We start from the raw sequence: 72,089 nt of genomic DNA, 5'->3' as shown, positions 1-72,089 counted from the left end.
TGGCTGAGAATCACAGAATCACAGAATCACTAGGTTGGAAGAGACCTTCAAGATGACTGAGTCCAACCCATGCCCTAATACCTCAACTAGACCATAGCACCCAGTGCCACATCCAGTCTTTTTTTAAACACATCCAGGGATGGTGACTCCACCACCTCCCCGGGCAGACCATTCCAATACTTTATCACCCTTTCTGTAAAAAACTTTTTCCTAGTATCCAACCATCCCTTGGCCCAGCTTAAGACTGTGTCCTCTGGTTCTGTCAGTTGCTGCCTGGAGAAAGAGACCAACCCCCACCTGACTACAGCCACCTTTCAGGGAGTTGTAGAGAGTGGCAAAGTCACCTCTGAATCTCCTTTTCTCCAGGCTAAACACCCCAGCTCCCTCAGTTGTTCCTCACAGGGCTTGTGTTCCAAGCCCCTCACCAGCCTTGTTGCCTCCTCAGGATGTGCTCAAGCCTCTCAACGTCCTTCCCAAACTGAGGGGCCAGAGCTGGACACAACACTCAAGGTGTGGCCTCACCAGTGCCGAGTACAGAGGCAGAATGACCTCCCTGCTCCTGCTGGCCACACTATTCCTGATACTGGCCAGGATTCCCTTGGCCTTCTTGGCCACCTTCTTGGCCACACTGCTGGCTCATGTTCAGCAGGCTCTTGACCGGCACCCCCAGGTCCCTTTCTGCCTGGGCACTGTCCTGCCACACTGTCCCCAGCCTGTAGCACTGCAGGGGGTTGTTGTGGCCAAAATGCAGGACTCGGTACTTGGACTTGTTAAACTTCATCTTATTGGACTCTGCCCATCCTATCCAACCATTCCACGTCCCTTTGCAGAGTCCTCCTACCTTCCAACAGATTGACATATGCTCCCAGCTTAGTGTCATCTGCAGATTTACTGATGAAAGGCTCAACACCCTCATCTATGTCATCAATAAAAATATTGAACAGAAGTGGCCTCAGCACAGATCCCTGAGTGTGAATGCCAGGAGCAGATGGAACTCATGATTCTGAGAGAAGACAGCAATTTAACAACCCTGGACATCAGGAAAGCAAACAATGAGACCTGCCTGGAAGAATTCCATGTGACACCCTCTTGCAGAAGAGAGGAGTAGTTCAGGAGGGCTGACTGATTTTCAAAGATCAGCTCTTCCAGGCTCAGAAGTTGTTGATCCCCACCTGCAGGAAGTAAAACAGAGGTGGGAGGAGGCCTGCATGGATGAACAGTAAGCTCAAAGGTAAAAAAGAAACATTCAAGAGGTGGGAGTAGTTAGGTGTTATGGGAGGAATATAGACACACTGACTAAGCATGCAGGGATCAGGTTAGTAAAGTCAAAGCCTACTTGGAGTTGAATCTAGCTACAGACATGAAGGGCAAAGAGGGAGGTTTCTACAAGTATATCAGCCCCAAAATGCAGACTGGGAAAAATGTTGGCCAACTGCTGAACAGGGAAGGCCACCTGGTGACAGAGGACACAGAAAAGACCAGTGTACTCAGTGCTGTTTTCTCATTTTTCTCTACTGGTAAAACCAACCTTCAGGGATCTCCCTGTTTACCTTAGAGACATAGAAACATCTGGAATAAGCAAGAATTGACATTGCTGGAGAATGACCAGATTAGGGGACCTTTACCCAGCTAGAATGAACACAAGTCAATCTGATGGGATGCAACAACGAGTGCTGAGGGAGATAATGTCACTGCAAGACCTTTCTTGAATTGCCATCAGGGAAGGGTCCTGAGGGCTGGAAGAAAGCCAATATCACTCCGTTCTTCAAGAAGAAACTACAGATCAGTTGGAGCAGTGTATGTTGTTATCTTGAGTTTAGCAAGGTTTTTGTCACTGGCGGCTGTAACATCCTTCCTGGTAAATCAGTGATGTACAGACTAGATAACAGGACTGAGCTGGACTGAAAATTGCCTGAACTGCTGGTCTGAAAGGCCTTTGATCAGCCACACAGACGTGTACACTGGAGATTGATACTGGGGCCAAGAGTGCTTAACATCTTCATAAAATAGCTGGACAGTGGGACAGAGTGCTTCCTCAGCAAGTTTACACATGATAGAAAACTGGAATGAGTGGCTGCTATACCAAATGTTTGTGACAGGAGAAATATGCTGACAAAAACCTCTTGAAGGTCAAAAAAGGGAAATGCCTAGTCAAAGGAACCCATAGAACTGCAGGTACCCATAAAAGCTGTGGGGTCAACAAGGTGAAAAGCAGCTTTAATACAAAGGACCTTCTGGGCTTTATTAGGAAGATATTTGCCAGCAGGTCAAGGGAGGTGATCCTGCCCCTCCACTCAGTTGAGTCCACACCTGGAGTTCTAGGTCCTGCTCTGGGCTGTCCAAGACAAGAGAGATGTTGAGCTACTGGAGAGAGTCCAGTGCAGGGCCAAGAAAATGGTTAAGGAACTGGAGTGTCACCCCTAACAGGAAAGGCTGAGATAGTGAGATAATTGGGGTGATTGACCCGCAAGATAAGGAAGCTCAGGGGGATCTCATCAGTGTGAATAAATACCTGGAGGAGGTGACTGAAAACGATGGAGTCAGGATCTTTTTAGTGGTGCCTAATGACAGGACAAGAGTCAATGGAGCAAATGAAACACAGGAAATTCCGCTTAAACATAAAAAAACCCAGTAATTTCTGTGAGAGTGGTTAAACACTGGCACAGCTTTCCCAGAGAGGTGGTGGATTCTCCATCTTTGGAGATATTCAAAACCCAATGAGATGTGACCTTGAAAATCTGCTTTAAGTTGACTCTGCTTTGAGCAGTGGGTTTGTTTGGCCTAGTTGGTTTCTAGAGGTGCTTTTCAAGCTCAGCCATTCTGCAAAATTATTGCTTATATAATAGACCAAAAAGTGTTGGCTCTGTAGGAAGCCCCAGGTCACAGTCTGGATGCAATCATGCTCTTCTGCTGCTAATACATTCTGTTAGAAAGAATTCATGGATAAACCTGCGGGGTGTAAGTGCAGGTAGGATCCTGACATCCAGGGAGAAAGCAGGGACCTTTTGGCACCTGATTCTGGGGTAGATGGGAGATGCTTTGCTGGTCCTCACCAGCTGCATTCCCTAGAGGCTGGGCTTTCCCATCCCCGGGTAGGGATCACAGTCAGCATGACGACCTTGGTCTGTCAGTCTGCTGGAGCGAGCTGCTGGTGGGGAACAGCTGGCTCTGCTGGCACTGAGGCACCTGGGGAGCCCTTCTCTCAAGGAGAAGCTGCAGCTGATTTTTCCAGCCTACTTTCTAGACCTTTTGTGCTGATCTCACAAAGCACAAAGGGAATAGAGCAGGCCTGGGAATATGCGTGAAAAAATATCTCCCCCAGCCTTCTCCATACTGAAGAGAAGGAGTATGTAACAGCATGACTTTTGTAGCAGTTCCATAGAGATAAAACCACTTTGGAAAGCAGCTTTTTCATTGTTTAGGAAAAATAATTTTCTCCCCAGGTTTGAATTAGACAAAGTAATTTTATTTTCTCTCCAAGTTCCTCTTATTGTTATGACTATTATCAACAATGAATTGTTTTGAACACCAAGAATAAGAAGAAAGCTATAATTTTTTTTCCCACATCATCCTTTTACTAGTAAATTTTGGCCTAGACCACTTATTCTGTTTAGGATTAATGCATTCACTAGTCCTATTTTCAGTAGCTATGAAGAAAAGACATTTTAAAGCAAATTGATGTAGGTGATATCTTCTCTAATGCTTTTTTAATGTATGAGACATTGTAAGGACTAGAAAAGCATTCTGTGCTCTGCAATACAATTTGACAACTAAAAAGAAAAACAAACAAAAACAATAAAAAAGAAAAAAAAATAACAGAACATATGGGAGAGTGAAAGATAACAGCCATGCTATTAGTGTCCATTAGCTAATTTTATTGGGATTTCCAACATATGAAAAATGAATATGATAACTGGTGGGGATATGAAGATGTTGTGATATAATAAGAATGTAATTCCATAAGAAATTGTCTTGTGATTTATATGTAATAATATTACTGAAATGAGGCTAATGAAGGCAATCAATCCTATCTAATACACTTCTGTGAATCTGATTCTCAAAGCATTTCTGATAGAAAGAGGATAGATTTGTCTTCTCCCAGGCATCCCTACTGACATGAGAACTCCCACTGAAATCAATTGACAAGCGGACAGGGAAGTAAAGAAACCTCTGTGGATGCACTTCTCCTCTGCCCTGCTTCTGTAGTTCCTCTCTCATGGCAATGTCCTTAGAGTCACATTTTCTGTAAGAAAACTGCTCCAGCGCATCTGGAGTCTCACACCTTACTGCTCTACTAATGAACTCTGCCTGCTATGAAAGTTGCCTTTGCTCTTGCTGTTTTGGGTACAGATCACACAGTCCTTGCTGTGCTACACCAGTCTGTCCAGACCTTTGGGTATCTATGCAATTAGCTGGTCTACACTGCACCCCACACTGCTTGGTTTTACTGATATTACACTAAAGGAAGGCAAGCTTCATTGTATTTACCCATTTTGTATGAATACTGCAGACTGCAGTGCATGTTTCCCCACCCCAGCCTCCCTGAAATCAGCTTCTGTTGGATTTAGAGGATCCTGAAAGCATACAGAGAGACTCTTATTTCCCTTTTTGTCCCCTTTCTTGTCTGTTTCATTATCCATTTTCCTTGGAAAGGACAATGTGATTTATAATATGTATCTTTATAGCATTTGGAAGAACACCTATTTCTTCAGGGAAATGTCATGGGATATATTTAAAACCACAGAAATTTCAGAAATCTGGGACTACTTTGCTTTGCTTGAAGTACAGACACATAGTTCTCCTTTTAGGAGGATATCTACAATGAAATTACTAATCTTGTGAATAATTTTGCGGATGTTAAAGTATGACCTCTGTTCTGGGTAGACTGTGAAGACAAGCTCCCACACACATTTTAGCTCCTCATACCCAACACCTTCCTCTTCAGGATTCTGGAAATGGGCATTCTAGCAGAGGTCTCTGTCTCTGTCACCATGCTAATTTAAGTCAATGGCAATAACTTTTTTTTATGTCTGTGAAGCAGGATAAAAGCTTGTGTAAACAGCCAGCACTCACATCTTTCGTCATCTCAAGAACCTTGCTAACATCTGACTTAACACCTTACATATCCACCTCACTCAAATACTTAAGTAAGCACAGATATGTGACAGCAGGGAGGTATAATGGTGAAGAAAAGGAAGTGAATATAAGGTTGGATTAAAGGTGTAGTGCTATAGACAAGATCATACATTTTTTTTTCTGTGCAAGTTTTTTCTATGTCTCAGTCCCAGCAGCTGTTGAGGCAAGCAGCATGAAGCACAGGAGATTAGGGGCAAAAATGTACTTGAACCATCAGATGCTTGGAAAAACTGCAGTCTTATCTGAGTTTGGTGAGAAGAACCTGAGACGGGAGGAACACCAAGGGAATGGCTACTGGTTTAAAAAGAAAAAAGTTGATTATATTTTGTTAGAAAAGGAAAGGTTTTAGTCCTCACTGGTTTTTTGTGTTTGAGGTTACTTATGAAAACCACTTAGCACAGAGCAGATTAGATCCCGGCACTGTTGTGCTGTCATCACTGTAAATTCATTAATGTTTCACTGAACTGTTCTAATGCCATTAGACTGCCCCATGTCACATGTGTTATGTCTATGAATGCTCTCTTTGTCTCCCTGTGTAGCAAGGAAGGTGAAAGGCACTGGAATTGAACTCATTCTTCAAGCCAAGAATCTTTGCAATCATAAATAAGTCCCTTCAGCTTAACATTCATTGCCTCCTTTCTCATTTAAAAACAGATGTCAGCACAAGGAGAAGGCAGGTGCAGAGTGCCTCTTTCAGCTGCTTTTGAAGGAAAGCACAAAGTGAATAAGTCACAGGGAGCTGTGCTGTTTGGATCTTTAGAAAGCATTTATAGCTTCTAGATACGGTCCTGCTAATGAGGGTGTGAGATGTCAGCTCTTTGGAAGTTAGAGCATGCACTGTTGCACTCTCATCAACTCTGATGGATGCAGTGTGTATGGGAATATAATTTAAACATGAGGATATGAGGAATGATTTATTAAGTTATCACAGAAAGTACTTAAGAAAAAAAAAGTCTAATACTAGAAAAAATGTCTGGCATAGTTGAATGCTATATAAACTACAAAATTTGTTATAAACTGGAAAGCCCCAAATGGATATTCTCCTTGTACTGCAGCACTGTCTGAAAATGCATATAAATACCCTAAATAGTAGCTGTAGAATATTATAATTTACAACACCCAGGCTCCTAACCCTAATGAAGACCACAAACTGACTGTTGCCAATTGTACTACTGCTGTTAAAGCCAGCAGCAATACCTGAGAGCATGTTTGGATGTGTGGTGAGAATCTGACTAGTGCCATTTCCCCCCTTAGGCAATCCAACTTCCACACAAAATAGTGTCCCTTTTTTGATGGGGGCAAGATCAGACACAATATGATCCATGGTCTCTACAAGATGCCAGACTGAGGTGAGCAGAAAAGAACAAACAGCACTATAGCCTCTCTCTCCTCTCTTTGCACATCTCTCAGGTTTGATGTGGGTGGAAACACTCTATTCTTTGTCAAGAGCTGGCACAATTTGCCCTCATTAGCAGAGCATGCCCACTTTTTTTTGCCACTCTTGCTGTACCTCATTTGAAACACCACACTGCAGGGATTTTGCAGGGTCTGGGATTTGGACTATGAAAGGAGAATTTTACAAGAAAAATGCCTGCAGCTTCCTGGGCTTGATGCACTGCATTGTCTGGCATGGATTTCACTTTCCCCGTGACACTGAAAAAGCACTGCCACGGAACAACTTTCTTTGATGCCCTATGCTAGCAAACAAGTTCTGTGATAAACAAGTTTTTAATCCTGTATTTCCACACTTTTACTAAGCAAATTGCAACTTGACAAAGCTGTGTGTCAATGGCTGTGCCAAAAGTTCAGCCCTGAACAGAGCTGGTAAAGGAGGGTAGGAGAGAAAGCGCTCACAGGAAGCACACAGAAGAATTGTACTTCAGAAGCTTTGTCAGTGCTTTGATTTAGTGCCATCACTCCTACTGCAGGAGGCCTTCTACTAAGTGCTAGTGTAGACAGTCCAGGAAAACTCCCAAGAAGCAATAAATGATGCTTGTGACCTGAAAAGTATCTTCTGCCTCCCTGAATTCTAAGGAGGGATCTGCCAAAGCAAGAAACGTGCAGGGACTCATGAGGAGCCTGCCCTTTCATGTGATAAGGTCTCTATGGAAAGAACTGTGGTGTAATCAAAGTACATAAGTAGCCAAATCTCAGCATCAGGTTTTCAGGAAAAAGCCCTGCTGGTCCCTTCCATATGACGCTGGTCCACATGTGTCACAGTGAACAGCTGGTGAAGAGCCATCTTCTGCATGAAGGGAATACCCAGCACTAAAATGTTAGCACACCCAAGACAGAGTTTTTCAGTGCCAAAACTAGCAGTTTGGGAAGCAGCACAGGAATGTAAGCAGCAGAGAACCTTTTCTGCTTACCTGAAAGTCGTCTTGTTGCCTGAAATCTTCACAATATCCTGAAGTATTGCACTGTCTCCTGGTGCTACTTCTCTGTTCCTTTTTCAGATGAAGAGAGGTTGAGCTTATCTGCTTTGCTGATGCAGATACAACAAAGCACATTATGCTACGAACTAACTCCCTTCCTGTGGAACAAACATTAGGAAGCAGCTGAAGAGATATTCAAGACTCCCATGTTTCAATATAAACCAGAAAATGCCTGTGTTCAGATTCTTAAACAGGAGGGTGCAGGCTGTAATACAAAATCGAATCACTAGAATAAAAAGGTCTGATATCAAACTCTTCTTTTTAGTGAAGAAGTCTTCTCTGATGCTTTCCCCCCTGCCCTGTTTATACAAAACTGAAGTACACAGATGCATTGTAGGACATTGAAAAAATATTAGAACCACTGCATGGCTTTAAATTACTGCATAGAAATCTGGAGCATTTTTGAAAAATAATTCATATTCAGTGTGGGAAAGTATTTTCATTTTTAATGGTAGCTGTTTGAAGTTGTTCAGTGGCTTGGAAAGTTACCAGTTCCTTTTCATTTCTGAGTACAAACATTTCTGTGTCTGTGCAAGGTCTCAATTTTTTGAGGCTGTGGTTCTTTTTACCACACATCTAATCTGAGCCAAGTATTGCATTATTTTTGATGATATTATCACCCTGAAAGAATACTAATTCAGGAAGTCAGTGTTCAATGTTTCTATACAAAACATTTAAATCAGAACAAAATCAGCTGCTTTTTCCTAGTTAGCTACATGGCACATGATTAGTGATTGATAAAATATAAATCTGAATGGAAATATCTCCTCTTCCAAGGTTCCAATTGATCAGTTTTGAACTGCCAGACTGAGGATGTGAGCTAAGAGCCTCTCCAGCAGCATTACAGTGACACACTGCCTGTCATTTACTGCCTACTCTCCTTTTAACTACTTGTTCCTTCATAATTATTATCTGCAGTTGGCCACTGGACTTTGAAACTGCAAACTGCTTTCCATATCTTTTGTTTCCTGTTGTATATACACTGAAATCACACGGTTTGTTATCTGTCACTAAGATTACAAGCAGCATGACTTAAAAGGAAAAAGGTAGAAAAATGTCAAGGAAAATAGGGAGCTCTTCACTGACTATAAAATGTGACACATCTCTGTAACCAAAAATGGAGCAATAGTACTTGCAATCTGGTTCTGATTCAGTGATGAATAGAAAAAAAATAAATAGAAGTAAATAGAAAAAGACTAAACAAATACTGATATGTAGTAGAAATTTCAGGCTATAAAAATATTGATGTACACTTCAGGAAAAATCAATAACCAGGTTTTGCACAGATTTGGAACGATTTTTTAATTACATTAATTAGAGAAGAAACTCAGAGTCATTACTGGCTGAGACTGCATTTTTTGATGGTGATAAAGAAATAAAAGATTCATAAATATTTTAGGGGTTTTATTTTTGGGGAGGAGTTTGATCTGCTTACATAATGAGTGGTGAAAGAATTTTTCACTTTATTAATAACTGCTATTGTGCAATAACATAAAATCCGATTTAAATATGTGTACCCAGATAGGTATTTACCAGGTTCTCACAGAACCTTGGAGTTTCATAAAAACTGGCTGAACAGATCCTCAGTCTGTTGTGAAAATTTTAAACAAATACAGGAAAATATTGTTAGACATAAATAATCTTAGCATTATTTAAATATTAAAGGAAAAAAGAGAGAAATGAGAAAATTTAGGTAACTACTCTCTGGTTTGACAAAAGTAGCAGGAAAACTACAAAAGATATGGGACTACAGTTATAAAAACTTGATGTAGAGGACTAATGCTAGTGACAATAGTTTTACTAGAAGTGTGTCTTGTCAAAGAAACCTATAATGAGATCACAGATTTGTTGAGGCATATGATTTAGTATTGCACAAGATATTGATTAAAAAGGAAGACGGGCTCATTCAAATGGATGGCATTTTAGGTCAACAAAACATAAAAAATGATAATTCAGTCTGTGTCCATATTCTGTAGTCTGGCTCCTGGAAACCCTGACTCACAAAGAGGACTTAATGTTTATACTAAATCACAACAAAAAAGAGAACCAATATTTGATTCAACAGCAAAAAAAGACGAATGTGAATCCTAAATGTGCAGATAAAAAAGAAATAAATGAGTACATAGAGGTGAAACAAGAGCTACTAGGGAGAATTCCAGTGTCTGTATTTTTAATGTGGAAAATTGGAAAATGTACAGAAAAAAGCTAAACCCAAGACATCTTGGTCTTAACCCTGTAGTAAGTGTTAATGAGCTCCTTTTGTTTAAACCTCACAGAGATGACCAGACTAACACAGGTGAGTACATTAGAGAGAAAATGCAAAGCAATAAAGGCTTTCCTGTCAAGGCAAACAAGCATAACATGAACGAGTGGTTGAAAGTTAAAGCCAGAAAAATTCAAATTAGAAATGAATACCCATTAGTTAACACTGAAAGAGATTAACCACTGGAATGAGCTCTCAAAGTAATGAGTTCTTCATGTCTTGATGCCTTCAGGTCAGGCATTTCTGAAAAATGTGCTGTGGCTAAAACAAGTTATTATTTATTGATAGCCAAATAATTAACTTAATACATGAGCAATTGCATGAAATGTAATAACTTGTGATATAGAAAGAAGATTATGTTCTGAATGTATGATTTCATAGCTTTTCCAGAACAGGGCACACGAGCACTTTGCCAGCCATGGATGTTGGCACATTGAGAAGTGAAACTTAGTAGAATGAATGATGAACTGACACTCCTTTCACCATCATTTTACAAACTCAAATATGTTGTTATCTCCTTGCCACTTCATGCTGATCAGTGCTTCCTCTTTCTCATAAGCTCCCCAGCTGAAAAGCCAACACCTGTAAGCCAACACCTGCTTGTGCTCTTCTAGTGAAAAAGTGATCAGGCCCATTATTTAGCTCATCCTCTCCTTTTATTTTAAACTGTAGAAGGTATTATATCTTTCCCTGATTCAGTGGTTCCCTTTGAAACATGTAATTTGTAAGTGGTGGATTTAACATCTATCAGTTCCAGTGACAAAGAGCCACTCCTTTTCAATAGCTATTAGATGAAATTCATAATCCTTCAAGAATCTCATATAATGTTAAAGATCTGAAATTATTACAGCTAGGTAAATACATATTTATCATCTCCTTATGGCAGATTTCCCCCCTGAGCTTCCCATCTTCTTCCTTTAATTTGCATCTGGGTGTATCATTAGTTTTTCTTCCTTCCTAAAGAAATAAAGAAATAGGAGTTCTGCCATGTCAGGGCCCTTGATTATAATTTGAATTCTGTGTTTCAGAGACATTTTATTTCATCCTTTAACTGCCTTTTCCTTTTAGCCCGGTAGCAGAAAAAAATCTCACTTCCCTTCTAGTCTTCTGTTGTCTTCAGGAATTTGCTTTACTTTTGTGCTTATTTTACTTCATCAGCAATTCCCATTGTATCTACCATTTTTTGTAATTCTTTACACATAATAGTCCTGTTTTATACATTTGAACACTGGGAGAATACACACCAATTATACCCATAGGTTTGTAGTTTATTCCCATTTTCCCATCACTTGTGCATGTTAAATGTTTATAACTATACTGTAGAAAAATGTCTGTACACACTTGCAGATCAGTATGTTGATCTTTAAATTCCCCACCCAAACCATGCATATCGTAAAGTGAAACATGTGAAGTGTGTTTAGGGCCAGTCTGCTGTCCTATTAGCTGGCAGAACCAGGAAGCACAAATTTACACTTACAGACCATAAAAACACACAAGGCCATGGAAACCACCCCTTGGTGTAGATGGAAGGGGAAATTGGGATTCAGATGACATATTTTTGCAATGTTTGCAGGATGGCATTTGCCACTGTAAACCTGACTTGCAAAGATACAGTGTCTTTCCCTGTGAATGGTTTATTTTTGCTATAAATGGCCCCTTTATTAGAAATGGTCTACCTTTGCCTTTTAATCTTGGACTATTTGAACTACCCAACCAAATTTTCTGTTCTGTAATGCATTACTGCAGATGAAGAAAATAAAATAGGCAAATATTATAATTCCAGGAATACTGGAATATTATTCCTTCTAATGAACTAGTTCCTTTTAAAATGTGTAGAGGGATTTTCAATATTGATACATATAAGGTTGGGCTTTAAAGTTCAAACGCAGAAACTCTGTGCTTACACTTCTAAACTTGGAAAAGAATCAAACTTCTTTTAAAGCTTAATCTGGCATGAAATAAAGATAGAAACAAGACCACGTGGGAGATATTTGCTGGTCAACCTCATAGTCAACACAGGAAGAAAAATAGGAAGCCCTATTCACTGGAAAAACTAGATGCTCCAGGTGCCTTTGGCTGCTTGTCTTGCTGTACGGACATTGCCTTTTCTTTCAGGAAACCTTGGCAAGAATGGAGATCTGGCTTGCAGAAGCATAAATAGAATTTAAATTACCCTAAATGGAATGCTCTAATAGGCCATAGAACAATTCTCTCCTTATCAAAATATAAAATCCTTCATGCCTTCACCTACACTATGTTGGAAGCAAAGTAATAAAGGAAAAAGTGGATAATACAGGAAATATGATCATCTCAGAGTCTGAATTTCTCATCCCTTGCACCAAGTAAATAACTGTCAGTTCTGTGGCTGCAAAGAATCGTGCAGGTAGGAATGTAAAGTCTAAAATAACTTGTATGTAATTCTGCTTTTCTTTTTTCCTAGATTTATTAGTAACCTGTACAGTTCTCTGCACTGGACTCTCCCTTTTCAGAGTGGTGAAAGCAGTAAGTAAAGTTGTGGACATGTAACCTCTTAAAAAAATGTTGCTAGTCATTAATGAGAATTGTCACATACAAATTTTTCAGCATTCAGATGGAGAATATTGGTTCGGGCCCAGTTTTCCCAGTATATACTTTTTAAGGTGTTTGGGGAAGATATATTTTCTGAAAAAAGAAAAAAAAACCCATGTAGAACAAAAAAGCATCTCTAGATATAGAAAACAGAAGAATAGTTGCTTGGGATCTCACCAGGATTAAGTATTATACTAACCATGTTTCAAAGTGTCATTTCTTGTTTGACAAAAGGAATGACACTACACTGCTTCTGAACTACTGTTGTGTGAGTTCAAAGAGGAACTATTAAGCCCTGGATCTGTGCCTGAGCTTTTTATTCCTGGTGCTATCAAAGGGTGTGATCATTAATCCCAGTTAAACAAGAAGCCAGCATGTTCCACAGAATCAAAGGGCGAGCCAGGATTCAGGAGAGAGATGTCCTGCTCCTGCTTCTGTTGATGAGGTGTTATGTCACTTATGAAGCTTGTGTTGGCTGAACTTCTCCTACTTTTTGCTCAACAATTTAATATTAGCTTGGACTATGCCTGTCTACAGATTTTTCATATAACTATGCCTGTCTATAGATTTTTCAGTGTGTTTAGCCAATGTAGCAAACATCATGGGCAATGCATTTTTACAGAATAAGAGTGCATTTATATGTATTACAGTTATATATTTAACATCTTTTCATTGTAAATTCAACTATTGGGAGCTTCTACACAAACTTAAAAACAATTCTACGTTTGCTTACATCATTAAAGGAGATCAAATCCCACTGATCTTGGGCAAATCTTTGCTCATGCCACTGTCTCCATCTGATTGTTTCAGCCCTTTTATTTGAAGCTGGGTCCATAAACAAATGAGTTGGTTTGTGCAGAGGTCAATATCCACATCCATCTTTATCCATTTTTGCGAGGTCAATATCCACATTTGTCATTGGAGTTTAATGCGAGGGCTCAGTCCCATGCCCCATTTCCTTGTGGAGAAACAAACTCCTTTGTTACTTACATACCTCACCATTAAAGAAGTCCCTGGAATCTTCAGTGGAATCTAATCTGTTGATTCTCTAATCTATGCCTGACAGATACTAAGGAAGAAAAAGGATATTTGCACAAAAACTACTCAGCAGACATATGGGAATAAAGAAATGTCAATTATTCAGTAAGGATTTACCTGCCATGCCTAATTTTGCAGACGGATATGGAAAGAATTGAAAGGTTAAAAGGAAGGGCAACAAATATATGGCAAAGCCATGAAAAGTATTTATTGCAAGACAGGAACTCCCAGGTCTGATAAAGTTGCCCCTCATAAGCATGAAATTCTAGAACAGATATCCCACAGGAAAGTTACTGCAGGAAAGGAGTTAATAGAGAGTATGAATGGATGAAATACTGTATTTCAAGAACTAAGGGAATGAACCCAGCTTCCTAGGACTGTTTGGTTCATTTCCAAAATATAAGACTCCTTTTTTAGAAGAAAATGAATTTCCAGTGAGATGGACCAGAACAGATGATGATTTAGGGTAATGATTGTTTTTTTCCCCATGTGGTTGAACAATGATTCAAAGGAATCTACATTAATAGAAGCAGCTGGTATGTGTTTTAGAAGTGAGTAGATTATAAAACTTAACAACTTAATAAAGCCAGTTGGCTATGGGAGATGGGTATGCATATACAACATGATACCTAATGTGACTAAAATGCATGTTAAAAATTTCTGAGTTTTCTCTTAGTGCTGATATCAGGTGCTCAATATATGAAAAGCATCTGTTTGGGTTTTTTTCCTCAACAAACTGCATCATGTTGTAATTGGGGTAGTATGATACTGCAGAAGGAAATCTGTGTTTCTTCTCTGCTCTTGAAAAACCCAACCCAGTAAACTCTACTTCTTTTGCCCTATTTTCTTTTCACCTTGCATGCAGCTCATGAACCAGTACTCCCTTCATTAATGAAGTTTCATCTCAGTCCTTCTTTTTTCATCTCACACTCACACTGATGATAATTTCTGCTCCCCTGTCAGTGCTGCACAGGAATCACAGGTACTGCTGCTGAATTGGGGATCACTGAAGCACAATGAGCTCCACACTGAGATCAAACCTTGTGGATCAACAGTGCAGCATCAAGATGTTATCACCTTGGGATACCAGAATTCAGGGAGGTCTGGTCACTGTCTTTAAGTGGACTAGGATGGTAAGCAAAGGGCACTTCTTACCATTTTAGCAATGCTATTTGACTGCCTCTGTTACGTTTTCTGATTGCTGTCAGGGATTGCAGACTGTCAGTACTACATTCCCATTTCCCTTCCTGTCACTGATGCAAGTTTTTGGGCCACTGCCTAGAAGAGATCTCTATAACAGAGGTCCCTTCTGTCCTTTTTTCCCCTGACAGAATGAATATTCTCTAGTTCCATACACGGCTGTTTTCAAAGGAGAATGAAGAGTCCTTTCATAACCTTGAACTGAGGCATCTTCATCTTGGGGAGAGAATTTCCTCAAACCTTCTATTTTTGAATAATTTGCAGTAGGAATTGATGCCACACTTCTTCCTTTGGGACAGAAAGGGCAGAAGTGGGCTCCCTTCCTTATTATGGCTCCCTTATCCTCACTGAGGGTTTCCATTCCTCCACAGAAGGTACATAGTAAACACAGAATGGCTGATGTTGGAAGGAACTTCTGGACATCATCTTGTCCAAATCACCTGCTCAAGCAGGGCTGCCCACAACAAGGACTGTGTTCACATCAATATCCTCATGGATGGAGACTCCTCAACCTCCTGGGGCAACCTGTGCCAGGGCTTAGTCATTCTCACAGTAAAAATTATTTCCTGTTGTTCAAAACAACACTCCCATGTTTCAATTTGTGCCCATCATCACTGGCCTTGTTAGTGAGCCCCACTGAAAAGAGCCTGGCTCCAGTCTCTTTGCATTTTCCCTTTGGGTATTTGTACACATCCATGAGATCCCATTGAGCCTGCCCTTCCCTAAGCTGAACAGTCTCAGCTCTCTCAGCCTTTCCTCATAGGAGAGATGGTCCAGCACCCTAACCATGGTCATGACCATTTGTTGGACTCTCTCCAGTATGTTCATGTCTCTCTGTACTGGAGCAGCCGAGATCTGAACCCAGCATCCCAGCTGTGTCCTCACCAGTGCTGAGCAGAAGGGCAGGATCGCCTCCCTCGACTTGTCGGAATTGCTTTGCCTAATGCAGCCCAAGGTATCGTTCACCTTCTTATCATCAAGGGCACCCTGCTCGCTCGTGTCTGACCTGATGCCCACCAGGACCCACAGTGGGTGGGACCCATCCACCCAATGCCAAACTGCATTCCAGTCAGGTAGTCCCCCACCTGTCCCGGCGCCTGGATTGTTCCTCCCTAGCGGCGGGGTTTTGCCCTTCGCCTTGTTAAAGCCGCTGTCCCTGGGCGTCCCGGGTGCACAGAGCGCCTGTGCCCAGCTGGAGGGGCAGCGGGAGCTGCGGAGACGCGCACCCACCCGGGCTAGGGGAGCAGCCTGCGGAGCACGGCGAGGGAGGCGCGGGGAGGCTCAGGAGCAGCGTCCCGGCGGGCACGCCCGCTGCCACCTCACCTCTGGCTCTCCGTGCGGTGTCGCGCCGCTGGGACAGCGAGCGGCTCCCGGCGCTGCCCCGGCCCGGCCCCGGCCCGGCCCCGGCGCTGCCGCCACCCGCGGGCGGGGGCGGAGGGCGGGGGGAGGTCCGGGCGCGGAGCCGAGCGCCGCCAGCCCGGCTCGCCCCGCACACGCTCGCACTCCACACCGCCCGCCCATGGCTGACAGGAGCCTGATCGAGGGCGCCGAGCCCCTGCCGCGCCGGGAGGAGCCTCCGGAGTGGGGCTACGAGGAAGGTGAGGAGCGGGCGACGGCTCCGCCGGGGAGAAACTTTGTCCGCTGCCGGGGGAAAAGGAGGCGGTGTGGGAATTTCAGTGGCGGGGCGCAGCGGGGTTCGCTGCCCGGCCGTCCCGAGGCGCCGGGACGGGGGAAGCGCCGTCCCGCAGCGGGTCTATCCGCGCCGGCGGGCGGGCAGCGCGGAACCGCGGGGTCCGACCGAGCAGCCCCTTCCCCCGCCGGGGACAGCGTCTGTGTGACCCGCAGCCCGGGGTGCCGGGTCCCCCCTGACAGCTTTTCCCTTGTGCCTCAGGAGTGGAGTGGGGACTGATTTTCCCCGATGCTAACGGGGAGTACCAGTCGCCCATTAACTTGAACTCAAGAGAAGCTAAATACGACCCCTCGCTCCTGGAAGTGCGTTTGTCACCGAACTACGTGGTGTGTCGTGATTGTGAAGTGATCAACGACGGGCATTCCATTCAGATTGCCCTGAAGTCAAAATCAGGTATGCTGAAACATGGCCTTGATTTTCCCGGCTAAAGCTTGTGTTGCCTGAAGAGTCACTGCACTCGTGTCCCGGAGTGTAGGAAAAGCAGCCTTTCCCAGCTGAGAGCGGTTGTGCCCATTCCTCATGGACTATGCCCGGTGAGAGTGTTGCTGTTGACTTTGGTAGGAAGAGGAGCAAATGTTGCAATGGGAGTTGCAGATTTTGATGTCAGACTGGATGGTCAGTGAGATTGCTTCAAACCAGGTCCAGAGTTTCCTCTTGTGGTGGTGGTATCCAATCCGCTGGCATTAACGGCTGTCTGCACTCAGAATATTGCTAAGACAGTGCAGTGCCAAACTGTTCCGTACAGCTGGCAAGATTTGCTCATGGTTCAAAAACCATGTAAGTTAAAAGTGCTTTTCCCCATTAACTTGAGTGGGTTCTGAATGCTACCTACAGAATTGGACAGCTTAAGAGTGATACACCAGTCATACATGCTCACAATATTAATGAGGAAGGACCAAGTAGAAGGCAGTCCTCATTTCTTAAAGGACGACATTTTTGGTGTCTCTCATCAAGTTCGATTTAGAAGAAAATAATAATTCCAACATAAGTGAAGTTGCAATATCTTATCCAGACCTTTTGTCTGGGTAAACTGTTCTATATGAAGGAAACAAGAAAGTAGGGAGGAAAAAAAGTCCACTTTGCTTTCCAGCACTGCAGTAGTTCTTGCCATGTTTTTGGAAGAGCCTCCATGTTATTCCAACCAGTCTTAGCCAGTAACAGCCCTTCGGGGGCATTTAAATAGCTGGACATTGTCAAACCATGAGACATTCCAACTTCTGCTTCCTTCTGAGAACTCAGTGGTATTGGGAACTGCAGCTGTGCTAAGTGAGGGAGTCAGTTCAGTTTTACACATTTTTTTTAAAAAGGAAGGGTTTGTTATCTTAATAGTGATGCTTTGATTTACAATTTCATTTCTATGATAATTTTGATGTATTTTTGCAGCACAGAACGTTTCTTTCCGTGGAATTTTGCAGATTTGCAATAAAAATGTTATACTTCCAGTCAGTTTTACTGCCTTCATCTGAAGCAGAGCTCTTTTCCCAAGGGATAAGGTTCTCCCTGCAGGATCAGGAATTCTTGAATTCTCCTGTGGAGGAAGTGAGAGTGACCACAAGCGACCTCATCATTTGTATGCCAAAATGCAACTCCTTCCATACTAGCTTTCCCAAGGGCAGTTTCTAACTTGGTGGTGATTAATAAGATGGGACCAACACACCTGAATGCCTTTGCAAAACCATTTAGAGAGTTAGAAAAAAGGAAAGGCTTCTTTTATACTTGAATGTAATGTGATGCCAGACTGAATTATAAGAAAATGTGAAATAGAGAAAAAGTTTATGACTGAAGTATGGATTTATGATTTAGGAACTCTTGGTTTAGTTTCAGCTTTTTCTTAAATTTAATGTTGTGTAATTTGCCATTTTCCCTTTGTAAACTGGGAATAATTTGGGAGGGAGAATACAACATTTATTAAACCTGCCAAGAGGAGAAAAAAGTTAATAAGTTGTGATTGAACCTGGCCTAGTATTCTGGCCATTTTTCAGGGATTGCAGAAACTCCTACAGTTTCTTTTCCTCTCAGGAGATCTCTGATGACAAATCCATTTAGCCGGATTATTTTGTTGGGAACTGTTGAGCACTGGATGCTTTTGAAACTCTGTCCAATTAATGTGCAAGAGATCCTCATCTGCTGTAATGTTAGCAAAGAAAAAGTTCTTTATGGAAAAAAGTAAACTGATTAAGATACATATTAAAAATAAATTTGTCATTACTTGTGAATGTTTTTATCCTTTAATTTAAGACACGCAGCCCATATGGAGTTCCCAAATCCTTCTCATTATTTAATTGCAAACATTTTCACAGCTGCTTTAATTTTGATAGTGGAATATGTGTTGTGCATTAGGTGGAAGAACCATGACCAACTATGAAATAGTTTTATCATGGGATCAGTCTCCTAACTGAAGCCTTGGAAATAAACTCTTTGAAGCTCCTGGAGATCCAGAACTACATCATATAGAGAACATTTGTTCTAGTTACAATTTTTCTCAGAGCAATGTTTTAAAACAGAGAAAATACTCAATTTTCCTAATTGAGATGATGATGATGATGATGATTATTATACTGTCCTAATTAAGCACTAATTGAGTATCATTATTCTTTTTGTTTGTCCAGATTTCTTAAATATTTCAATTGGTTGTTTCCTCGAGTGTTCACCAAATTTGTAAATTTTCCCTCTAGGGGATACAGCTAGAGACAGAAAATAGAGATAGCAAGGTTAAGGAGCAAATCTGAATCTATAACTATATTTAGGACATTTCATTTTAGAAACTCTAATGGCTGTTAGATAAGTTGTGAAGAATTATTAAAGGAGGATTAACTGGCATATTTGACTTTTTTTCCTCCAGTGTAATTGCTTATGAAAACCATAATTGATCTGTTTGCTTTCATTTTTTTTTTACAGTTTCATACCTTTGGTTTTGTGTTTTTACAATTACAATATGATTCAATTGCTAGCTTATGTTTTAGTATTACACCACCTCTTGTGCTCCAAGCTCTGGTGGTATAGTTTGTGTGTCAAAATAGCTATATATTATGGAACTAATTCCCTAAGGCTATATTTCATGCAGTTGAATAATCCTTATCAATTATCAGAGATTGTAAAAGATTAATTTCAAGTCTATGAAATGTAAGCTAGAATTTAATGGGTTCTGGGGAAGACTGTGAATGCCCTTAAATAAAACTCAGCCCTGCCTAGAAGCCAATATTCAATGATTTTAGTGGGAAGTTACCTCCAGCTTGTCGTGTAATATTTGATCTAAAGCAGATTCAGAAATCCCTGGGCAAAATGTTTCCATTGATTAATTCCATAGCAGGTTGGGCCTCACAATTGCTTGCTTTTACTACTTCTGGTGGAAGTCTCTATTAATGCCAAAGTGCTGAGCAGCTATATACATTTTTTTGTGCACGTGCTGTGATTGTGGACAGATGCTTTTAAGAAATTCCAGATGTTTAAAAAATTGAATTAAGAAAAACCCATGGCTGCCTAGAAGCTGTTTTTAAGTAAATGAGGTATGCTGGTTTTGCTCCAGTGTGTAGGTTTGATTATATTTTGGTGTGGATGCATTCAGTATCTCAGAAGCCTGACAGGTGGTGTATGAGTGAACACCTTTGCCCAGCAAAATATTTGCTGTCTAAATTTTTCTATCCATTTTTGTGACCCATAGTAAATATAGGTGATGGAAATTAAACATATGGATAACTTGGAGGTTACTTCCCAGTTCAATTCAGAACCCCTGCCATCTGTTTAGAACACACAGTTAATGTCTTGATAGGACAAATAAACATTCCCTCTTCTGACTGGTAGAGGTACAATGCTTTTATTTGGTGTTCTGCATCACAAACCAAAGAGTTCAGTATTACAGCAGTTTTACTGTTTTTCATAACTGCCTCAATTCATGTTCTGTACCTGCAAAGTCCTTCAGAAGTAAAGGTGACAAGTCTGTCAACTCTTCTCCTCTCTGGTACCACTAATAATATAGAAGATTGCCACAGACTCCTTGTTGTCTGTGGAGAATATATTCAGTGGCTTGTCTGCTTTGAAAGGCAAGTTCTTTACCACTTATCTTCTTTCCCAGTGTTAGTAGGGGGACCATTACCTCGGGGACACGAGTTTGAACTGCACGATGTTCGGTTTCACTGGGGGAGAGAAAACCAGCGTGGTTCTGAGCACACAGTTAATTTTAAGGCCTTTCCCATGGAGGTAAGAGTGCTCTGCATTTTATAACACCCGGGAAATGCAAAAGATTTTATTTCATTGCCTGAATTCTTGGTAGCCTGAAAGCGACTTCCTTTTATCTCTGCATGCTTTATATCTCAACCACAAAGCTGTCTTCCTGGGGTGTGCTTTGGTGCAGGTAAATTAGGATATGCATCTGGAATAGAATGCCTCCAGCACTCATCACACTGTATGATTAATTGGTCGTAAAGTTAACTTGCAGAATTATTAACTTCTTTCTTATTAGTGTTCTAACAAGAACTGCCATTTCAACAGTTCCTATGTCACCTTGACTAATAGCTATAGATGGGGAGAACTAGCCACTGGAAATATTTCCATGGTGAGTAATAACAATTGAGGTTGATTTGAAGTAAGTGTAGAGCAATTTGTTCTTGAAACAGCTTTACATACTTGAAAATTGAAGATTATGTGATAGTGCTCTGTATGTTCTCCAAGATCTGAAAACATACATGATTTTGAAATAAAAGCAAAGTGATAATGCAGTCTTAAAAAATTCAGCTCCTCATGGGGTTCGTGTCATAAGGCAATAAAAATGCTTGGTCCCGTTTCTCCTGCCCCCCAGCACTGGTTTGTTTTCATTTCCCACTGTCCCATTGCTTACAGCTGTCAAGGAATGGCTTGGAGTATTCCTTAGCCCCTGGGCTGCAAGACTGCTTTTAAAATATACCAACCCTGATGTTTGGTGACTTCAGTTTTGTATCTTTTATCTTTTATTTCATTTGTTGTGCACTATTTGTTTTAAAAAAACTCAAGGTTTTTTTGAGTTCTTTAATTTATTTTTGCCTTATTTATCTATCATAATACCTCATGAGTCTGAAACTGTTTCTTTTATTCACTGTGCTCAGTGCTAGGAAATTTATTATTGTAGTGTTCATGAGTGCCTGGCTACCGGAATAGAACTGTCTTATGGAAAAGAATATAAAAATATTAAAGAATATTAAAGCAACTATTGCAGAAATAAGTGTAAAAATCCTGTGGGCTTACATAACCCATCTAGTTCTCAGGGTTGTTCAAATACTTTCTTTAAGAGCTGTGGGTCAGATTCTGTTCTCTGCTGTTTGCTATTTTGCACTGGTCTAACACAACCTCCAACTTAATCATTTGGAGTTTCCAGGTTGAATTGAGTCAGATCATAGAATCACTTATGTTGGAGAAGACCTTTATGATCAACAAGTCCAATCATAAACCAATACTGCCAAAGCCCTCCCCTAAACCATGTCCCTAAGTACCACATCTATGTGTAGGTCCCCTCTGCAGGTTGATTCCAGGCAGGTCTTGGAAATGCAAAATTGTTTGAGTGGATAAGACTCATCAGCCAAAGGGAAAACAAGGCAATGACTTCTGCATCCTGATTACCTGGCACAATAGATACAATATGGTTTATGTGGGCAGTAAGGCCTTCAGGATACTGCAGCGTTCCCCTGAGGCAGGAAGTAGCCAATTCATTGTAAAATAGCTCTGCTTAGTGCTTTTCTTCAAGGCTGGTCCAGTATGTGGTGATTGAGAAATACTCATATGAACTATGCTGAGAACTGTACTTGGGAATCTATTAGGATTTCCTGTCTCTTTGTTAATTAAAGATCACTTGCAAACCATCTTGATGGTATATGGGAGCAGTTCATTGAGAATCTGCAGAAAACCTAAAATTATCTACTCCAGATCAATCCATAGAAAAATATGCTTGACCCAGAGATACAAAACAACAAACTTAATAAGTCATGAAGGGATTTCACTCTTCGCCTACTTTAAAAGCAGTACAGCAGCTGCGCAAACAGACTTCTGGCACAGTTGAAGAACATCACCTGGAGGTGAGCAAGCCAGTGTTTTTCTGTTTCCTGCATCTAAGCAGCTTTCAACTAAGCTCTAACTTCCAAGAAATAATTACTGATGCAAAAATTCTCTAGCAGAAAAAAGTCTGACCCATAATACACTTTAAGTACAGTGTGAATGTTTCATTTTGTAAACAGATAAATTCTTATGATAGAAGATGGTCAGTTCATCATCTTCTGCCTCAAGGTGCAAGAAAGTACAGAGCAGGTTTTTTGACAGATGAACTGCATTTCCTTCTGCTATATGCACAAAGAGCTGTTATATTAATTCCCTCTCAAATTGTCCAAGTCAAATATTATACTTGAGCAATAATAAAATGGGTGCTTGTGGCCACTGTAATGTTTAGGTAGCACACTTGGGACTTCAGAATGGAAGATTTGCCGTTTACATTCCAGGCATAGCTTGGTCTTTTTTTTTTTTTTTTTTTTTTTAAACAATAGCTCATTAGCTTTGATCGCGGACCAGGAAATCTTATTTTCTTAGCTTTTAACATTGGCATTTGTTTATACAGTTGTTGGAAATCATCAAATTCGGAATGTATATTTGCCTTGATTTCCACTGGGTTTCACAGATTGGCAGAATATCCTGTCTTGGAAGGGGCCAACATGGATCATCCAGTCCAGCTCTTATGTAAATGGCCCATGTGGGGATGATCCCACAATCTTAGTGTTATAAGTACCATGCTCTAATCAGCTGAACTGAGTTTGTTGGTTACTGAGCACAAACAGCAATTGATGCCTATTTTGGCTACATCCAAGCAGTCGGCTGTAGTTTATGCTTTTGTACAAAATAAACTGGCAGTTGTTTGTGCATCAATGCATGCCTAGGAATAGGTTGCACACCAAGTGCATTAGTTTGGGTCTTTTCCAAGTGTAACAAATCTAGTAGGTCATCTCCCTAAGGAACTAGAAATTATTTCCATGGCAAATGATAGGGATTCTCTTCTCTTTGTGAGAGGAAAACAAGGAGATAAGAGGTAATATGAAAATGGAAGTGCTTGGTTTAAGTGGGTACATTAACAACACAACAGGTTGGCCTAGATTACACACTCTACTACTCTATTTTAAAACCTGAACTGAGCAATTCTAGAAAAATCAGCTTTTAGTTTGATGAGATCTGAGATGACTATCTGAGACTAAGTATTGACTGGAACAGCAGTCTGGTTTTTTTTAGGGCTGAAGAATATACAGCTTTATTTTATTACACTGGACAAAATAGTTGTGAAACAGCTTCAGATTACCATGTAATGGCCTTTGTAAAAGAGTTTGAAAAAGAGTGTAATTTTTCGAAGTTTGGAAGGCCAATCTTCAATGACTTCCTTAGTCTCTTCCTCTTGGTAGCATAATTTCTATAAAAGAAGTTAGGCAATATCCTGTATTAGTTGGGTAATATCCCATGTTTCTCAGTGCAAAAATCCATGACTTCTTACTACACAGCCAGGGCCTTTGCATGTGGATATATAGGATATATAATTTCATGGTGAAGTTGGGTAGATTAGAAAGCTTGTTTAACCTCTGGAGCAGCTTCTTGAGCTAATACATATTGTCCAAAAATGCTGTTCATGTGGCTTGGAGGCTGAGTTCTTTTTTTTTAAATTCTTATATAAGGTTCAGCAAAGATGTGTTTTCCACCTTCCTTGACTGAAGAAACCAGAATGTAGACAGTGATATGACAGTGTTTTCATTTTCACTGAAAAGTCTGTGTTTGCAATAAGTCAGGAAAGCGGGACAAAACAAAAATATTTGTCAAAAGTAAATACGGTAACACCTCTTAAACCAAGGAAAAGCAGGGGGTTGCATGTACCAATACTCCTCCCTTTTTTTGACAAAAAAAAGGGCATGAAGACCGCTCTTGCCCTTTGGGCAGGAATCGGAAGGAAATATTTGTGCAACTTTCTCTAGAAATTCTTCTCACCAACTACTTCTACTTCATGCAAAAGACTGCTACTTTGCCTTTTGGCCAAAGATGTGTTGGCCATGACATATGCTACATGTTTAGTAAGGGTCCTAATATTGAGAGACTGTTTCATGCTAGCAAATGGAACAGGGTACCAAATATCTGTGCCTTACAGTATAAACTTCCACAAAGCCGTGAAATCCACGTTTACACATGTGATTTACCTGAAGCTGATAGACGTGTAGGAAGGAGAGGAACTATTTGGCATCTTTATTCCTCTCTTTGATGCCAACAGTGTGGGTTGGAGAAGGAGCAAAAGCAAATGAAGAACTAATGAAACTGACTCTTTCCCTTACCTCTGATGTATGGCAGGGAGATAGAAGAGGATGGGAATTGCAAATTGCTGCTATTTATTTTTGTTAACAAAGTGAAATGGGAGCAGCTAAAAATGGGCTCCCATTGTATCTGATCTCTATATAAACACAGCATATTATAGTGCCAGGCTGAGTGAACTTACAGTCAAAAAACAAATGAAATCCAGCAGGAGAAAGTAAATCACATGATAACACCAATGCAGGTTTATGGGGAAAAAAATGTTTTCACTACTTCTGAAATGAAGGGAAACAGGGAAAAATATAAGGGAGCCCTAAAGTTGTCTCTTCCTCTTAGTCAAATGGTGGTGTGACCAAAGACACAAACTGACCATAAAGGCACAGTTGTTTCCAGGCTCCTGCTGTGAAATAAAACTGCATCAGGGAAAATAAAAAGGTTCCTTTCACCACTTGCAATATAACAAGGAGGATAATTCCCTGTAATCCATCCTCTTTAAAATGTAGGATTACATTAGCTGCGAACCATGTGAAAGCTCTCAGTAGAAGTGGGTTGGCAGAAAATATTTTAAAATATGTTTCCAAGATGTGCAGGAAGATTAAAAACTGTTATTGTCTGTCCTACATTTTTTGAGTAGAACAGAAAAAAATACAGTTGCTGCAAGGACCAAAATCAGTTCTGGACAGGAATAAAAACTATTCCTTTCTGTTAGATAACAAAATGCAAACTAATTAATTCTGTAGACCTTTCCGGAGTAACTGAAATACCTGCTGCAATGAAGGTAACAGTGCAAAACACATATCCTACCCTCGATTTGATTTAAACCATGACGTTTTCTTTTGTTAACAAGAAATGTTGCCTGAAGTACTCATCTAAAACAGTTAAAGCTTTAGGGCTTCAGGTGGAGCTGTTAACATTACACTTACCTACTAAAGCCTTTACAGTCTTCAGTGGAGGGTTTTCTCTGTGCCTAGCTCTGAAATCAGATATCTGCACACAGTGCATACTCTTTCTGGTATTTCTGGAGAGAAAAGTATCACGCTTTCAACACAAAAATTTAATTTTTGCCAACTTGTAATGTTCTTTGCCAAGGCTATTTGACCTTGCTGTCTCTTTTAATAATTTTCCTATTACCTTATCTGGACGAAAAAATAAACCAGAGTATTTTTAATTGTAATAGAAGGCCTGGGAAACAGTGTGCTTGCCAGTGTTTCTCTCCCTCTTTATTCAGAGACTGACAAGATGCAGAAGGACTGGGTAGGTATGAATGGCAAGCAGAATTCAAACCATGATGAACAGTAGTTTCTTTATTAGGACTATGATCCAATTAATAAACTCTAAAAGATAAACCAAGGAGTAAATCCTGTTGCCTTAGTTTGTTGCATTGATTGCCTGCTTGTGAAAAAAATAATTAATTGCACTCATACTGGCAGCACAAGACCTTTGAATGAAGAATATCTATGAATTTAACAGGAGGCAAAAAGAACAGAGTCCAGAAGAGTTTATGTAGCATCATGCTGAGGTCTGGAACTCTGCTCAGACACTGTCCAAATTTTCTGATGGAATATTAACTTGTTACTAAGAGTCTTGGACAATCTTCTAAATTTTGGAATTATTTCAGGTGAACACTCTTAGCTGTGATTAAACACAGGGTGCCTTATAAGGAAATGATGACATTCGTGTAATAGCTAATATCCTTGTCAGGTTATGAATAAGACTAGTAATTTTTTAAAGTAAATATTTTCATTAGACAGTATCTAATTTTTGAGGACAGAATTGTGGAAAAAAATACAGGAAAATCATGCCAATATTTAAACGGATGTTTCCATTTTTTTTTTCTAAATCTCAGTGATTTCTACAAAAGCAATTTTTTATGTGTTGTGTAGGCGCCATTTAGGAACTGTATCAGTAGTACTTAGATTTACACAGCACTCCATGTGCAAAATTGGTTTTAGCAGAAATTCCAGCACTGTCAGTGAATCGTGTTATGTGAGATCCTAGTCCCAAATGTGCAGGTGTTTAAGTATTTTTCTGCATTTCTCCATGTATCATACATTCTGCAATCCCCTAATTGATGTGACTTCTCTTTGGGCTTTTTGTGGTGGGACAATGCTATGAGGTCTTTGTCTCTTCCCGATGCACAGGGAAACATGAAACCAGCAACAAGATAAAGAAAAAATTACCATCGTTGTAAAAGCACACATGATCAGCTTACGACTCCTGAGATTGCTAGTGCTTTAAGTTCTTTCAGTGTTAAGTTTTTATTGTTGTTGAGGGTTAATTTGACCTAAGTAGGCACATGCAGTCTCTGGGGTATGCTTTTGTTTTGGATAATTTGCCAATATGGGCTTCAATTGGCCCTTGTTTTGCTCGCTCACATATCGTTTTAATTTTTCAGGAATGCACCTGTGTACTTTCTAATGTGAATTCCTGAAAGCAGGTGCTAAAATGGGCTGATGTACTTGCACAAACACGCTTTTATCTTGTCTAACACCTGAAAAAAATTAAGTTAAGCCCTGTGGAAAAAGGTACACATCTTTAGAGGTAGCAAATGTGATAACCCTTCAGTGCAAAATCTACAATATATTTATGGGATTGTGGAAGATGTATGAGCTGCCAGACAGCAGGTCAAAGAGGAGTGTTGTTAATCGTGTTTACCAAAGCCTCTTTATCTTTGTCTGTTTTTTAATAGTCATTTGAGTTTTGTGTGGAGAAGCTTTGTGGTCCATATTCACCTAAAGCACTTTTGAGGTGGTGGTTGCAATCATCTGTGATTAGTAACTTCTACCAGGATGGAGAATTTCAGTATTCATCGAAGAAATAAATAGTTCAACCTAAAAATGACTGAGCAGAAGAGAACAAACTAACAGGAAAAAAGTTGCAAGAGGAGAAAAGTTGGGGGAAGGAAAAGAGAATGAGAAGAAAATGAGGACCAACTGAAGAGAGGAGCTCTTCTCTGGGGTCCCCATTCCATCTAATCTCAGTCTATTAGTCTGTTAGTCTCAGTTTAGTTCTGCCAGAAGCCACAGGCAGTCTTTGTGTTTTACCTGCATCAAATTTTCATGCAGCCCTGCTGGGCTAAGGTGAGATGTTCAGTTGCAGCCTGTTTGGTGGCACTGCATCCTTGTGGAGGCAGGAGTGTAACCTTGGACAGAAGAGCTCTTAGCATACCTTGTCTGTGGTAGCAACACTACAGCCTCTGACAGTTTTAAAAATATGGAATTCTTTTCCATTCCTTGAACAGATTTACAGCTTTGCCTTCTCCTTAGCTCGACTTTCTTACACAACTGTCTTGCTGACAGTGCTTGGATTCATGGATGTAGAGGTTGCTGTCAGACAACCCTTATAGAAAACTCTGTTCCCCAGCTCTAACAGAATGGCTACTTATGGAGTTGCTGTGGGGGAAGACATTCCGTAGTCTCTTAGCAGATGGGACTTGTGAAGAGGATTTAAACTTATTTTGGAGCTCAAGATTGCTGCTCAGGTCTTTGCCATTTTTCTTGGCTGTGTGCCCTTGCTGTGGTTTGCTTCGGTTGTACATAATTTTCTAATTTCTGCCATGATCCTTGCTGGCACTCTGAGTGTATTTTGCTTCAGTTTCCTGCTGCCTTGGTTTTCCTATTTGGTTTTCCTTGGCACTTTGCCCTAACCACTAGGCCTAACTGTTTTACTATCTAAAACTTATCACTTGTTGAAGAAGGGGAAAGGAGATTCCTTATTTTGTTGTTTTCCATGCTGCATGCTTGAGTCAGGACCATTTCCAAGACTGACCCCAATGCATAAGTAAATACTCTAAAAAGCAGAAGTAACAGCTTTTTGATGCCAGCCCCAAATTTTGTGTTATTTGTGCTAACGAGGCACTCATGGCCCTCAAGGGGTAAATGATGAAACATAGATCACCTAAGATCTGAAAACCTTAGGAGACTTTCAGAAATATTTGCTGTTGTGCCAGAGTGCATCATGAGCACAAATAATGTAATCCTTAAAACATCAGTGCAAGGCAGATGAGTTCTATTGCTATTGCCAGGAACATTGGTAGGAAACAAGTTCAAAGGGATTAAATTGTTTGGCCATGGTCACACATGATGCCTTCTGTAGAAGTGAGGGAGAACTGACTCATGATTCCTAGATGCTTGAATTCTAGTAAGGGTTTCAGATGCTGTAGTGTTGGAATACCCAACTTGGGTTGTAAATCCTGTTTCAGTGATTTAACCACAGGGCTGCCTGATGCCCTAGTCCATAGACCACACTGCTGTCAATGGGATACTGGTCACTCCTGACTTTTTACTGTCCCAGTATTAAGCCACATAATGAGCTGAATGGGGAAACAGCTAAAGTGTAGCAAAATTTGTGGAGTTCATGGAACTACGGAAGAGAAAAGTATAGCATGCTATTGCACAATCTGCAAATTTGAAATTCAAGAGAAAACTGTTGGAGAAGCATAACAAAGTTTATTATTTTAAAGGAAGCTTAGCCAACATTACAGGAAAACAAAAACCTGCCTGAGTTTCCTAGAGGAGTGTATTATGGAAGAAAAACTGCTCCCTGGATAACAGTCAAGATTATGACTTAAGAAGATAATATGCAGCTGCAGATTCTCACATCTTGCGACAGACCATTACCTTTGAAACACAGAGAGCTGTGGGATACAAATCAGTTATTAACAAAACATGGCAAATTAACAGGGAAAGAGTGTTTTCTATTCTACCTTCATGAGAGAATTGAAAATGAAATTGGTGATTTAAAACTTTCCACATATGAACAGTCTGGTTTTAAATCCAAGACAATAGATTGCAAGCAACACTTTGGAACTGAACATGCTTTTATTAAATGCTTAGTCATATAAATAACACTTCCAGAATTAAATGCTTAACCTATGGCTCTTTGTGTTTTCTGTCTTCTTGATGATATTGCTAGTCTGTAATGTAATCAACTGTCCATCAAGGTCCAGTCTTTTTTCCAGGCTTCACCCTATCTAGGTGTGGAGCTATAAAAGCACATGCAGACATGCACATGCACCCTCTCAGGCTGGTAAGAACCCAGAGTGAAGGTAGCTGGAGAATCTTGCAATAAAACCCTTGCTTTTTTCCTTCCTGGCTTTCATATTTCAAAGGAAAGAAAAAGAAAGGCTTGAAAGTATATTTGTTTCTGTTAGCATAGGTAAAAGCAGACCCAGGGCACTTCAGCCTGCATGTTTGCTGGGGCCAAACATGGTAGGGAACAATAAGCTGCTCTGTGGTGCTCCTTGCTTCACACACTGAGCAGAAACTTGGCACAGTGAAGAGTCTGACCTATGAATCTGACAGTAATTACTGTGTAGCTGTTTAGTTTCTTACCATTAGGTTGATATTGAAAGTTGGCAGCATAGAGACAGGGACATTTGCAGTTCTTTCATGCCTTTTTCAGTCCTTTTCTTAGCCTGTATACTTACGTTACAGTTTTTAAAAAAGTTAATTTTGATTAATTCCTGTTTTCTTTTAATCTCTTGTGAATGCCAGTACACATAAGCTGTGCTCGTGATTTCAAACGTGAAGAAAAAAAAATACATAAAGATGACAAATTTTGTATCCTCAGTTTCCCCTACACCCTATGATGTTTTTGCCAGTGATTTTCCTAAGAAACAGGCAAGCTAATATTACATGTCAGTGACTTCTGTGGGCAAACAAGGACATAGGTAAAAACATCTATGTTGCAGTTGCACTAACCATGAAGATTCCTTTTTTTCGCCCCACTTTTTTAGTCCTTCTGGCTTCTTTTCCCAGAACAGAAAGAAGAGTGCTGGTTGGATTTTTATGGTTCCCATTGCTTTTCTTTTTAGCTTACCCTTTGTAGCTGCTGTGTTTTGAGTTTTTCCATGTACATCAGTACTTCCTGCTGTTAATTTCATTTTTTAAATGAACCAATAGTTCTTTGTGTAAAATGAAATGAGGATGCTGCATGTGATTAGACTTTTCAAAGGGAACAGAGATTCCTATTTAATATTAGATGTTGCAATGTTTTTATTATTCTGTTATGTAGATACTTCTTTAGTGAGTTTGCCAAAAGAAACTGCTATAGCGCTTCCTGAGCTGCTGCAAATAATTCAATAGTCCCAGGATTTGTTACCTTTTTTGTGGCACATCTGAAGGTATGCCACACAATTGCTTAGACTATTGCTTTCACTAGACTGGCTTGTTTGGAAAGAGAATAGATTTTTGAAAGGCGTCTTTGCAGTTCTTGCTTTTATGATTCAACAAAAATAACTTTTTTTACAGCTGTTCTTCTTTCAAAGATGTTCATGGAGAGGAGAGCACCAGTCAGCAAAGGTTCTGGACTACAGTGGTGTCCCAGTCAAGCATATGCTCAGCATGTTTTAGCTGTGAATTTAGCTTTTGACCTGAAACACGTAGTATCTCTGTGATTGTGAAGTTGTTTGAACAGTATCTCCAGGATACCTTGTGCTCTGCTCCATCTTGATTTATGTGCACCTAATTTCTCTGATCTTAAATTACAGACTTCTTTGTTCAGGGAATGTCATCTTGTTCTGAACACACTTGGAGCCTGACGATTAATGCGCAGACTAGACCTGCTCGATCTTTAACACTATCAATAAATTATAACAAGCAGAAGTTGAGCAGAAACTGTGCTTTCTCTTCTCCTACATTATATTAATCAGGAGATTTTTAATGCTAACAGCGTTGTCATCTGTGTTCATTGGAACTGCTTTCAGTTATGTCTCTTAGTGGTGAACTTAGTGTAGCTTTCAAAGATAGGCAAAGAGTTCCCTTTATGTAATTTTCTCATTACAATGACCCATGTATGGAATTTTAAAGAGCATTCAAATGATACTGAAATTTAGTGGCGTTTTGGCACCTATCCACTATAGAAGCCTTGAAAAATTCAAGTATGAAAGCATAAACCAAGTGCACTAATTTATAACCTGTTGACATTCTCATCCTCTTCTTCATTTTGCCCGGAGTTCATGATCTACTAATTTGCTTCTATTTTCATTTACATTTTCAAAGGAACCATGTTTACATTGACCAAACTATAATGTTTAACCATGAACACTTTATGGGTATTTGTTTCTTTGTTTTGTGGCGTGAAATATGTACATGTACTCCTGCTTCTCTTAAGACATTTTCAAACAGTCTCTGTATCAGTTCCATTAACTTTATTTTCCCAAACCTCTCCTTCAGGCTGTTAATAACTAACTTTCTGGTTTTTTAATCACTTTCTGGAAGCTGCATGCCCTGGTCATATCCTTGGTTTGGTCCCCTTGTGAGGATTTGGAACTTAATTACTGTATGTTATGGTCACTGCCAACAGCTTAGTCAATTGCTTCCTGAAACAATTCAGTGCCAAGTCAAGTATCAACTCATAAATTCTTGTGCACATGTAAAATAGCAAGACACAATTTTTCCACATTTTGTCCTCCTGAGATGTTGCTTACACAATATTTGTGCTGTTGAAATTACACATCATTATTGTACAACTAGACTGTATTGCCTTCCACTCTTACTAGCTGAAATCCTGAGCTTCATTTCATCCCTCTCAATCCTGGAAAAAGCCTTCCTGTTGGCTGTAGTTAGGTAGCCAGAGTTTGCCATTTTTACTGTTCCCTACTCCACTTTTATGGCATGTTGTGGATGAAACTGGAATGTACTTATCCCTGGCAAAGTTGGGTGAGTCCAGGAGAACCTTTGATATCTCTACAATCTTTAGCAGAGGAATTCTAAAGCTGCTTTAATTTACCTTAGAGATATAGATTTATCCCTGAGACCATGTTAATGGAATCAAAAGAGTGTTTCAGCTACACTCTTTTCCACCAGTGGCAGAAATATCACAAAACCCAGTCTGCCCAGAATTTCCAGACTGACAGGTTTTAGGTGCCCCTCTGATTAAGACATTGTGATGCAGTATTCCCCTATTATTATTTTGATGTACAACCAGTATACATTGAAATAAGAATTGGGAAGATATGAGAGCAATGACAAATCTTTCATCCTTGAGAGATCTGTTGAGAGGTACCTTCTATCCTGTAATATTATTAGACTAAGCAGACTTTTCTGGAGCTTGTGACAGCTGGTGGCACAGCTAACAAGGAATAGCTGTATATCCTAGTTCTGAGCAAGGAACAAAGGTTACTAGAAGATTAATTTACACATGATGCAGCACGCACTGAAAAAAGAAGCTTTTGTAATAATTAGCTTCTCAATCAAGAGTGGAAAAATGCAATGGTTGATTGTGCCAGCTGCACAGTTTCAAGCAGACACACTGATGATTGTGTCCCAATCAGATGTTCCAATCGATCTAAAGAGGAATTATTTGAAATTTGTGGTCTTCTACTGCATGTAGAGCACAAACAGGAGCCTGTTAAACAGAATAATCCCCCATGTCACAAGCTCTTGCAATATGGGTTATGGTTGCCAATTCAGTTGAGGCAGGACTTCCACCTAGGCTGGGCAGGTGTTTCTTGTTCTCTCTTGCTGCCTGAGCTGCCAGTGGTTTTATCAGGCCCCTGTAGAGCCTGGTTCTGGTGCCAGGGGGGTCAGGAGGACTTTTGCTGCTGGCACATTTCCTTTTCTCTCCTATGGAGCGTGAGCTTGGTGCTCTATTCTAAACTGCCCGACTTAGCCAGTGGAAACACAGCACATTGAACAGCAAATTAGAGTTTCAGTCATTTAGCAGTAAGTATTCATAAAGAAAGGAGTTATAGCATATGAACTGCTTTTTATGGTAGCAGAATATTCCAGACTGTGCAGGTTCATTGCAAATTTGCAACATTAAGATCATACAAGAGTGCAGAAATGCTGGTGCAGAGTTCTTCTTCTCCCTGTACCATTAATCAGATACCTCATAAGAGATGATGAGCTGTGATTCATTTCAGGATGTATTTTCCTGTAAGGAATTAGCCTGTGTCCTTTTTGGTCTGACACTTGGGTGACACATGCACACCAGTAGGTCACAGTAAGGGACAGAGCTAGTAGCAACTTCCCTGACATTTTAAGAGTTGGGCAAGCCTAGTTGAAAGTAAGTTTGGGTGAAACATGGTCATTCAAACAAATGGATGACTGAAGAGGTTTGAGAAAGAGGCGTCATTCAGGAGTCAGTCACGAGATGCTGATTTGGTGGTCACAGGCAATTCATGCCTGGGCTCAGAGAATCCTGGGGAGTGCAAAAGAACAAGAGGCAAGGGACACAGGTTGCAACAGGAGACTTTCTGATTAGGTAGAAGGAGAAATAAAGTATGGGGAGGTCAAGCACAGAACATGTTATCTAGAGAGGTTGTGAGACTTCTATTGTTGGAGATACGCAAAACTTAGTTGGACAAGGACCTGAAAAACCTGATCTGACTTTGAATTAGTAGCTAACTTTGAAGTTGGTGCTGCTGTGAAAGAGTTGAACTTCAGAGGTGACTTCCAACACAAATTACCTTGTCATTATATATTTTATCTGTGAGCCGGGAATGAAGTAAGGTCATCAACAGAGCTTAAAAGATCATTTTTGCTCTCAGTGAGCTTTAGACCCTGCAGAATTCCACAGAGCAGTCAGTGCCCCAGACAGGGGAAAAATGTACATTTTTGTAACTGTGATTTTTATTGAGACACTGGTTTCCAGAACTGATGAATGTGATAGGTCATATACATTGATTCTGCTTCCTGCCAGAATCTGTCATCCCAGGACTCCAATTTTGTGTAAAAATCTACCATCAAGCCTTTTCATATTGACATAGAAGGTATTTCTGTGGTAGAGAAAAGAATGGATTTAAGGGGTAGGGCTTTAATTTGATGAATGTTTATTGAATTTAAAGCCAGAATCTCAGGTCCTTACTCAGTTTAGAGAAAGTCTTGTTTTCAGACAGGCCCCCTGCTATTGTCTGTCAACTTTTGCTAAATAAGGATTGGGTTCAGTAGCCTTTTGGTTGAGTGGGGTCTGGATGAAAATTGAGAAGTTTCTCAGAATTTGTTCCATACAGAATAATCTTTCCAGGGGGTTTGCTCTGCTACCTGGGATTATTTCTTAATCTTCACTGTGTAGGAGAGTCTCTCCAGCTGTTCACTTCAGAGCAAATCAACTTTATCAGCACTTTATTATTATTTGCCTTCATGAGTTTTCAGTTTATCTGATTTTAAAGAAGCCGCTACTACAATTCTTTGATTTACAGCTGTAATATTAGAGGGCCAAAAATTATGGTTCTTTCAAAAGAAAAGTGGATTTTTGAGTGCTAAGGATTTTCTGATAGCTTTCTGATTATTTTGTAAAAATATACTGTCTGGCATGTCAAGCCAGTCACCAATAATCAGTAACAGCATAGCTGACTAATTTTGGCTGTGTAGAACCATCAGAACTGCAAATTATCAAAACATTACCTGACAAGGTGAGCAGAGCCTTTCCTGCCACACTGACATGTGTGGCTGCTTTATACTCTGAATGAACACCACACAATGGGAAGCTGCCAATGCACTGTAACTGTTGTTTAAAAAGCCCTGCATGGTTATATTCACATCAGGGGCTGGCACCCCTTGTGACTGAGCACTTTTCAAACAGCTGTCTCAAATAAATGTGAAAATGAAGGTTACTAAAATACAGAACATTGTTAGCCTCTGTGATTATTCCTAGTTGTGAGGTACAGTGGCATGGATATGATGTCGTCACTGTCCATGGGCATTATATCATAGTGACAGTTTCAAGATTGTGAAAGCACTGTGGTCTTTCCTTTGTGCACATCTGATTCCCATAAATATTAACAAGAGTTATAGGCAATGTTTTTTGTGGTCTCTACTCTCAAGAGTTCAGATTTTGTAATGTTTGTAGACTTGTTGCCATCTTTTTTTTGAAAACTGTTGTCTGATGTTTATATCTGATGTTACATTACAAATAAAAAAGAACACACAAAAGTCACAACAGCTCCAGAGAGCAACAAATACACAGGATAAAACATGATTTAAAAAACCCACACACTTTACTACAAACACTTGCTACTTCCTTGCTACCTCACTTTCTGAATCACTTTTTCATGTACTTACCCAGCTCTGCTTTGAGCTACATTTTTCTTGCTTTGTAGAAGAAATAATTTGACTTCCATTTATTTAAGTGCATAACCAAATGTGTTTAATTATTTGAGTGTGCATGCATGGTCTTATAGATTTAAATGACACAATGGCCTGCTGTTTGGAAATATAATGGTATTAATTATTATTTTCCGTTAGGTTGCCTTTCTAATTTCAGTTAGAACATTTTCTGTGAAGAGCTAATTCTGAATATCACTTTGAGTCAGGACATGGGAAGGTAACAAATATACTGCAGTGCATCCAGTGTGCTGTTGTTAGCGCTACAAATAAGGGGTGGTATGTAGAAAGAATATATGAGCCTGATCACTTTTTGTTGTAGTCCCCAGTCATCTACTGTCATGGGTGTAGGAGTGCTCTCTACCTGTTTCCTTTAGTGTTTATGATAGCAAGTTTGCAACCTGCTGTGTAAAAAATATATCACTAATCCATTGTAATTATGGCCATCTTCAACACTATTATGGCCATCTTTAAACACAGATCAGAAGTTCATTCTACTTTGGGTGTTAGCAACTGAGTACAAAACGATGGATCTTGTTCCAAGGACCCTACTATGGAGTTTAAATATGCTTGAGCAGATCCTCAAAGGTTATAGAAACCTTTAGACCAGAAAATGCTGACTGCCTATTTTTCAATACCTTTAGTGATGTTGATTACTAAACCTGAACCTAGTTTGGGGGTGTCAACATTACCTTTCCATATACACGTACTGCTGCACAGAATAATTCTAGAGCTCTTAACATTTTATAGCATTACACAGAGGTTCTGGTGTCATTTTTATAGGTGGTGTGGCCTTATCATGGGGAAATCTGTGCCCTGATGAACCTGCTGCTTAAGATAGGAGAGTGTGTTTCTGGATAAACCGGGGTCATTGCCTGAACAATTTGAAGTGCTTGTTCATTTTCCTCATTCTGGGGTTCAGCATTTTCCTTTCGGATCTGTTTAGAGAAAACATGCTGTTGTCAGAATGCAGACAGATGTCAGATTAGACTTCACCTCCAAGGGAATGTAACTCTGCCATCCCTACTGCAGTCGCCACAACCAATTTTTCTTTCATATTTCCCTCTTAACATCAGGATTTTGGTGTGGACTGTGGGACTCCATGATGCCCCTCTAGTGGGGAGCTGGTGCGAAAGCCAGGCTCTTCTGGAGAGACCTCAGAGACTGAAATCACATTATTTGATCCTCTGGCTTTAAAATCCAAGGGCAAATCAAATATGTAACAAAGCTTTTTAGTCGTGATAAAATGCATATAATGAAGTAAATCTCTGTGCTTAGTTCTTACAGGGAGCATTTGTACGTCTAGAAGTTTTGTAGCTGTGGGCAAATAGATTATTTATATTAGTGTTCTCATGTAAAACCGATTTATTGTATTTGCTAAGAAATTTTTTTTTTTTTTTTTTGCCACAGCAGATGCCTTTGATCAAAATGAATAAAATTACTGGTGTGATAATCTGGAATTTAATTCAATTTACAGTATGTTCATTTAAAAGTTTCTATTTACTTTTGGAATAACATTCATCAAGAGGCGTGCCTAAAATTCGTATTGGAAATAAATAAGTGGAGAGGGATTGCTTGAAGAACTGGTATTCTGAAATGCTGAGATGCGTAAGGGGCAATAACCATTTCACAGAGGCTGTTTCTTCACAGAAATAAAAAACAAAATAGGAAGGTACACTGTTTTGAAAACTAATTTTGCTGAAGATGGAAACAATGTTAGCTATAAAAATGACATTTTAACTTCATAGACACATGACTGAACAAAACATTAAGCATGATTTTACAATGTAAATTAATTGTAAGAGTTGGCAGATAAACTTCAAAGCAGCTGTGCTTAGGATGTTGAAGTTCTACAGTGTTATCAGACCTAGGCACAGAGATTACATTTACATTTATTTCTGGAAAAACTCATGTTCAAAATGCATATTACCTTTCAGTAGTTTCCTTCCTTCCTTCCTTCCTTCCTTCCTTCCTTCCTTCCTTCCTTCCTTCCTTCCTTCCTTCCTTCCTTCCTTCCTTCCTTCCTTCCTTCCTTCCTTCCTTCCTTCCTTCCTTCCTTCCTTCCTTCCTTCCTTCCTTCCTTCCTTCCTTCCTTCCTTCCTTCCTTCCTTCCTTCCTTCCTTCCTTCCTTCCTTCCTTCCTTCCTTCCTTCCTCCTTCCTCTTCTTCCTCCCTTCCTCCCTTCCTCCTTCCTCCCTTCCTCCCTTCCTCCTTCCTCCCTCCCCCTTCCTCCCTCCCTTCCTCCCTTCCTCCCTTCCTCCCTTCCTCCCTTCCTCCCTTCCTCCCTTCCCTCCCTTCCCTCCCTTCCCCTTCCTCCCTTCCTCCCTTCTCCTTTCTTCCTTTCCTTGTTTCCTTCCTTTCCTTGTTTCCTTTCCTTGTTTCCTTTCCTTGTTTCCTTTCCTTGTTTCCTTCCTTTCCTTGTTTCCTTGTTTCCTTCCTTGTTTCCTTGTTTCCTTCCTTGTTTCCTTCCTTCCTTCCTTCCTTGTTTCCTTGTTTCCTTGTTTCCTTCCTTCCTTGTTTTCTTCCTTGTTTCCTTCCTTCCTTGTTTCCTTCCTTGTTTCCTTCCTTGTTTCCTTCCTTGTTTCCTTCTTTTCTTGTTTCCTTCCTTGTTTCCTTCCTTGTTTCCTTCTTTCCTTGTTTCCTTCCTTTCTTTCTCTTCCCTTTCCAAATGTCACTGTTTTCCAGCACTTTTCTCTTCCCCCTCTTCTCCCTCCCTTCTTTCTTCCCTTTCCAACTTCCTGCTAGTCTGTCTCCCAGCACTTTTCTCAAACACTACTTCCCAGATTATGCTGTGACACTTCACCACAACAGACTTTGTGTTTACTATCCAGTGTCCACTGCCTCCCATGTATTCCTGCATTAGCTCCTTTGCTCTTTACCACCTCTTTCTTTCACCCTTACCCCTAAGGTGATCCTCAAGCCACTTTTCTCTGCTTGACTTTCTCTGTGTTTAGCCTTTTCTGAAATGCCTTCTACTCTTACTACTGACATTTGAATGATCTGTCTTGGGACGTAGTGTGTGAGACAAGTGGCATTGTGATAGTACAGTCAGTCAGTCCAACATATGTTTGTACAGTCTATGTCCACAATAATTCTCCTGCCTTGGGAGAGAGCTGGCTAGCTGAGGGGCAATGCTGGTGGATTTCATTAGCTGACATTCTTTCAGTATTCAGATTGAGAGAGTTGTTAAATCATCATTACTATAGTCATTCACACCTTTGATGTAGTTTTTTATAACTGATGTAGATTTTTGGTAACTGGCTGTACATCACTTTATCTGCAACTTTATCCATTTTTTTTCCTTGGAGTTCCTGATATTTACAATATGTACTATCATAAGTAAATCCACTTATCCCTGCATGCACAGCCATGAGCATGGACATATGTGTACTCATGCATGTGCACACGCAACATGCTGAGGCTTTGTTAATTGATGATAATTGCTGGTGGTTGTAATTACAAGACATATTTCTCTATTACTCTCTTTGCACTGCTTTGTTTCAGCTTCATCTAATGCACTGGAACTCCACACTGTACAGCAGCATTGATGAGGCAGTAGGGAAGAAGCACGGCATAGCTATTATTGCTTTGTTTGTGCAGGTAAGTTTCCTGTGTTACACTTGTTATGATGCACTGCCATTTGTCTGAGGATAATGAGGTCCTTTCCATGTTATTTAATTTTTAATGATTTCATGAAAGAAAACAATGTATGACTGCCGGTATTCTATTTGCAAGATATTTTTCAGTCATGTCTCCTATATGTGTGCTAAGCAATCAATTCTTGTTTGAACAGGATATTGGAAGTATGTTCATTAAAAAAGGGATAATACATAGTTAGGCACCTTTGTGGGACTCTGGCTATAAGCAGACAGCCAATCTTCATTCCTCTGAGAGCAGAATGAGGGCTATCAGGAGGGACAAGTGCTTCACTATCTCTGTGATGTATTTCTCTTAATTCCTGGCTGGGTCTGCTGTTCAGAGGTTGAGGAAATAGAGGAGAGGAGGAAAGATTAAAGAAAAGGCCTACAAAGCCATTGGCACTGCTGAAAACTGATAGTAGAATTGTGCTTTCCTGAACACAGGGACAAGTGTGTTTCTGCACACAGAAACAGGACAAATGCAAGATGGAGTCGTATCACTCTCCAGAGACTGAGAGTGTTAACAAGACTTGCCAGAGACCCTCAGAAAAGCCTGCAATGAGGGGACTTAAAGCTTCCTGGGGACAAGGTGTAATGAAATCTGGAAGTTAGCACTATAATCTAATTGCTCTTGAAGGTTTTTCAAGGTCTGCACCCTATAAAGATTTTCAGTTTTAGTCCTCAAATACCAGATTCTCATCTTCCTCGTGAGAAATGGCAAACTGTTTTATTTAAATGGGTTTGGAAGAAGAGGTTTAAAGTTCATCCTTAGATCAAATAGATTTTCTTGCACTGTGATATTATTAATTTGTCATATTTCATAACGAGTTTATGAGTGCCTTTGAGCTTTACCTCTGAATTTAAAGGTGCATTGGTTACCATCTCAACACTCAGATAGAACTGCTAAAAATGGAAGTTAGAAAGTCTTCAGCTTTGTGTCCTAGAGGGCTGTGTGTTAATTGCTTATGTAAGTCACCTTCTCATTCCAGCAGAGGTAACCTTCAAGTCAGTTAGAAAGTTATATATAAGTTCTTAAATAAATTTGAAACTTCAATGATATATTTTCCATTTCTGGTCTGTAACCCACATCAGTGTTCATAAGCATTCCAAAAAGGCTTTGTCATTAGTCAAGAAAGGCATAATTACAACTGACCAAGGAAAAATAATATTTAAGCTGTTTATTAAAGGAACAGGGAGAGGAAATTTGGTGACCATTTTTTCTTGGTAAAGGCATGGAAAAATAATTTTGTACCATGGTTCTCAAAATACATTATTTTAAGGTCAATGAAAACATTTTTACTGATTTAAGTGACAGCCCTTGTGGATTATTAATTTTGAAGCAGCATCTTTGAAGTGACTTAAATATCTTTTATGCTCTTTGAAAGGTTTGAAATTGAAATTCCATTCTGAAACAAAAGAAAATGCTCTTAAATTCTTAGAAGTAACAAAGTACCTTTTGTTGACATTCAGTTGTTTCCTTCCAGTGGCTACTGTGTTATTCTATTCCAAGAGAAACAAAAAGCAAACAAATTTTTCAGGGTCTAGCTCTCCCGTTCTCACTCATGCTAGTTTATTTCCTCACCTTCTATTTGTACGTGTTGGCAAAGAAATCAAGTGGAAGGCCATTCTGCCTCATCTGATTTTGTTCTGAAGGTAAAACTAGGATCCTGGAATGGGTGATTTGAGTCAGAAGCAACTGAGTTTAGTGTGCAGAGTGAGCAACATCCGTATAAAATTAGAATCTCTCATCTCAGGGTGTTTCTTTAGAGCCTCATAGGCATTCAGTAGAGGCAGTGCTGCAGCCTGGCTTTCACTGGCATGATCCCAGAGATGCTGTGGGAGAGGGAATCTGCTGTTCTGTGCTCTGCAAGCAGGAAAAACTCCCCTGAGCTTCGGAGATACCTTGGGCCAGATTTGCAATGCTATGGGAACAAATTCAAAAATTTTCTGTTATGCTTGTTCACTCTGTTCCTTTCTGTGTACTTTTCTGACAAAAACTGGTAAGGACAAACTGTATCCTTGGCATCTATATGCCACAATAGTGCATGATCTTGACTCCACACAGAGCAGGTGCTGCACATCAGGGTTAATAAAAACCTACCGGACTTAATTATGACTCTTTCTCTTCTGTGAGTTTGTCTCTGCTTTAAAGTTATTTAAGCCCTGTTTACTTTTGGCTGGTGGTTTTATAATGATTTAATTTTTTGAACTTGTCATGTATCAGTGTATTTGATTAAAACAAGGTTGTGTAGCTAAACTAAAAGCAGCTCTAGTACTTACTGATCTGGTTGACCTGAGTTTTGCCTCAGTTTCTGAAATACCAAGATACTGAAATTCACCTTTGCTTGCTGTATTTCAGATAGGAAAAGAGCATGTGGGCCTGAAGGCTGTAACTGAAATTCTTCAGGACATCCAGTACAAGGTAAGGCATTGTCTGAAGCAATCCTTCCTTTTAATGACCAGAGAGAAAGTAAGCAAAGGGTCTGTAGGGAGCCAAGAGGAAGATTTCAGATGTGTCTGTGGTAAAACCACATATAAAAGCCATCATTTGGTGGCCAGCATGAAAACCTCCAGTGTTTTATTCAGATAATATTATTCAGCTAATATGTATTTTTTATACTTTTTCTGGTGGCCAGAAAGTTTGATCTATACCAGTAACTGCATGCAAGTCCTAACTTTTCAGTGATTTTCATGGGGTCAGTGAGCGCAAGCACTGCAACATGCTTAGTGAACACCAGCAGCCAGGTCTCCAAACTTACCTGGTTTTAATTTGTAGAGGAAAAGTACAGATAAACTAAGCACCCATATTAACTTGCAGGGAAATCAGCCAAAACACAATGCCAACTTGTCAAGTGGATTTTGTCTGGGGATCCTGAAAGACAGGTAGTAATCCTAGCAGGACTGAGGAGACTTGAGTGCTCTCCAAAATGTTGACACTATCTTAAATGACCTTGGGCGAGTTACTTTCAACTCTTTACTTCATGATCTATAACACAGAAAAAATCATACATTCCTTTGATTTTAAAAGGATTTTGAGATGTATTGATGACACATATTTTTTTGGTCTGAAGAGATTACCATTCACTTCAGCAGATGCCAAAGTGCAGAAAAATAAGAAAGGAACTGAAATCCTTTAGTCAAATACTATATGGTAAACTTCAGGCATGATTTTTAACATTATAAATTCTTTATTTATAGAGAAAACAATAGTGTATGGAACTCTAATTTCATTACTGAGACAACAGCCAAGCAGAGGAAGGTCATGAAAGGCCTCACCATTGTGTGACTGTGTTATAATGGTGCCTCCCAAAGGATCAGCATCAGACACACTTTGGCATACATAAAATTTTTGTGTATTAAGTATGTGAGACCAGCATTATTTTGTTAAGTGCTATCCACCTCAGTTAAGTGAAGCTCACTTTGGCTCTTGTTTTTTTAACTCTTTTTGAATGAAACCCCTGAATTTCATGTGGAGAATTTCAAGGCTGGGACCTGAAAGAAGTCCAGGTGCTAAAGGCAGAAAGTTAACAAATTGCCGGGATAAGCTTAAAAATGAAATAAAAAATAGGATAAAAATACATGTTTGAATAGCTGCAAGGAGAAATGTAATGATGACTAAATGGGTGCTCTTAGTGAGGTTGCTTTCCACAGGAATTCAAGGCTTAATGGTAAAAGAACACAGAATGTGTTTTACCTCGCCTTCATCAGCATTGTAATTAGAAACTAGAGATGAGATTGACTTGTATTCATTTTTTCAGGGAAAGTCCAAAACAATACCCTGTTTTAATCCCAACTCTTTATTGCCAGGTAGGTGCCTTTGCTTACTTTTGTGTGTATGGATTACTAGCTGATTGCAGAGGCTGAGACAATCTTAATCTAAAGTCTAGCCTAAACTGCAAGCCTGAGTGTGTCCCATAAGGTGGTAATGCATTTTAGTAATGCACATCCTAACCGTGATTGTGGTGAATTCCTATTGCAATTTACTGGAAATCTGCACCTTTGTCACGTGAGTAGGATGTGACTCTGTAGTCTGTGCACTGCTGACAACACCGTGGCTAACTTTGTTGAGGTTTACCCACCCATCCAGAGAGACAGCTGTGTCTATTCCTTTCTATACTTGGGCATAAAATAGGAAGTGTAAGGCTACCCACTTAACAAGGTAATTTTTTTGGCAGAATCAAAAGACAATGCCATTATGCAATGACAGTTGTATAGCAAAAAAGGAGAAGGGACAAAGGGAGGAAAATTCAAACTTACATAGCTGAAAGTTAGAGAGTAACAGTAAGAAATGTGACTTTTAAAACATTTCTAAAATGAAATATTTCTGCAAGGAATCCATTTGAGCTAAACTCTGTCATAGTGGCGTGACCTTGAATTTTTCAAAGTAGCCCAGGTCTACATTAAACTGTATTAATTATATCAAAAGAATATTGTCTAGGTTGCAAAGTCAAGTTTTAGCAATTAGGAATTGCAGGAATTAAGGCAGCCTGTGCCTCTCATGCATATCCATTATGAAACATCACCTGATTGCATGACCATAAGCTATTTTTTACAGGACCCCTGCCTCACAGTTCCTGTTTGATGCTGATCAAGCCACATAAACAAAAATGCTCACAAGTCATCTCTAACTATGTGTTCCTCATTTTCCAGGTGCCCGACTTGAGATCATGGGGTCTGATTTACAGAAGTGCTGAGTGCTTACACCTCCAAGAGAAGTCAATGGGAGCAGTGCTCTGACTGTATTATGTGCTATAGAAAGTTAAATACTCTGAGAAATCAGGTTCTAAGCATGTCATATTGAACACCTTCAAATGAATAGATGCATTTGACCTCATCTTCTCTGCCTCAGTTCCCCAGTTGTAAATTGAGGGGATGATCTATCCTTCCTCACCACTCAAGGGTATGGGAGGATAAATTAATTCATTTAAGCTCTCAGGCACTGGAGAAATGAGTGTATTAGAAATATGAAAAATGAGAAAATATTCTAACAAGCAGGATTGCAATAGCATAGGAAAAAGAATTCCAAATGCCTCATATTGTACTGAGAATTCTAAATAATATTATCTACTTTTCAAAACAAAATCATCTGTCTTTGCAAGTAAACAATGAAAGGTTTTCCAGAAAAGACACACATGATCATGTGACAGCACTGTATCATGATGCATGCACAGGATGGGCTGAATTAATTCTTGCAGTTCTTAACTTTTTTGAGTGTTTGATAATACAACTTGCTGTCAATGGATTTGCTACATAATTTCCTAGCTGAGAAAGAAAATTACACCAGCAAAACAAAATCAATTTGCTGACAATCACAGGCATCATTAGCAAAATTTAATTCTACTGATATTCCTCTGAGCTAGTAGTGAAATGACAGTAACAGGTTAGTTCCACCAAGCGGGTTTATTTGTTTCCAGTATCCCATTCTGTCCTTGTCAAGCTATTCACAACCTTCCCCCTGGCTCTCCATGCCATGATTGACCACCCTTTGTCTCCAGTTTCTCTCTAGGTTTGTTTCTTGAGAAACCCTCTTTTACAGTCAGGCAGTTTTCTCTCATTTTTTAGGCAATTTTCTCTCCTTTTTATAGTTCGTTTTAGGCTGTATGGCCTACAGCAGCAAAGGAAAGCCCTGTGTTATCTCACTTAGGAAGTGTAGTGTGATTGGAATCTATGAGAAATTAAAATTAAAATAACGAAAATCAAATGTCTTTTATGTAGAGTTAAAACTCTGCATGCACAAAATATTGTACATTTTCTTCAGTGACAACTATTTATCCTAACAGTTATTTATAAACCTATTAATAAATATATAAACCTAAAGAATTATGTAATTATAAGATAAACTGTGATGTTTTTCCCCGTCTGAAATTCAACTCACTTTTCCAAAGGTAGGAAGCACCATTGCATCTCAAAAAATATGTCACCAGACTTGCAAAGTGAAGAGTTTTTCTTCAGCTGAATTTTCATTGTTTTTTTTTCTAAAAAATGAAATAAAACCAATTCTTGAGACATATTCTAAATGTAGAAGTCAGTTAAAATTCAGTCACCACAGACCCCCTGCATTCAAAATATGTCTCTTTTTAGCTTTTGACATTAACAGGAATTCCTTTGTTCCCATAACATTGCTTATTTGCTATGTTAATTTAAAGAGCTGTCCACTTGTTATTGTTCACATCCACCGAGTGGCATTTTCACATCTAAAATGCACATCTGCAGGGTAACTTACAGTAATACAGTGACCACAAGCTCATATACATTCATATGAGGAGGTAGTGGGCAGTGCTTGTCAGGTTATAAATTCACACCTTGGCTTCTGCTTACTAACTCTGTCATGCGAGCGAGCCCACAGCTGTCATAAGCTGCCACTGAAAGACACCATTAACTTCCTAATAGTCATTAAAATTCCACATTTCTTTTTGTTTCAGATCCTCTTCTGCGTGACTACTGGGTGTATGAGGGCTCTCTGACCATTCCACCCTGCAGTGAAGGTGTTACCTGGATATTATTTCGCTATCCTTTGACTGTGTCCCAAGTGCAGGTAACAGCTGTGCTTAAATTGACCTTGGAATATGGTTATGAGCTAAAGGTTATAGCGTGCAAATGTATATATCAGAATGTTATGTCTGTTCTCCTTAAAGATCCCATTAGATCAGTACATGGCTTTTCAAGTAAAGGTTAAACCTTTTGAGTCACTGAAAGCAACGCAAAGGTCAGAGATGAAAAACCTTGTTATCATATATCATCTGCATTTAAAATAATTCTTATATTTAAGTCAACAAAAAAGGAAAAAGGAACTCAATGGGCAAAAGAAATTCAATTCTTTGTAATTGTACGCTTTCAAATATCAGTGCTTTTTAATATTAAAGGGAAAAAAAGCACAGGGAGGCAGTACATGCTGGAGAATGAAAAACGTTAATGTAGTACAGATTGGGTAGATTGCATTGAACTGTATTTAATTTATCTGGCTCTTTTAAAATTCAGTTTTATAATAAATGTCAAATGGAAGCGACTTATTTAAATTTGATTTCACACGTATGTATTTAAAAATGTTTGGAGTTTTTTTCTTAAATTAAATCTAAGTTCTGAGCCTTTCTATGTACAATTTTTCAAATCTGTTGACAAATAATCCCAGTAAAAACAAAGAAAACTCCTGATGAATATTCTCCCACAGTCTGTGAATCCCAGCTGGAGGAGTGTGCATTTAATTTAAGTGAACCCACCTAGAATCCCTGAAGCTGAATGCATTCATTTTCATTGCTTGCTCTGAAGCATGTGAAAAAAGTATAAAAGGTGATCAATTCAGACTTCAATTATTTCAGCTTTAATAATTTAAAATTTTGCTAGTGATGCCAGCACAATATTTTAACATCTTTAACAATATAAAATTGGCAGCATTTCTTGTCTTACAGAAACTGAATTCTAGGTCTAATCATAGGATAAAAGCAATAGCTCCCAATAAGTTATTTGTCTGCCAGGTGCAACTTAAATGCATCCCATCATGAATCTGTTATTTGTTTATGAAAAGCTAAGACTTGTGGCTGCTAACTACTGAGTAAATGCATTACTAACTACTGAGTAAACAGCATTCTGTTAGCATTATTAGATTCAGAACAACTTTTAAAGACAGAGTGCATTTTGTAACTTGTCAGCTAATTGTCCAGATGGGATATTGATAAATAAGGGGACTTAATCAGATGTACGAAGTCCAGCTATTACAGCTGAGACATATTATAATATTACAGCTGTTACACTGAGACATACTATGATATTTCTAGTTGCAGATTTTGTGGTCTCTATTACTTTTTAATCCAGTCAGTGCACAGAGGAGAGCCAAGTTTAAATCGTCCACATGCAGTGGGAGACACCAAGAGGGTGAACAAAAGAGGAATTAAGAAGAGAAATACAACTTTAGTTAGTAATACTGTGTACTAATTTACCACAAGAAAGCAGGATGTTGGAATGTTGTGTGAAGGGGATAAGACTCCTGAAAAGAATATTGTACCTGGGGAAAAGAGTGACCTGTAGTGCCTGGGGCAGAGACCGAGACTTACAGCCATGGCCTTTGTTAGGTGAGGGGTAGCTGGTTTGTGTTGCTGCATTACTGTGATAGGTGCAAACCTGACCCAAAAACAATGCTGTGATGAAGGGCAATGCAAGTCATGGAGGAGGTTTTCCCTCCCACTGGCACTGTACATGGGTGAGACATGGCACAGGAGCCCAGTGATGGATCAGAGCAGACTCATGCGAGGATGATCCACTATTCTTGTCACAGATAAGCATCAATTAGAAAAACATTCCTCTGTGATATTTATGATTGCAGCATTAAAGTTAAGGCTGTGCAGGAAAGATAATTATTAAGAACTTGAAAGTCTTTTGCCAAGGTGGGATAAAAAATATATTTCATCAGATATTGCTTTCAGATATCACTGAAAAATAAATATGTCAATAAAATAAATATGTCAATGAAAAATAAGCCTGGAGTAAGTGAGAGGAGATGATTCTGGGATTCATAAATTGAAAAGTATTGTGAGGTCTCCATGATGCCCAAATTAAGATTTTGTTGGTTTTAAAATATTTTGCTATAGCTAAAATTCCAAGATTTTAAATTGTAATTACCATTTTGCCTGCAGTGAACTATCTGGCCTCTTTTGTGCATGTGGGCATGAGTGCCTATGAGAGATTTCATTTAATCACAGAACCACAGAATGATTGGGATTGGGAGGAACCTCTGGAGAGCATCTATTCCAAAAGCCCTGCTAAAGCAGGTTCATCTAGAGCAAGTTGCCCAGGAGAGATTAAGGAGAGATTAGAAATGCAAGGGCTTTTGTCTGTGGAAAATAAGAGGATGTAGTATAGGATATACCATTTCGAATCTTCCATGGAAGGCTGGTAGAGGTATTTAATTTTATTAAGCCAGCTTGTACTATTAAATCATAGGTTTCAGTGCAAATGCATTTCTAATAGGTTTAAGTACATTATTTTTATATTTGTCATTACCTTGTGGAAATTTCTTCTTTGGGATACTAATGAAATGTCAAGTGCTTTATATAAATACTAGTAGCATCTGTGGTTATAGCCAGTGAGAGACAAATTCAAGGCTATTTTCATTTTTCAGGCCATGAAATAATCAAGTTTTGAGTGTCAATAACAAGTAAATAAAGAATTACATAATATAATAGAGAATAAGTTTTATTTCTTTCCTGTGATCAAACTAGTTCATATATTGGAGACAATATGCTAATTTTATGCAATTAACACAGCAATATTGATAGGCTTAACAATTGATAGGCTGCAGGTCATAAGGGCAAAAAATGAATAAAATTGCCACTCTGTTTCAAAAAGTCACACTCATAAAATTTCACATTTTGTTATTTTGAAATAATGAAATAACCATTTTGACATAGGCACAATAGGCTGACCATTACGAAATAGAGAACCTTTTTTTTTTACCTGAAGACATTTTCAGATAGTGAAGTTCAGCTGATGCGTTGATATGCTACTGTTCTAAGTCAAACTTAAGTGAAAGGAGATCTAAGTGTGCTAATTCTACAAATAGCAAGAGAGCAATTCAGGACTGCAACATCAGGATGTGCTTTCCCAGAATCATGAGGAATGCTGTTTCCTCATTGGAAGTAATTTTCTTTGTCATGAGACTTCACTTCCATCAAAAAGTCCTTCATGGGTCATTCTGTGCATATTCCTGTCCTCCTATTGTGTTTTTTTTCATCCTCACTTGACTTATGCTGAAATGCACAGCCCAGAAAGAACTGTGTTGATTCTTTTTGTGAAATATCTCATACATGCATGTACCTGCTGAAATGCAGTGGGAGAAAACTCCTATTAGTCCAGTAAAAACAGGAAATAATTGAAAAAGACTTAGTCATGTTTCTCTCCACTATATTTAAAAAAAAAGGGCCATTTGTGAATAATGTCCTTTGTGGTTCACTGAAGCCCAGAACAAATGCATTGTCTAAGCCACTCAGAGCAGGGATTTTAAACAATGATGCAGAAGGAGGTCTTGTTTGCTGTATTCATTGTCAGAGTTAACTGGTCTTTTATTGAACAGCATGGTCTCTAATCCTTTTGTCTACCACATTCAGAATGAAAAACTACCAAAGGACAGAAGGAGTAACTAGCATATGGAGCTGTAGTGGGAATTGTGCAAAATTTATGTAAAATAAAATAAAGCACTCAGAGCTTCATGGTATTCTGGGTACTGGGAAGTAGGTCTGTGTTCTTGGAAGGTGTCATGGACACAGGTAAAATTTTCAAACAGAAGGATCATGTTCCATACCTCATATCAAAGAAATGTTTATAGAAAACATGCAAATCCTCAGTATTGTGTGTTCTATTCTTCAGCAAATGTGTAAATGAAACAGAAGAATGCTCAGGATCTGAATACAATGAGTGGTATAAAAGAAATTCTACACAACATGAACATGAATGGTTTTACTCAGTAGAAATGCAACTGTTCACATTGTGTATTTGCCTCTACACGGGTTAGAACTTAAACCCAAATGTTAGTGTGAACAGGCTTAGGTCATCCTTAATGTCTTCTGTGCAGGAGAAGAACTTTTTAAAGTAGCTATTTCTGGTAAAAGTATATGACTATCCAAGGGTGCTTAGCCACATGCCTCTAAAACATCTGTTTCATTGGCAGTCCTGCAGGGTGTACTCCACAGCATTTACATATGAGGGGTTGGCAGGAGATGGTGAGCAGTGAAACAGGATCAGCAGGGCACACATGTGTCCTGGTTTGAAAAGAGTGGTGTCTGCTAAGGAAGGCAGGAGCCTCCCCTGAAATGGAAAATGTAAATCCCCTCCCTCCAAATTATTGCAATTTTGAAATTAAGGGGCTCTCAGACAAAGATATGGGAATAGGAATAGCAGTTCTTTACTAGGAAAATTTTAAAAAATACTAACTCAATAGTACAAAAAAAAAGAAAATAAAGTACTGACAGAGTCAGAATACAACCTGACACCCTGTTGTTTAGGGTGCTGGTAGCAGTCCAATTGAATTGTGGCTGCAGTCCTCCTGGAGTGTCAGGTGTGGTTCTGTTGAAGCAAGGATCTTGTAGAAGGGCGGAGTTTTCCTCTGAAGCTCCAGTGGTGGTGTAGATGGGCCTGGTCTTCCTCTGTGAATCCAGTGGGGAAAGGCTAACTGTGATGTTCCAAATCCCAGATTATATCCAGGTAGGGATGCTTGGCTCCTCTCTCTGGGCAGAGCTTCTCACAATGGGATGATGTAATTTTATCAGTATCATGCTGTGACGCTCAATGGCCCAGTAACAGAAGATCTCTCCCAGAGGGAGGATTGGTTGTGGAAGAGATAAAGAAAAACTGCCCAATTAACAGAAGATAACTGCCACTCCTCTAACAGATGGGAATAGAATACGCATCCAGCTACCTTTCAACCTGAGACAACATATTACATTGCCACATGGAAATTCAATAGGGAAAGTAGTGTTGACACAGCTAATGTCCTTTTCTGACAGAAGTGCTTCTCATGAGTAGAGAAGCACTTCTACCATGTGTGTAGAGGGTCTCTGTCGCAGCACTCTGAACCATGGAAGGAACAACTAAACAAGGAGGGTGTTGATTACAGAAGAAATTCCCCCTTGGAGCAGAGCTACAATTCTTGACTTCCGTAAAGACTAAAGAGCAGGCACAGAGATCAGGTCAGTTCTACTCTCCTGACTGAAGAAACTGGAAGCTGCTTTGTGAGGAGTTACCTCCTGGAGAAAGATTTCACTGTGGGAACTGGGACGGAGCATTTGTAGTTTCAGTAGGAGACCGCTCACAAATGCCAGCTTTGCAGAGAGCCTGCTCTTCCCTCTCCTTCATCTATCTTTGTTTGAAGTATCTCATTCTCACAAGATCAAACAAAAGCCACATTTTTGTAAAGTGCTCCTTCCTAAACTGCAATTATCTCAGACTTTCCAGAGTTGATTCAGATGGTGGAAAAGTATGCTTTTACAAAGCTCCTTCAGTCATTTACCAGCCCTTGAGTTCTGAAGACTTTTTCAATTCCGAGCTGGTAGTGGGTTTGTTTTCAGTTTCCTTTAAGTAAACAACAACAAAAATCTTCCGTAACAGGATTCTGCCTCTAAAAGCGCCTTCAAGGAGCGTTTTTCATTTTTGCACTCTAAGCTGTTCCCTTATATCTCAGCTGCCACAAGCTGAGTGTTGATTTCCAAGAACACTTTTTTGAGGAAAATTAAGCAGAGAAGAGCTAGCCTCTAAATCAAGTAAATGAGTCTGTATCAGTACTGCTGTGGAGTGGAAAACAACAATGAGGGCAGTTGTGTTCCAGGTTGCAGTAAAAAAGTATTCTCTGTAGGCAGGATAAGAATAAAAATGCCATTACCTGCTGTTTAGTTCCTCATTTAATTTAATTCTGGAATCATGCTTACATTCTCCCTGTAATATTTCCTAGGGTGTTTTTCACGGAGAAATTAACTCTATAATGTCTTAGATGTTAAAATGATTGTATACTCCAGGCTCCATTTTACTTTCTGTGTATCTTCAGTTACAAGTTAGAGATGAGCTGCATAGTGAAGTGTCACAGGGTCAGTACGAGTACAAAGGCTGAGGCTTTGTAGTACAAAGGGGAATTGGCCATCAAGTACATTTGCTGAATCCAGCTAAGACAGCTTGTGAATATGTCAAAGAAAATATATTTTTTTCTTGTAGCTATAACTATTTAAAATATCAGACTCCTAAAAACAGCACTGGTGAATAGTAAAGTGTTTTATCACGCAGCACTTGATGCTAGTAGCAGGGACAGAGCTGGAAGCTGCTCATATTCTTCTGTACATCAGATGAGATTTAGAAAAATGTAAAAGGACTCTATAAGCAAGAAACATATTTGTTTTGGCTCAATTGAAATATTTCGTATTTAGTTTTTACTGTATTTGACTTTCTGACTATCTACACCTACAGATCTTTTGAAGCAGTATTTTGTTTTGATCACAAAACCTGTATTTTTTTATATAAAATGTCAACAGACATCCTCTAAAGATAAGAATCTGTTCAGTATTCTTCTGGTTTAGAAGATAACAACAGTTTCAGGAAGTAAATAAATCACTAGGAGAATTTCAAAACAATTTATAGTCAAGCAAGTTATTCCTGAAATGCACTTTGAAGAAGACCAGAATTACTACTCTAAACACACGACAGTAAGGCTGATTCATAGGATGTAATCTGCAATGGCCAGGATGGTTATAGATCATGAAAGAAGTTGTGAAAAGGCAAAGGAGAAGTTTGCCAAACCACGTGCTTAAGAGTTCTTGTTTTTCTCTGTATCTCAAATATTTTGACAGTGCTGATAACTATTTTAAGATGTTATTAATGTATATTGACCTTACTGTATGGCACCTGAACACGCCAATTTTCAAAGCTGCAGAATTGGCTGGACAGGGCTGGTTTTGATCATTAGTCCCATGGTGAAGAATGTATCTCAGCTTGTTAACTTCTGTTTTTCTGTCTTTCAGATAGAGGAATTTCGAAGACTAAGGACTCATGTTAAAGGTGCTGAACTTCTAGAGGGCTCTGATGGAATCCTAGGAGATAACTTCAGACCAACTCAGCCACTTAGTGATAGAGTCATCAGGGCTGCATTTCAGTAGCAGAGGAAGAAGAACAATGATGAATCTTCAGTCAGGTAAGCAAAAACTTAGTGGAAAAATCAAAATTTTGAAATAATTTAGCTAAAGTAGAAAATGCACTTAATTTTAGCTAATGTTTTGATACATTGTCACAATTGTAAATTCTGACACTAATTTCTATTTCATCCTATGTAAATCATTACATAACCAAACATAATAGTTTGGTTATGTAATGATTTACCTCCAGCTGGCAACCAAGCCCCACAGCCTGCTCAGGCACTTTTATGTGGTGGGATGAGGGAGCGAATCAGAAGGGTAAAAGTGAGAGAATTTCTGGGTTGAGGCAAAGACAGTTTAATAGGTAAAGCAAAAGCCATGCGAGCAAAGCAATGGAAAACAAGAAAGCCATTCACCACCCTCCAGCTAGTGAATCACGATGCCCACTTACAGTTACTTCTTGTAGCTTTAAATTTCTCCTGCTGCTGTGAAGAAGAGCACAGTATGCCCTGGTTATGTGGTATATTTCCCAGTTACTGAGTTTTACTGTTGATTTATTTCCAAGTTTCTGGAAGAGCAGCCATTGGTGGATCTTTTCACACTGTTTAAAAAGGGAGGGTAGCAGTTCTGAGCAACTCCAGTGAAGGTACAAAAGGCAACAAATTAAATTCTGTAATTAAATTCTGTCATAACTATTTTCTCATATTTCATTCGTCAAAGTAGTTGCTGCTTCTTTTCCACCTTCATTGACTCCCAGAGCAAGAATTTGAGGATGACACAAGAGAAATACACATGTGAACTTGCATTAATCCTGCTTCAGTTATTAAAACTTCTCATGTCATGTTCCCCCAAGCCTCTATCTATTTTATATAAAAAATAAATCCCCTCAATGTTCAATAGTTACTCCTAATCCTCGTTATACGTAGTTAATGGATGTTTTGCTATAACAAAAAACCTGGCAAAGAGATTCAAAGATGCTAGATGTGATTTTAGAGATATGGTTTAGTGGTGGACCTGGCAATGCTGGGTTAATAGTTGGACATAATGATCTTAAAGGTATTTTCTAACTTAAACAATTCTATTATACTAAGACAAATTATTGCCTTGAAAGTAATGAGTCAGGGGAGCAGCTTCATGGTTGAGTTTGAAATGAAGTGATCCTGCTTTAATGCAGGACCCTATTTACTGTTGAAATAGAAAATCTGAGGTTTTTATATTATGCATCTTCTCACTTCTTCAAAGCTACAAAATAACAGATTCATCTGAGTCTTAATCTGGAAAGCATGCTGCTTAAAGGATTTTGATAAACTGTTCTGGGTAAGGATATTTATTTGTACTTTAAATTCTTGCCCTCTCTAGTTCATGTCAGGCTCTGTAGTGGAGTTAAGCCCATTCAGAGCATGCTCTGGATCCAGACCCCAGTTTCATGTGAAGTAACAAATGATCAGGCAGCAGATAACCCAAAAAAAGATTGATAATTTAGTGCTTCCAAAAGATCCATAAAACAAAGTGAGAAGATTTTCGTCCCTCCTGCATATGATAGAAATTATTAAATTGACTAGGACAATTTCATGGTCTTTCCATATAGCATAAGCATTTGATATAGTGTATGCATCTAAATATTGTTGAAGTAAGGGTTTATTTGTATTTTATAACGCTATTTAATATCTGCATCCCAGAAGTTGAACAAAAAACCCAAAATATTGATCCCTTTTTTTAATATTATTTTCTCATTCCCATATTTAATTTTGGGCATATCCCTAAGACGAATAGGCAATTACATGGTTCTCTGCAGTAACCAAATGTTGTCACTTTAATCTTGAAATGGATGTTTCAAATTCATCCTAGCTTCTGCATAAAAATTACTTGGGAAAATCGTAGCAATATTAAAGTACAATTTTTCTCAGAGAGTGAATAATGTCCTCAGGCCAGTGCAGGTAATTCAAGTCTGTAACAGTGAAATTATTTGACAGACTGAGCTTGAATTTTAAGCATGAAAGAGTTTCCTTTACAATGATGGAATTGAAATGCAAAAATTTCCCTTTTGCTTTCATGTTTCAAAGTTTATTACATTTGTCAATACTTATAAAGATTTTTTCTATGTAATAAGATTTATCTCTGCTTTGCTTCACAAAATAATCTGCAGTTTTAATTCTCAAATGATGGAATTTTTAATGCAAAGTAATAGTCCTCACTGTAGGGCCATACTAATTATGGACACTCAAGCACTGAGGAAGAACTGTGACTCATGGCACAATGTATCTCACAGAAGAAATGACACTTGTTTCTCTACACCTGATTGAATTATTTATCAGAAATTCATTTGGCCAGGTCTTTTCAGTTTTGTGTGCATCAGTCCTAGTAGCACAGAACTAATCAAGGTTTCATTATATACCTTTGCTATTGAGTTCAGGGAGCTGAAAAAAAGGAAGTGTAAAAAGAAATCACATGGCTTTGTTCACATTTCTTCTGTGCAAAGGGGTAGAAACAGAAGGAAACAATCTTACTTACTTTGTAGTGATTTCTTCACACTTCTCCAGGAGGAAGGTGTTGAGGAACAGTAGCTCCTCACACAGACCTCAGAAATCCTCAGAAAGATTCCTTCCTTCGCAGGAATGAGGGAAGTCCCTTAAGCTGGGACTGCTGGCACTTGCCAAATATTGCTATAAAGACTCAGTAGTAGATGGGGAAGTAATACTTTTCAGGGCAGCATCTTCCTAGTGATTCAAGAGCAGCAGTTCTTCTTTTCAAACAGCAGATTGCTTTTTATTTTAAAGCTCTGGTATGTCTTTAACATTACAACTACAAACACAATGGTTGACTTCTTTTATACACTATGCCCCTCTGCCAAAGCTTCTGTAACTCCTGTCAGTAAAGTTTTAAATATTTTTTTTAATTCCAAACCAATGTGGCACAGCCACTTGAAGAACCTTGGGAAATGTTAGTTTGCCATGACCTTGTAACTCTGCCGGGGAAAGAAGGAGACAAATGTTTCTATAAGTGTATCCATAGGAGTAGAAAAAGGTTGTTTGAAAGGTCTAATTAATTTTGACTGAATCAGAATGCAGGCTCTTTGCACACCATGCTCCCAAAACTTCAGAACATCTGTTCCTCAGCCTTGATTTAAACCTTGACAAAACTGAACCCTTTGTGGCTTATGATCAAATGGCATATGTTGATCTTTGATGTAATTTGTTCTAATTTGTTGAGTAAGAAGCAGAGTTGACACAAACATTGAATACCATGGTGTGTAATACCAGGGAAAGAAGTTTTTTAAAATTTTCCTCCATCATGGAAAAGCCCAGATCTCAAAACATTCCTCTCCAGTTCTAAGACAAAGTTTGGCCAGGCTCTAAAGGGGGCCCTCAGGTTGACAAAACAGATAGAACTTTGTAGCTTCTCTGTTCTCTTTAACCCAGTAGGTTTTAAAATAAGCTTGCTGCTTTCTAATTGGCCTCTCCTGGCTCTGCTTCTTTTCTGCTGAAAATGTATCTCTCTCAGCTATAGCTTGGGGTTAATGAGTTTTTGAAATCTGTTTTGGTAGGGGTTTTTGACATGCATCCAAGCTACATCCCATTAAATGACCTTTTCATCCTCCTTCTCCTGCCATTGCTGAAGTTTTCAAATAAATTTCTTTTGAAAAAGCCGTTTAAAAAATTTCTAACCTCTTTAAATCATATCCAGTAGTGAAAGAAGCAGTCAGGTGTTAAGGAGTTTGGAGAAAAAGCTCAGTACAGATTTGCTTTCAGACATGGAAAGTTAAAAAATTGAGTTCAGATTTAGAGAGTGAAGAACAATAGAATAACAGAGTAGTCATAATTGAAAGGTGCCTCTGGAGATCTATTAGTTTGATCCTCTGCTCAAAGCAGTATTAACTGCTTAACACTGAGCCTAACACTTAAAGAGTGGGTTGCCCAGAGCCATGTCCAGTTGGGTTTTGTATATCATAAGGATGAAGGCTCCTTAACCTCTCTAAGCAATTTATACCTCTGCACCCCTGCAGGGAAAAAGGCTTTTCTTAATTTTAAATGAAATTTCCTGTATTTGAGTTGGCTTTGTCATCTTATTACAAAGCTCTCATACCTTCTTGGTGATTTCTCATGGGCATCTCCTCATAGTACTAACTCCTTCTTCACAGCACAACAAACTCCAACTCCCTTCTCCACCAGCTAACCCACTCTTTTATAGCACTCATCCTCACTGGACGCAGCTGTGGCCTATTAAGGGCAGGCCTGTTCCTAATCTTTGGTGATTAGTACAGCTGCAACTCCTCAGGGGTGAGATTGCCTTCTGCATTATTCTCTTACATTCTATCCCTCCACAAGTTGGTACCCGTTGACTCTTCTCCTTTCACTGTATGCAGCTGAAGATGCAGTCTGGTGTGATATTCTCTACTTGTTCTCATAGACTGTTTATACGCATTGATAAAATCCCTCTTGAAACACCTTTTCCTGAGGCTGGGCAGTTTTAGCTCTCTCAGCCATCCTTTAATGGCAGTCCTTTACCATGCTTGTAGCCTGTTGCTGCTCTCCAGTATGTCTGTGTTTCTTCTGAGCTGGGGAACCCAGGACTGGGCCCAGTGCTCCAGATGTTCTGTCAGTGCGGAGTAGAAGCATTTCCCTCCACCTGCTGGCAATGCTTTTCCTGGTGCAGCCTAGAAAGCTGCAGAATTTCATTGTTGCCTTGGGTGCATTACTGGCTTAGCTTGAACTTGATGTTTGCCAGGACTCCCAAGTCCTTTTCTGAAAGAAAAGAGAAGTGATAACTATGTGGCTTCCTCAGTGTTAATGCTACTTTCATTTTTACTTCCTGCTTAACTCAGAACCCTTGCTATGGGCATTAAGCTATTTCTTGATAATTTCAGATGATCTTGAAATAAGATTTATAGTTATTGTTATACAGCAAAGCCTAACAGTGAGGAAAACAAATGCTACTGCTCTTAGAAATAAAACAACAAAAATCTTAAATCTTCTGTTTCATTAAAGGATATTTATTTGACAGTTGTAGGCTTGACACACATCTCAAGATGTGAATTGTGACTATTCCAGAAGGCTTGCTGGAATTTTGGGGCTTGCCACCTTTTCTAATGGATAAGTACTTTTCCAGTACCGTGTTCTTCACTGAAGACAGCATTAGTTTTGGTTTCCAATGGATTTATCACCCCCTCTTTAATTCTTGTTGCTTTATATGTAGCTGATTTGATAGACATGCCTTTCCCCTCTTTTACATCAGTGGAACAGCTTTATCTGTGAATGAGCAAGACTTCTGATTTCAAACACTTCTGTATCAACTTGAATTTGTAATGGTAATGAACTCAGTATGGAATGCCAACGTGTCTTTATCCCTTTATACACCAGGGTGTATACACATGATTCCATGCATAGAGTAGGTAGATGGCATTGCTCCTGTTTACTAAGAGGAGGTCAAATAGGTGCCTGTTATAGAGGTCATTGAAGACTGTTTTAGTAGATGACTGTAAGAACTTGTTCTAAAAAACCAGTTTTCTAAAAGAATACTTTCTTTTTAAAGTGATAAACTTTAATTTGCTTTCCTCTGAGAATAATTAATAAAATAAAGAATTTGATCTCCAGTGAGTCGTCTCAAAACTCCCCATCTCAGACACAATTTGTTTTGTATTCATAAACAATTATCCTCCAAGAGTGATTTTTTTATACCTACTCTGTCTACATATATACATTACTCAAGTTCTCCTGAACATTTTTTTGTGACTGATTCAGAAATTCCTGAGAAAGCATCAATTTTTGTGTACACAAGTGCATATATGTACTCATACATACAGGTACATCTGTGGTAGGCTCAGACTGCAAGTAGCTGCAAGTTTATCCAATGTCCTGTAAATTATGATAGCAGAAATTCAGATTCAAAACATGCTCCATATAATTACTGTTTTCCTAGTTGTAAATTCAAGATTAGAGAAAACAATTAAATGACATCACTAAAATAGCAAGGTTTTGCTAGGCCTGAGGAACAGGAAGGTGTAATTTGGGGTGGGAGGAACAGAGACTGCATTTCTGATGCTGCAGACACTCTCTGCTTGACACTGAGAGGTCTGAGCAGACAAGAAGAAGCTGGCACAGCATTAGAGATGTGGTGACTATCTGGTGTGTTCTGCGAATAGATAGTGCAAATTCCTTGCTTTTGAAGCTGCTGAGCAGCTCTTGTGGCTACAAAGCTATGTTGCCCTTTCCCCAGGACAATAAATAGGGGATCTGCTGTTGTCAGTGGGAATGAACTAGTACTGAACAGGTGGTGGTCCACTCTCCTCTTTCTGGAATTGTGAATTATATGATAATAGATTGTAGCATATGAAAAACCATTCAAATTCAGAGTGAGCCATGGAGCTGCACCTTGCCTTTTAGAAATGTGAAGGGCGATGCAATGCTATGGACTTCTGTGTATTTCTGTGTTTAAACAGATCTCAGTGAAATTTATATTTTAATGGACATTTACATTAGCAATCCATGTGTCTTTACTCTCAGTTTACTAGTGGCATTTACAATTCATGAAGTTCACAAACAAGTTGCTCTGCAGAAGTTTTAACACTTGGGGATTTTATCCTTTCCTGTTGTGTAGGTCCAGAGCTGGAACGAGCTGTCAGCACCCATGCATCATTAGGCTACTACAACTGTTCTTATCATTTTCCTGTTTGAAAAAACCTGAATCAACCTGACACAAAGATTATCAACACTAGTTCTTTAGAAATGCAAACACCAATTTCCTATATTTGTTGAAATATAAGTATTTATACTTCTTCTAAGTGAGTGATTTTTTTATTGGTTATTGTTTGTCTCCATAAATTAAGAGTTTGTGCTTAAAAGGTGATTGGTTTAATTGTTAAGTTTCAGTCTTTTAAAGGAACTGAACTTCATGTTATCACCAAAACTTATTCTTGTTCTTCTGTATTTAATGTGTAATGTCCAGTGCCCAGCCCTCTGCTGCCACTTCAGAGTTCTTGAGAATGTGCTTACACTTGAGTGCATGGCTGTAGGACAGAGGGCCAAACATATTTGGCTTGTGAGCCACACACCATAATCAGAGGCCTACTGGAAACAAAATTTTTGGAGCCTTCAGGTAACCAAAAGCTCCAGGAATGGCTGAAAAATGGTGCCTTTTGAGGCTGTTTTCCACTGCTTCATTGTAATAGCAGGGGGTAGTGCACTGAGATTGCAAGTGAACCCTATAATATCAGCATTATTTTTTTTCTCACTGCTGATGATTCAGATAAGTGACTAGAAAAACTATTTTGTTACTTATGTGACATAGCTCTGATGTGGGGGCCAGAATGTAGGGACTTAGTAGCCAGAGGCAGCCAAGAGTCTTTGACTGGTCCTTGATGTCCTGGGTATTTATGTGTCCAGGCCAGAGCATCAGTATAGCAGGTGATCAAGCCCTAAATGAGAAAGAAAACCATTTTGAGTTTTCAGAGTTAGTTTCATAGTAGAATTGCGCTTGTTCAATTCCTTACTCAGCTCTTGTTAGAAATATATGAATTGTGGAGGAATGGAAAATGTTCAAAATCCCTTTGCATGTAAAGAAGCAAGAAGGAAAGATGACTGTGCTTCCTTTTCAAAGCTAAAAACACCACAAGGTAGTCTAGGAGTCAGATCCCTGCTTATGCTTCAAATTAGATACTTCATGCTGACAAGTGCTCCTAAATTTTGTGACCTGTGAGTTTCTACCAGCATCATACAGTCTTTCCGATTCATAATTCACTGTTAGCATCACCTTTTCATAAAAAGAGTTTTGAGACTATAATTCCCAGCAATTTACCATAAACCATGTATGGATTGTAGACTGCTGCTTGGGAACTAATAATGTAGCCAGGAGCCCAGAGTGCCTGCCATAAAAAACACCCTCACAACGTGTTTATTAGCAATTACAACACACAAGTTAGAGTCTGAACATGCACTGAAACTCTGCCATGGTATTTTCACTTATGGGGAAAATGCTGCAAATTAGTGGTGAGTCAAAATAGTGGGAAGCTTAAGTCATCACTGATAAAGCTGCACCCATTTTTAAAAAAAGATAGTGGTGCATGTAAAATATAATGTAATAGACTCTCAATTATCAAAGATACTAGAAGGACACACAGGTACACATGTCTGTACAGTATAGAGAAGAAAGCCTGCAGTATGCTTTCCTCCTTCACCAATGTTGTGGAAGTGCACTCTGTTTTACCTGGATGAAATCATACAGATTTAAGCAGAACATTATTACTCCATTGAAACTGAAGATCCAGGGGAGCCCAGATCCTTACTCTTATTGGAACTTTTTAATTCTGATTATTTTGTATGGATAAAGCCAATGCAATGAAAAATATGCAAACTCTTGCTAAGCAAACAGACATGTTTTGTAAATAAATAGCAAATGAAATCTTTCAAGTTATTTGGATTACTGAAAATGTTTTTGCAACTGATACTTGCCACTCAAAAACCAGAATGTCAGCACTAACTGTTGTTAGCAATGTTTTATGGATAAGACCAGAGTTTATGACAGAGCAGTGCTACCCAACAAAAGTTTCTTTAAAAACATTTATGCATCCCCACAGCTCAAAACAAACAAAGGTATATTTTATTAGCCAGACGTAGCTAAATGCCCACAGAACTTGATTTTGATTCAATAAATTGTAACCTTTTCATGGAAGGAATGCAAAGTGTTTCAAGAATGATAAGGTTTGATAAGGTGCTCACTTTCCTTTTCTGAGACACTCTGAATCTACACCTGGCTGTACTTTCAGGTGCTGTTTTTAGGAAGGAGTAGGATAAAGGTAATGTTTTGTCAGTATTATACAAGGTTTTGCCATCTATGTATTTTGTATTTTGCTTTTTTAAAAAACTCTTAAACTTTGATTTATGTTGATGTTAAGGAGGAGAAGGCAAGATCCTTCTATGAAGAAAAAGGGCATTGTGTGAGACAATGGGGGTAAGGAGGAGGGTAAGACAAAAGAAGTGGAAAAGCTCTCCAGGAAAGAGATTGGCCACTTTTAAGCAGCAGAATAAAGGTTTTGATCTTGTGTATTGATCTTGACGTAAAACTGCTGCTGTGGGACATCTTACTTCCTCCTTATCAGATGGAAAGACAGATTATTGTGGACATCCTATCTCATTTCTCCATAGTCTCTTTATTTGCACTTTCTCAACACTTTTGGGAGACTTTGAAAAATAATCCTTTTCACTGAACTTTTCTCATATCTTCTCTTTTAAATATTTTGTTTCTATTGCTACAGGAATATTGGGACCTTTGGTTCTTAAAAATATACTAGCTTTGCTCCTTGTCTTTGCTCCTACTTCTGCTCCTTGTTTCTGAGATAAAATTTATAGTGTTCCATTTTTCCCAGTTTTATGCAAGAAAACTTTCTCTGTGAAGAATACAGGTGCATAACATTTTGTAAATGAAAGAATTAGATATAAATCTTCTTGGAAAAAATAATGATTTTTTACATTCTGAGGTTGAATTCTGAGCTTTGGTTAACCTTGTTAATAATTTTTTTTTTCTAACCATGGGTATTGTGAAGAACTCTCAGATTTTGCAGGTATTTACACTTTATGGCACTGATCCTGGAAGGTTTTCTTTGGGAATAATTATTTGATCTGTAGAGGACTTCACCAGAAAGTAGGAAAGTTATTGTGAAACAAGAATAAACAAGGGTAAACATGGATTATAACATTACCAATATATACAATCAATTATTTGTCAGACAATACGTAAAGTATTTCTGTAACAAACACAGCTGAAATCTTCAGACTGGCTCATAATTAGGCTCCCTTCAAAAAGTAATTTGTTGATACAATAGGCACCAAATCCCGGTTCAACTTGATTTCACTGACTTTTGGACTAAAAGCGTTAAGGTTGAACTAGCTAAAAATGTACAAAATGTGCATTCAATTAAAGAGTAATTAGATACTCAATCACCCTTACATCACACTAGGGATTATCCAAGAAAGAAGAGAGCCACTACTCACTGCAGTGTGTAAAACAATTTTCTTAATTAGTTTAAGCACTAATTGAGATTGAGGGAGTGTCACTGTGTCACAGCATTAGTTTACCTAAATGGAACCTTAAAACCACAAATATTTTGGCTTCTTTGGAATTTTCTCACTCGGATTGTTCAGTTTTATTCATTGATCCAGTACCTCTGGCCACAAAATTGGAAACTTTCTGTTTAATTCAGGGAGGGAGTTGGTTGGTCCCTGCACCCTTGTATCAATAGCCAACTGAAAAACGTGCCAAGAGTTTTTCCAGAGATGGAGAATAATAACTTGTTATTATTACTTTGTTGATGTTTTGATTTTTGATGTTACACCTCTATATCAAGCTTCAGGAAGAGCTGGGAATCCTCTGTGCTGTTATGTGGAGTGTAAAACCCTTTCACAGCTCACAGCCTGCCTTAGGAGGCAGCTAGTGGAAAGCTTTTCAAGGGGACCATCAAATGGTGCCGCTGCCAGACAAGGTGGCTTTGGGGGGGTATTGAGTGATAACCAGGGGGTATGTGGAAATCACAGATTGTCTTGTGGGTAGGCACTGACTTCTTGGCAGCACTGCTGGTTACTGACAACCTCTACATCCCCTTCCCCTGTCAGGATCAGAGTGGGAATTCTCTGGAATGAGTTGACACTTCCTACAAGCAGTTGTAGCCCCAGGTGACCATTTGCACATGAGCACTTTCAGATTGTTTGTGTGTACACACTGAGCTATTGTTAGCCCTATAATAACCTCAGGGAAAAAAAAAAGGAAATTATTATTACAACAGAATGAAGCAGTCAGACACTCTCATGCCCACTGCTTCTGAACTGAGAGCACTGGGGCAACCTGAGCACCTGGATTCTTAAGGTTATGCCAAAGCACATAAATACGTGTTTGCATGAAATCAAGTATTGATTAATGCTGCTAATGAATATTACTGCTGTTAGGAGAAATTGAGTGATTGCTTTCTACCCTTTGAGCCCACCTGACTCCCATGAGAGCTGGTACTCAGCACCTCACTTAGTAAGGCCCCTAAAATAGTAAATGGTAAAAAGTTCTCTGTGACCAGTATATTTTTCTTTCTAGTTTACTACCATGGCCACCAGGTTATAATCAATTACCAGACTGATTCAGAAAGCCGGTTTAAAAACTTTGTTTCAAATTAATAATTTTACCACTGCATTTAACTTTGCATTTTTACTGCCATTTCCTCAATTGCTAGTAAGCCTTGCAGCACTGGCTTTACCCTAAAGAGAAGAATTGGTACCATTATGTCACTGAAGTATATACCCTGAAACTGCTCCCACCTGCTGTCATGAAATCCCAGCTTTTAGTTTTCCCTGTCTTCCTGGCTGGATATAAACAGTCTTTCAGACCCACTGCAGAGGAATTTCAGTAACATAATTGTTCCATTCTCTTTTCAGAGAGGGGGAAGACAATGCTCCCACAGTGCCTGCAGATGAGAAATGGAAACTTTTGAGACTGCTGCTTCAGTTGAACCACAAAGCCTGTATTGTTTGTCTTCATCTAATTCAGCCTTGATAGACAGCTGTGACAGTTGGTCTGTCCACATGGTCCAGAGAAATTCTGGGAATGGGCTGTACATTAAAAGAAGAAAACATATTAAATATTCCAATTCACACTGTTAACTATTTTCAAATTGTCGTTATCGTTGCTTTTATAGCTACTTTGGCATAGCATTCAATAGTCATCTGTGATCCAAGTAGTACTGATTTTAAGCATGGTATGAATGCTAATATGTAGAAATACCCATTATTGTTTTGAATGTTGGATTTGCTTTTATTCCATATCATCTCTTGTGCTGTCAGTAGCCATATTTTCTATAGAAGGGAGATGCATTCTACAAAGGTAATGAAAACACTGTTTGTTCACAAAGAGCATTATACAAATTCAGAATTAATTTTTTGGCAGAAAGGAAAACTTCTCTGCTAGACATATGCACTCGACATGATTTATCTGAATAAAGCTGAATGACATTTGCATTACTAGGAACCTTACTGAGAAGAAGGACAGTTTGGAACTGAGTAAAATTAAGCAATATAACAAGAAACAGAATTGTCTGGATTATTTTCTACTTGGTGAGCCATGGAACTTTGCGATATGGTGTTCAGTTGAGGCAGAAAATTTTCAGTCTTTGTTCTCCTGTGAATTATGACAGTTCTATTTGTTTTGTACATTGCTGGGATGGTGGCCTGGGCACTTACTCTGCATGTCCTGAGCTGGCTGCTTAGCATGGGGGTTGCCACGCTGGGCCACACATGACTTACATGACAGAGAATATAAGGCAAGGGTAGTCTGAACCAGCTAGTTGACCTCATAGCTTCTAATTCCTGAAACACCAAGAAAACAACGAGATCTGAAGGACAGAGTCACTAATGTGAGAGGCAATAACTTTGATCACCGTAGCCATTAGTGGGGTCCCCTGTCCTAGCATGAGGGACATTGCAGAGATCTGTGTCAGTGGAGGAACCCCAGAGGCACAGATGGCAATTTCCAGTCTGGGGCACAGTGAAGGTGCAAACTGAGGGCTCACAAAGGGGAGGCCACTCCCCTGGAGCAGATCAATCACCAGTCACAAAGTCATTCCCAGGCAATAGTAAATGCAGAGTCAGAGGGCACCCTTAATCTACCTTGTCAAGGGTTATGGGGAGAGCTACTGCTGAATGATGAGTTATGAGCTCTCTGAGTAATTTATGTTTATATTGGGGCAGCAGAAACCACAGGGCAAACCAACACAGTGCCTGTGAACTGGGTGAGGGGAACCAGATACTGCTGACCACTTGATGTGTTTGTAACTGGGTGTTCTGCAGAAACACGTGCTTCCTTTGGAGATAAGTCTTGGTGCATTGCAATAAATACACAGAAAATGTAAAGCAAGCTGCCCACTGTGAGGTCATTTGTTCATTTGGGCTTAGCAGAGTAACAATCAGCATGTTGTTCCTTGGGCTTAGAGAAACTTATATTTCCTAGGGTTATCTCCATCTCCTGCCCACATTTAATGAAGTGTAACCCCATTATCTATACAATGGGTTCAAGATTTCAGTGCTGGCTAAAACCACACTTTCCACCTGCAGTGTCTGCAACATGTGTGTGTAGCAGCTTCACTGGCTGCTGCCCCTCTTCCTTCAGTAGTTACTCCCAAGCAGCTGCAGCCAGATCCCAACCCCAGCACCTGATCACCAGACCCTGGCTTCCCACTGATCTGCATCATACCAGAGGGCAGGAGAAGTCTCTGCTGCAATAGCCTGTCTGGACTGTCTGTAGTTTTTGACAGGAGCCTGATAATTTGTCTTAGTTGTCAGGTTTGGTACTAAAATCTTGGGAAAAAAACCAAAATGTGTGAGGTGGAAGTCAGCTGTTTTCTGCCAGGTGAAGGTCTGTTCTTGTCTCCTTGCACCTAGCAATGAATGAACCCCCCAAAAGACCCATGTTGCTAACCTGGCAGTTCTCAGGTTATATACACAGCTCATTCAGATCTTCTCCCTTTGCATACAACATACTATTAACTACTGAGTGTTAACTGACAGGAACTGTAGTAGTAATATGGCAAATATTGACATTATGATGAAATCTGAGCTAGATTTATTCTCTAAATAAACATTTTCCTTATCTTGGAGCTGGCTGATATCTTGTGGCTGTGAAATACAGATACGTTGCAAAGCAAATGATGTAATGTCTCCACCAAATAGTCCATTATTTCCTTTTCCTGTGCTCCCTTCCTGTGTTTGCTGTTCTTTCAAGCATTGCCTTGTGCAGTGAAATTCTAGTCATATAAATACTACTGCTGAGGAATTGAAGTTAGTAAATTTGTCTCAACACTTGTCAGACTTTTTTTTTCTAGGCTTGGCCTTGAAAGAAAAATAAAACCCACTGGTAAAAATACTTATAGCAGTTTTGTGTCTTAAAAACTGGATCTAATTATAACAACAAATTCATTCACAAAACACACCCATTACAGATTGATCAACCCACATTTGTTGTGTGTTGGGAGAAGTTAAATTAGTCTTTCTGGTTTTGGTAGGAATCCACATGGAGGAATGTTCAGGAAGGGCTCTTGGTGTATTATTTCAGTTATACTGCACCCATCAGAGGTTTTATTGAGTGTGGAAAGGTTCTGCTGCTCTCCAATTGGACTTCCACATGCCTACCTCTGTATTAATATTTTTAAGAAATCATAAAAACTGATAAGGGTGTTCTGAGAGTAGTGTAAGACTGTCAATTAATAATTTCCTCTTCAAGCCTACAGCTACTAAAATTTTGAATCAGTTTGTTCTCTGGAAGTATTTTTAAATGTAAATGTTAATGGACATAATGCTTCATGTAATTTTAGAGATTTATTTAGAGAGAAATGTGAATTATAAGTTTGCAAAAGATGAGCAGTTGCACACTTGCTGGTCACGAAAACCATGACATAATACTTAAAAGCAACTTTGTGCTTCATCAGGCAAAAGCTGGCTGCACAGACTTCTGATAAACTGTAAGAAGGCATTGGCAATAGGAGGAAATCCGGCTCTTGAGAGAAGGAGGGTGAATTGGGGCAGATGCCTGCTGTCAGTGATCATCCATAAGAGTGGTCCCTGGCCATTATCCTGGTTTGCATCCTACAGGTTGACTCATCTGTGTTCCTGACTCTCAGAGGGTAATTGAACACTACTTTTACTGAGGAGATAAAAGTGCTTAACAGCCGGGCAACATAAAGAAAAAAAAACAATTTTGCTGAGAAATTTCAACTGAATTTTGCTGAGATTGCAGAAGGAACAAGGAGAGGAGATCCATGCACATGCAGCTTCACAAGAAGTCACACCAATCCACATTCTCCAGACCCTGCTGTAAAAACACAGGCTCACCTTCATTGAGTTTGACTGGTGGGCACAGCCTGTGGTGCAGTGATGGCCTTGGGCAAACTATTCCTTTCATGGTTGTCACATCCACTCCAGTGAGAATGAAGGGAAACTTCCTTTCTTGCAGAAATGGGGGAGTCTCAGGGGGAATAATGGAGAAGAAAGAGAATAATAGAGAAGAAAGGGAAAACTTTCTAGGGGTTGAGAACAATGGAAGGAGTGCAGATTTTGGCCTGCTTTTTTTTTCTTGGCTGGGTTTCATGGTGGCATCACCAGCCATGGAGTTTGCTTTGAGATGTGTTCTTCCTTTACACACCAGTGCTGCCTGCTGAAATGTCAGCTAGGTGGAGAACCACCCACTACACCTCCTGAGGCTAGACCATGCAGAATGTGTTTGGAAGTGTTCATGTGCACATTTATTTTTGAAACTGTAGCTGCCATTGTAAGCACACCTATGTGTGTGTATTTTTCTCTTTAGAATATTACACATTAAAAACTATTTTAAAAACAAAAGCAATTCAAATTGAATTGTAGAAGTTCTAATTAAAGTTAATATATTTTCAGTATGAAGACTATATGCCTAGCATCAGTTCACCAGCACTTTTGGTATTTGTATGATTTGTTTTCTTCCTTTGCTTAATGAATTTGTGTTAAAGTCTTATTTTTTTTTCCTTTTTCCCCATTATTCATTTTACAGCCCCAGGTCATTTCTATCAAATGCTGTTCAAGACTTGCTCTGAAGACATTATTCACTTTCTCATGAGCCTTTCTCTTACAGTACTTGTTTGAGTGCTCCAGATGTATTAAAGAATTTATCTTTCAATCCCTTTGCATATGCCTTCTCCTCTATCATGTGAGGGTTCCTCTTTGATCACAGATTATCTGTAGGATGCCAGGCATAAGAAAAAGACACAGAAATCAGCCATGTCAGAGAGTGACTCCTCATATGGACCTGCAATTCATGTAGTCCTTGTCCAGGAGAACTTGTTATACCTTAAATTAGCCTTCTTTGCAAATTAAAAACCCAGCACTGACTCGGTAGTCAGATCATCTCTTAAGTCTTCTCTCTGATTTGCTGGAATAATTACTTCTAATGCAAGGTCTGCTTTTCAGCACTGGGTAATTTTTTGTGATTCTTCCATTCAGTATCTTCAAATGCTTCTCACCAGTGTTCTTCCCACGCTGTTTACAGAGACAGTGGCAGCTTTTTGCTTCTGCTTGGCCTTCCCCAGAGCCTGACCTCATCTTGATCCAAAGAGGCCCTCCTCTCCCCAAATATCAGAGAAACAACTGAAGATGGGGTAAAAGAAGGAAAATATTAGATAAACTTGGAAACAGCTTGACCTATAAAGTGCACAATGAGCTGTTTAAGCCTTGAATTACAAAGAAAAATAAAGTATAAAGATAACAAAGCAAAAACAGTATAAAGAAACTTCCTTAAGTGTCCTTCTCACTAGCAAGGATGTGGTTGGAAATATTCCTTTTCTATTTCCATCTCAGCTTGCTTGAGTTGGAAGTGATCCATTCTGGGTTGTGTAACACCAGCTGACTAACCCACAGCCAACTCCCAAATCAGTGATCAGAAACTACATCCAGCCAGCCTTATTCCCTGAGACTGCTTCTCTCCTGCACCTTTCCCACCAGTGACAGCGATTTGGCTGCTTATCCTCGGACAGCAAACATTATCCAAAACCCTGGCTGTCCACCACATTCCCTGTGTTGGGTTACCTTCCCACCCCCACCACAGCTCCTGAGATGAAAGGTGGTAAAGAAATAAAGTTAAAACACAAACTCCATTCTTTTATAAAATAAAGCGCTCGGGAAGGCCGGAGCTTCAAGCGCATAAGCAACACCAGTGCTTATTATTAAAGGTGATGTTTGTGTCTGAGGTGGAGACAAAACCAACATGATCTTACATAGATATAAACACTTTTCCTCCCTTAGGCTTTAGTATAAATATACACTACAAACAGTGCTTTCTGAAGTGCCTCCCATGTAAACATCTGACAGTGGTGAGCATGAAACAGATGAAAGCTACGATAAGTCATGAACACACAACAGCTGAGTATGATACACCATGTCAGCAATATTTTAAATAACAGGTACAAAGCAGCTCTAGAAAATGTGCGTTTAGCCTCATGTTGTGAAGATACCAGGGTTTTTCTTGTTGGTGCATTATAGGTCTGTATGAAGTGAGTTTCATTATCTTGGATCATAAGTTGACAATGGCTTGGTCTCTTTGGCTGGGTAATCATACATGCGGACAAGCAAAAAGAAAAAAAAAAAAGCAAACCAAAATTAGCTGGAAGATTTATTCATGGCTTAGAAACGTAGTAGTTCATACAGATAAGGAGATGTTTACTCAAGAGAAAAATAGAAAACAAACACAAAATGGTCTGAGAGCTCTGTGCTCTTGGCAGGGAAGCTGCTAATGATTACCAAGCGCATGAGTCTCAGTGTGAAATTATAGGCTGTGATTAAGTGGATGTGCTGCAGCATTTTGAATCTTCCTGATTTTGCATTTTCACCACCCCAGTTCCACACAGTTTAAAATGGAATCCCAGAAACACATGAGGCCAGAGTATCTCAAAATACCTGTGACTAGGGCCGTAATGAATGAAAAAAAGTTCTTGCAGAGCCAAAGAATCTGTTTAAAACAGGACCCAAGCTATCAGGCCTTCAGATGACGATACGATGGCACAGAACTTTTACAGGTGTCCTGTAAAGATGTGTTAATTGCATTATATTATCCAGCCACTAGATGTCTGCATACTATAGCTTCAGGCAGGGTTTGCTCCCCAACATAAAAAGCAAACAAAGAAAATGTGTATGTGCAGATGTCTCTTTCTGTATCATAATTTGGCGTCTGTCTTTTTCTGACTTATGTCCCTTGCCCAAGGAGGGGTCTGTGGGCAAAGAGATACTCTGCAAAAAAATTATATGAATGAAAATGACTGGTTTCTGTTAAAACTGGAAAATAAACAATAGATTAGGCCAAATGTCAAGATCACATCCATTCAGATAAAATTCACAAATATCAGAAATTAGATACAGCAGGGCCACCACTGATTTTAGGAGCACCGTTAGTCCCAGTGCTGATTCTTCAGGAAGTCCCATTGGTTTTTGTTGCTTATAATTTGCAAAATGGAGCATCATCTGTTTGATTTCAGTGGAATCAGAACTGTTAGGAAGTGGAAGGTGAGCTGAGAGCCCTGTGAGCCCACAGGTATTCCCCAAGCGCTTGCTTTGCAGTAACAGTGTTAAAACAAGGACGCATCTTTCCCAAACTGCAGGACAGCCCAGACTAAGCGTGCTCTGCATGGGCAGTTGTTTACAGACTTGTTTGGCATAAACACTTACAGAGTTTCCCCAAGGCACAGTGATCAGCAGCCTTTCCTAGGTGCTTGCTGTGCTGAATGCCAAGAGTAGGATGGGAAAAAATTTCTGTGCTTTCTGGGCCGTTGCTACTGCCTGGAAAGCAGATACTGCTTGAGTTTAGATACCCAGCTTCAAAGGCCCCTCTTATATGAGTTAATGGGAATAAGTGAAGTCTGTGAAGTTTTGCAAAAATTACTGTTTTACACAAGGCAGCCCTTGCAGTGTCTCAAGTGACCCCCACTACAGAGGCAGATTAACTGGGTCCTATAACCCTTGAATTGGAACATTTCCTCCTCTCTCCAAAGCCCTCCTCACATCTTTAGCAGGTTGCTTTTATTTGTTGCTCCAAAATACACCTTCCTCTTGTTTCTGCTGATCTGCCACCTTTCCTTGCTGTTGTGAATTCTTTCCCAAACACATTTACTAGTGGGTGGCTGCAGACCACAGACATTTCTTGTGTGCTACTTGATATTACAGTATTCACCCTTTCCCAAAAAGTTTTAAATGATGTTCAAGACTTTCCATGCTTCTTTACATCTCTTGGCTAGTTAAAAATTAACAGTTCCTAAATGCAGTTTCTCATTAACAAAATTGAATCTAATATTAAGAATTCATTCTCATTTTAGAGTTGATTACCATAATTGTGGTTAGTGTTACATCACAATTAACCTTTTTTTTATCACTAAAAGCCTAACAAACTCATTTCACAGCATTTTAATTTGGGTTCATAAAAGCAAAACAGGAAGATCCGATAGTTATCCTGCATTTACAAACTGCAGAAACTTTCTTTCACTGTCCTTAATCGTGAGTGTCAAATTTGTGAAGCTTAGGGACAGATAGATGAGGAAATTTTTCTCTTTTTAAGAAGTGGAGGAATTGATAAAATGTCATTTCTACTTTTTGAATTAGAGCAGAATCCTGTTGCTGTTTATGGGAATGCTAAACTGTGCAGTTCTT

The 72,089-nt window shown here is 39.3% G+C and overlaps 1 protein-coding gene across 1 annotated transcript; it reads left to right on the top strand.

Moving 5' to 3' along the window:
- Positions 1 to 16,121: 16,121 nt before the first annotated feature.
- CA8 (carbonic anhydrase 8) lies at positions 16,122 to 64,790 on the top strand. Its single transcript, XM_030943475.1, has 9 exons — positions 16,122 to 16,238; positions 16,532 to 16,723; positions 20,403 to 20,527; positions 39,174 to 39,269; positions 41,667 to 41,729; positions 43,066 to 43,114; positions 45,730 to 45,842; positions 52,798 to 52,967; positions 64,317 to 64,790. The coding sequence occupies exons 1-8, from the start codon at positions 16,160 to 16,162 to the stop codon at positions 52,930 to 52,932; spliced, it is 852 nt and encodes a 283-aa protein (XP_030799335.1). The 5' UTR covers positions 16,122 to 16,159; the 3' UTR covers positions 52,933 to 52,967; positions 64,317 to 64,790.
- The last annotated feature ends 7,299 nt before the right edge of the window (positions 64,791 to 72,089 follow it).

The sequence above is a fragment of the Camarhynchus parvulus genome, chromosome 2 (assembly GCF_901933205.1).
Source record: "Camarhynchus parvulus chromosome 2, STF_HiC, whole genome shotgun sequence".
Taxonomy (NCBI): Eukaryota; Metazoa; Chordata; class Aves; order Passeriformes; family Thraupidae; genus Camarhynchus; species Camarhynchus parvulus.
The sequence above is the reverse complement of the archived record's forward strand: the minus strand, read 5'-3'. Positions and strand labels throughout refer to the sequence as shown.

Bases quoted from the DNA above. Each gene is read 5' to 3' on its own strand.
- CA8 (XM_030943475.1), top strand. From the start codon at position 16,160: ATGGCTGACAGGAGCCTGATCGAGGGCGCCGAGCCCCTGCCGCGCCGG. The intron at 16,724-20,402 runs GTATGCTGAAAC...CTTCTTTCCCAG, and splicing joins TGCCCTGAAGTCAAAATCAG to TGTTAGTAGGGGGACCATTA. The intron at 20,528-39,173 runs GTAAGAGTGCTC...GCTTTGTTTCAG, and splicing joins TTAAGGCCTTTCCCATGGAG to CTTCATCTAATGCACTGGAA.